A 72,089-nucleotide genomic window follows, 5' to 3' on the forward strand; every position below is an offset into this window, starting at 1 on the left:
ATTCAAACATTTAAATTGCACAACAATTCCATGTGAATCTGATAACTATAATGTGTAGACTTTCCACGTACAGTTTATGTCATCCTATTATTGATGAGATTGTCTCAGATGACATCATATTCATTAAGTACCAACGCATATGTTCAACTGGTTGGATTACCAAAATATGGTTCATTTCCCCCCACCTTCTGATGTTCCCAGAATCTCTATGTTAACCCTTTCATGCGTGAGTTCCAAATATCTCTAACGGTCGCCCCAGCGTGAGTTTTTTTATGCACGTGATGTTAGAATGTTCTCTCCATTCCAGAATGTGATTGATACGTAACAGTACATTTTATCCGCGCTGCCCTCAAACTAAAGCACGCAGCCTGTTTATATTTATAAGTTGTTTTAACTTCAATTTAAAATGATTTTCAAACAAGTTTTTATTTTCTAAAAACAGTTTGAATTTAGGTGTGTTCCGCCTCCTCATTCATTCACATAAAAATAGTCATTTTTACTTTTGCGGATAATTACATTTTTGGGACATTTCTGACACGGACAAAATTCCCCAAGCACTTCCCAATTGTTTGTGCAGTTCACGTCTGCAGACATTTGCTCATCTCCCGTCAGAACAGGATCTGCACACGTGTTCACATTTTCTATTCCACATTTCTATTGTAGTGTACTGTATGTATAGAGCATAATATATTTGTGTATATTCTTTATCACCGCGGAAACGTGAGGTAACGTTACTCATTTTATAACCTTTATGATGTTATAGTCAATCGTGCTTATGTAGCCACATTCTTCTATTAGCTCTGTAAAACAATGCTAAATGCGTCAGAGAAGTATTATCTTGTGTTGCATTTTGAAGCTACCATGGCCTTATGACTCTCAAGTGGTGCAGCGGTCAAAGGCACAGCACATCAGTACTAGAGGTGTCACTACAGACTCCCTGGTTCAAATCCAGGCTGCGTTTCCATCAAAGTAAGTGCCTTATTACGTTATAATAGTTATAATAATAGTTTCCGTATGCCGTTTCTGCTGTAGCTGTAGATCATAATATATTCCTTATAACTGCGGACACGTGAGGTAACGTTACACATTTTATAACCTTTATGGTGTTATTGTCAATCATGCTTACCTAGCTACATTATTCTATTAGCTCTGTAAAACAATGCTAAATGCGTCAGAGAAGTATTATCTTGTGTTGTATTTTGAAGCTACCCTGGCCTTATGACTCCCAAGTGGCGCAGCGGTCTATGGCACTACAGACACCCTGGTTCAAATCCAGGCTGTATCACACCTGGCTGTGATTGGGAGTCCCATAGTGCAGCGCACAATTGGCCCAGCGTTGTCCGAGTTTGGCCGGTGTAGGCCATCATTGTAAATCATAATTTGTTCTTACATTACTTGCCTAGTTAAATAAATAAAAAATATGACCATGGTTTGTTTATTTGGTCTATTCAGCATAGCTCTGTTCTGCCCTGCCTTGCCCCCTTGTGGAGCTCAAAAGTTAGTTTCTTACTGTTATAACTCAAATCCGTGATTTTGTCAATGCAATAAACTATTTTTTTATAGCAGTGTTTATTATGTTACTTCTTTGTAGTATTGTTTTATTGCTATATCCTTATATTGTATTCTAATTAATAATTCCTCTTTATTCTGTACTTTCAGAAACCAGAAACATTATTTGCCAATATCATAACTGGAGCTGGACATCTTTGGAGCTGAAGAATGAGGACAGCTTTTGTATGCTAACGTACACTCCTTAACAGTTGTACTGGATGAAAACACAGCAAGAAAACGCATGCCAATATGTAATATTCATCTATTTTATTGCAGTACTGGTAGTTATTTCAACAACTTGTTTTACTAGAGGACAAAAAACTGAATATGCGTAACCCATATTTAATATCCATGCAGTGACTGAACAACAACTGCATTTCCACCCCCATCTCTAAAGGCATAGTATCATGGCTGGTCACCTGTCAAGTCACATGTCAGGTCAGTCAGTCACCTATTGCTGCAGATGTGCTCAATAATGCTTGAGCATGTGATACTCCTCAAAGCATGGTGAAATACATAGAGGTGTATCACAAGCTAGACACATGTATTTTGTCATCTTCCTCTGCTTACTTCTCCTGGTGCCAGACAGGCAGACTTTGCAATGCCTCCGTGTGCGACTACCTTGAGAAGCAGTTTGAGGGACTTTGCAGGGAAAATGTCGTGCAGTGAGGCGTAGGGGATTGTCTACAGCAGGACGACCCCCAGTGGATGGGCGCCGAGGGGTGTGGTGCTCCTCCAGCAGCTCTCTCATGAGGTTCTCTCTGTATTTTTGGTAGGTAATTACTTTACCTATGAGGGAGTGGGGAGGATGAGGAAAGTTAGAGGATGATGAGGCAGTGGGGAGGTGGGTGAGATATTGTCACTATAATTGCATAATGGATTTGTATGTGAACTGTACATCCAATTACAAAAATACCTTGTTCAGTAATCATCTCACCTGTTAGTTGGCGGTGAACTATGCTGCCGTTGAGGACGGCAGTGTCGATCAGATGGAAAAATATCTTCTTATACCACTTGTTCGTTTTCCGTGTGCATTCCACAAAGCTGTTTATCATGTCTGCCTTATCCACGGCCCCCATTTTGAGGTTATAATCAAGCACACAATCTGGTTTGATCTTTCTCTCTCCGGTCAGGTGGTCCACCTTCCCTGTGGCCGACATGGTTGCTGTATGGACAGTGGAGAGGACATGGACGTCTCGCTTGTCATGCCACTTTACTGCCAGCTGTTGACCGTTCTCTTGGAACTCCACCTCCCCTCTCTGCATCTTCCTGCATCCGAATGCCGGCATCCCCTTCCTGTTCGACCTGACTGTGCCACATGCCCCTGTGCTGTTGGAGAGCAGATGCTGGAAGAGTGTGGGACTGCTGTACCAATTGTCCACGTACAAAGTGTGTCCCTTGCCGAGATGAGGAGCCAGCATGGTCATCACCACGGACCCTGACACCCCAAGCCCCTCATAATGTTTGATGTCAGTGGTGGACCCTGTGTAAACTATAATATCCTGGACAAATCCTGTCTTCACGTCGCACATGACAAAGAACTTGACTCCAAACCTGTGCCTTTTGGAGGGAATATATTGACGGAACGCCAGCCTACCTTTCCATAACATCAGGGACTAATCAATGCATAGGTCCTTGTATGGCACAAAGACCCGACCAAATGCTGATGTCAGGCTGATAAGAACATTTCTTATTTTGTATAACGGGTCACTTAGGATGGCAGTAGCATTGTTGACAAAATGCAGGCATCGCAGAAGAACTAGGAAGCGATCTTGGGAAAAGAGGGAGGCAAAGAAGGGAGTTGCAAACATAGGATCTGTGCTCCAGTATTCTCTTAGGGAGTTCTTCTTTACTATTCCCATGAGAAGGACTGTCACCAGGAAGGTATACATTTCACTAATTGTGGTTGTCACCCATTTAGCGAGTTTCCCCCTCACTCCTGGCTCTCTCTTCTCCTGTAGCTCTAAGGCATAGCGATTGGTCTCCTCAACTATCTCTCCCACCAGCTCCTCTGTGAGAAACAACTTGAAGCACTCTGCCTCAGTTGGAAATGGCAAGGGGCGTTGCACTCCAGACTGGGACTCGTCAAAGCAGACAGCAGGGCCAGGTGGGGTGAAATGACTGGTGGCCTTCCAGCTACCACAGAACTCCTGTACTTCATCCACTGTCGGCCTGCCTCCATCACCACCAGCATCTTCAAAGGGACCTGGTACTTCCTCAGTTGACAAGGGAAATTCAGATTCAGGGTTCTCAGTGGCTACAAGGTTGAGGGGCAGCTCCTCACTGTTACTGTCAGAATCTGATTCCTGACTTTCATACTCAGACTCATTGTCAGAATTTTAAAAAATCTCCAGAATTTCCACATTTGTGAGTTGTCTCCTTTTGAAAGACATTGTTAATGCTACAGTTTAGCTCACTAGCTACATACATAAACAACAACACTGAATGGCGCAGAGTGGGAGGTTACGTGGTTGACTGCCGGCACGCGCCACTTGTATCAATAAATCACTATCAGAAAATGTTTTGTGTGGTAATTATTTGTGTATTTACGATTTTATTCACATGTTTTCAATTCTAGGTGACAACTCATGCATTCCGATTCTTGCACAGATTGTAATGGGCACATATTATGTGTGTAAAATACTTTTTTGAAGGTTGTACTGATTATGATGAGCTAAGCTAATTCCAGCTGTGTAGCCATGTTTGTTGACATACAATGCATTCTGGGATTCACGTCTGTTTGACCAAAGATGTTACAACAAAATGAGGTGAGTAAGAGTTCACAAATTTTTTGAGGACTTCCGGAAGTTAATGGTGGGATGTGAACGACGGTAGATGACACACCCCTTCAACATGCATACTACAGACAGACCAAACTCATCTCGTCTTCTCTTATTATCTTCGGTTTCTGTGAGGAAAAAATGCATGGCTGCGCGCTGAAACTAATCGTCGGATTACTTTCGATTTCTATGAAGTGTTTTACCTAGTTATTTCGATCAATGGTGAGCTCACCCGTGATGTGATTAATTATATATAGTAATTGCTATTAGCTCATTCATATTGTAGTTTACGTCAGCCGAGAGTTAGAAAATATGACTGCTTGTGTTGGGTCAATCTTTCCTCAGCGCTAGGACAAATGTAGCCTACATTTTTCCGGTTAGGATGATTGTGTTATGCTATATTTACTTCTGTGAATATCTGAACAATGCATCCAAAAATAAACTGCTGACATTCTGGACATAACTTTGTAAGGACTGTGTTTGTGTAAACGCTGATTGTTGCGTCATTCGAAACTGCCGTTCTAAACGAGCATTCTAAACGAGTGTTCTAAACACACGGGTGTGATCGTACACTTCAGGGACCACTGTAGATGGTACGTGTGAAAGGGTTAACCAAGGGATTTTCAATAGTCACATCAGTAGGGTAGAGAGAGGAAAAAAGGGGGAGAGGTATTTATGACTGTCATAAACCTACCCCCAGGCCAGCGTCATGACAAGATTAATAGAAAATTACTCAAGTAAAAGTGAAAGTCACCCAATAAAATATTACTTGAGTAAAAGTCCAAAAGTATCTGGTTTTAAATATAGTTTATTATCAAAAGTAAATCTATCACCCCGTAGCACTCACTTTGTCATCATGAAGTGCTTTGAGAGACTAGTCAAGGATCATATCACCTCCACCTTACCGTCACCCTAGACCCACTGCAATTTGCTTACCGTCCCAAATAGGTCCACAGATGATGCAATCGCCATCACACTGCACACTGCCCTATCCCATCTGGACAAGAGGAATACCTATGTAAGAATGCTGTTCATTGACTACAGCTCAGTATTCAACACCATAGTACCCTCCAAGCTCATCATTAAATTTCAGGCCTTGGATCTCAACCCCGCCCTATGTGATTGGGTCCTGAACTTCCTGACGGGCCGTCCCCATGTTGTGAAGGTAGCAAACAACATCTCCACTTCGCTGATCCTCAACACTGGGGCCCCACAACGTGCAGGAGCCCTCTCCTGTATTCCCTGTTCACCCATGACTGTGACCATGTGGCCATGCAAGCCTCCAACTCGATCATCAAGTTTGCAAACGACACAACAGTAGTAGGCTTGATCATCAACAACGATGAGACAGCCTATAGAGAGGAGGTGAGGGGACTCGGAGTGTGGTGTCAGGAAAATAACCTCTCACTCAACTTCAACAAAACAAAAGGAGATGATCCTGGACTACAGGAAACAGCAGAAGGAGCATCCCAATATCCACATCGACGGGACAGCAGTGGAGGAGGTGGAAAGTTTTATGTTCCTCGGTGTACACATCACAGACAAACTGAAATGGTCCACCCACACAGACAGTGTGGTGAAGAAGGCGCAACAGCACCTCTTCAACCTCGGGAGGCTGAAGAAGTTTGTCTTGTCACCTAAAGCCCTCACAAACTTTAACAGCTGCACAATTGAGAGCATCCTGTCTGGCTGTATCACCGCCTGGAATGGCAACTGCACCACTCACAACCGCAGGGCTCTCCAGAGGGTGGTGCTGTCTGCACAACGTATCACCGGGGGGGGGCAAACTACCCGCCCTCCAGGACACCTACAGCACCCGATGTCACAGGATGGCCAAAAAGATCATAAAGGAAAACAACCACCCTGCTACCATCCAGAAGGCGAGGTCAGTACAAGTGCATCAATGCTGCGACCGAGAGACCATCAGACTGTTACAGCCATCACTAACACAGAGAGGCTGCCGCCTACATACAGACTTGAAATCATTGGCCACTCTAACAAATGGATCACTAGTCACTTTATTAATGCCACTTTAATAATGCTGTTTACATATCTTGCATTACTCATCCCATATGTACATACTGTATTTTATACCGTCTATTGCATCATGCCTTTTCCGCTCGGTCATTGCTCATCCATATATTTATATATACATATTCTTATTCCATCCCTCTACTTTGATTTGTGTGTACTAGTTAGTTGTTGTAGAATTATTAGATAACTTGTTAGATATTGCTGCAATGTCAGAACTAGAAGTACCAGCATTTCGCTGCACTTAGTGACAGTAAGTAGGAATACAGTACATAAAGAGCAAATACCCTCAGCAAAGACATGACTGAAGACTTCAAGATCACATACAAAAGAGCAATTCTTGTCTTTTTAGTGAGACGCATTTCACAACTGGCTTTGATTAAATTATTCAGGGTCAATTTGTCATTTAAAACGGTGTGTTCTTCACTATTTGACAATACCAAGCCGTGACAGTGAAGGAGGAAAAATGCAGCGGCCCTTTACGGTACCAAGGTCAAGAGGACTCATCACTACACTCACACACTCAGCACTGCTGTGGAAAGACTAACAGGGACTTTTAAAGGTCACACTTCCACATGCTACAGAACTACTATGCACAGATTTCTGCCAAACAATATATACAGTATCTAGTCCACCCATAGACATGACACCACCGCCTAACACTGAAATGGTGATGGTTATATTTATCATGCTTCATATATTGTCTGTGGACAACTATAATCAAATATAAACATGCTCTGAAAGTCTATGGGATAAAGACTGCATGCATAATGTTCACCCCAAAGGTCTCCCTGTAATACTATAAATCTGTTATGGTAGTTAAATTGTGTTTCATTGCACCGGTTACAGGTAAATTCTCCCAAAGCATTGGAGCTTGACTGATTTATTGTAATGACTATTAGGGTAGAAAGTTGCCTTGCTTCTCTGTAACTTAACATGACTGATTTAGAGACTGCTATGAAACCGGCTATAAAAACAGACCTTTTCAGTTCCTCCATGATTTTTCTGGCTGCTATTTCCTCCCACAGGAGTCCTTTTATATCTGCACCCTCTTCTCTCTCCTTCCTCTCCCAATTTGCCTGTGTTTCTCCTAAAAAACACATATCAACAGTACTTCTCTCTCAACACTACTTCTCTCTACTGCTACATTTCCACAAAGACCAGAGCAACGCACTAAAGTGGTGACGGCAATGTCCGCTTGGGCGACTGCACCAACCATGTAAAAATACACCCACCACCACCATCACCAACAGATATTGGAGAGTTGGGTAATTCTGTTGTTGACTGGATGAGAAATTGTTGCAAAGCTGGCAAATCTTACCCCTGGGCATTTCCAAGACAACAGTTCAAGAACGACAAGGAAATCCAATAAAGTTGAATCTCCTGATTGCAAACAGCAGAGGATAAATACATAATTTAACCTACTGTACTGTAGCGTCACCGTGCCTGTACTAAGCCTCAAAGAGAGGTGTTTTGGGTGCTGGGATGTGTTAGCATGTGTGTTCTAGCATGTCAATGGCTCATCTCATCAGCTGTAGATCATTTCTATTGCTCCGAGGCGAGCCTGCATCTTTAATCAGAGTGGAGAGACAGAGACATGCATCCGAGACCAGGCAGATGGCTTTATTACCTCATGTACACATGTCATGCACGCAGACTACATTAGGCTGCATCAAATGAAATAATCTCCAAGACGTGTGACATTTGCTATTCATTCAGCCATTTGCTATTCAAGTTTCAAAGTTGTATTGTCTCATGCACAGGATATAGCAGGTGTATAACAGTACAGTGAAATGCATACTTCCGAGCTCCTTCCCAACAATGCAGAATAAAAGTAATAAAACAAACAAGAAAAATGAGAGAAGGGAAAAAAACACGAGAATGCAAGTTATATACAGGGCAGTGCCAGTACTATTATTACAATGTGCAGGGATACTGGGGTGATTGAGGTAGGTATGTGTATATAAACAGGGGTAAAAGTGACTGGTAGCAGAATAAATACCAATGGTCATAATCCTAATAATAAAATGGGTAGAAAGGGGCTGTTAGCAAGATACATACTAATTGTAATAATAATTGTATTATCAACATAGCAGCAGCGTAATGGTAATAGTGATCAATATAGTCACTTTAACTGTAGTGTATGTGGTGAGTGGGTTTGAGTGAGGTAGTGAGTGTGAGCATGTGTGTATGTTAGACCTGGGTTCAAATACTATTTCAAATATCTCAATTAATTTCACCTACATGCAAAGTAAGTATTCAGATATGTTTTATTTGAAAAGACAAGTAGTTTAATATTTGAATGTATTTGGAAATACACTTGTATTTGGAAATCTCAAATACAGTGACTCAAATACACTCCCTTGCATTTAACCCAGGTATTTGAAAATAGTATTTGAAATACATTTTTCAACATACTATTAAATACAATTTGGCAGACTATATATTTTTTTTTACAAATACTAAATTAAAAGTACATGTTTTGGGCTGTGTATTAGAAAATACTGAAATTATTTAAAAAAATAATAATACAAATGTTTTTTTCACAGCAAATGCAAACATACACATATTTTTATTTTACTTGGCAGGTCAGTTAAGAACAAATTCTTATTCACAATGATGGCCTTGGTACAGTGGGTTGTTCAGGGGCAGAAAGACAGATTTTTACCATGTCAGCTCGGGGATTTGATCTAGCAACCTTTCGGTTACTGGGCCAATGCTCTAAACACTAGGCTACCTGCCACCCCTATGAACAACAACTTACAGAAGCACACAAACAATGACTACATCTTCTCTGACCAGACCCACATGCTCACACCTCCATCCCTAGTGCCTGTGTTATTGTTTGCCATATGGCGTTAATTTGTACCAATTAGTTTTCTCTTGGTTGCCCATGCTATTTCAATATGTAACACTCTAGAGTTGATTGACTTACCAGTGCGTCAATCTAAGTAACATAATAAAAAAATCCCCATTAAAATCTGTCAAATTAAACTAGAGATGTCTCAATCCACCGTATCTGCCGATGTCACACGGGGTGAAAGGTAGCAGGACTACAGTGGTGTTTGTTAGACCATGAGACATCCCGAAAATCAGTCTTCTCACAAAAACATATGTAGTGTCCAAATGGTTTGACCTACAGATTATTATGACCAGTCTATGGCAAGGGGAGACTCTCATGAACACGATGGTGTTCTCTGTCTCAGGACTCTTCTGAAGGTATCTGGTACCGGTTGAAACAAAATTGTGAAAGGTGAAGGTTGTTTTGTGCCTACCCAATTAATTTTTTAATATGTGTAAAAACAATAGCTGCAAATATTTCCTGAGCTTTCTTATATATCTTAGATATAGGACAAACACTTCAAAATCTTGTGTCTCCCAGAGTACTGTGAAATACCGCAAAAATCGGAAGTGCCCATTGAAAACCAAGATATGATCACTATGCCTTTGTTCTCCTCAAATAAGAGGGGCACTGTGCCACCTTGTTGGCTTGGCTGTGCCTCTATGTAAAGATTTCAGAGCAAATTAAATGTATATTTACTAATGATAGAGTAACTATCTATCTTTGATCGCAAGCACATTTCAGCAGTAAGCTATCTGGACTCAGAGCGCGCTCAGGACGCACAGAGGCCACTGAGTATAATGTTGTCCTATTGCTAGATAACCTCCTTCAACAAATGACACAATATCTCCTATTTGGCAAAATCGAGTTGATCTACTCTCAAACCGTTTGTTGATCACACATTCTGTACCGAAGCTCTCATATGGGCAACAAGTACGAGAGCACAGAGAAGCTGGTAAAAGATAAATCGGTATTTTGACATGGATAGGCAAGAGACTTGCTTTGATAATGCAACCTATGGATTACAGAATAAAGTGAGGACTTTTCATGCGAGACAGAAGTTAGGATTTTGGGTTTCAGTGAAATTAGGACTGGATAGCAAAATAGCCTCAGCTCTAGGACAGGAGAAGATAGAAATGTCCCTTATGCCTCTGAATTGTTAACAGACATAATTTCTGTGACAGAAATCCTTGTGTAGTGAATTCTGCATAGGCCTATCAAATGTGTGACTGTCTGAAGATTCACAATGACAGCTCAAAGAGGCACACATTATTTTATAGACTATAGGCCTTCTGTAGGGGTTTCTTGTAGGGTTTATTAACTGCATTTGGGTAGTTTGTGCAGTCCAGCAGTGTCAATTATGTGTGTGCTTTGAGTTTAAGTCAACTTGTGTGAAGTAAATATGTGAGGCTAAAGACTTCCATGCAACAACCTGTTCGGATAATATGCTTTTATTTTTGCTAATCAGTTTTTTGCATTTTGTGTGGGGCCTGCATTAGTATCGATATTGGAGAGAAAGGTTGTAATTTCCCGGGTCTTGTCATTACATTTTTTTCGGGAAATGTGAAGAGTGTTCCCTAGACATTCCCGGGATGAAAGCAATTTCCTAAATTGAACACTCAAATTATAGTGATATTATGTCTGACCCCGCATACATATGTCAAATCTGTGTATGTGCAATGCATTCAGAAAGTATTCAGACCCCTTGACTTTTTCAACATTTTGTTACATTACAGCCTTATTCTAAAATTGATTAAATAAATGTTTATCCTCATCAATCTTCACACAATACCCATAATGACAAAGTTAAATATCTTATTTACAGAAGCATTCAGACCCTTTGCTATGAGACTCGAAATTTAGCTCAGGTGCTTCCTGTTTTTTTTTATCCTCCTTGAGAAGTTTGTACAATTTGATTGGAGTCCATCTGTGGTAAATTCAATTGATTTGACATGTTTTGGAAAGGCACCCACCTGTCTATATGAGACACCACAGTTGACAGTGCATGTCAAAGAAAAAACCAAGCCATGGGTCAAAGGAATTGTCCGTAGAGCTCCGAGACAGGATTGTGCCGAGTCACAATCTGGGGAAGGGTGCCAAAAATGTTCTGCAGCATTGAAGGTCCCCAAGAACACTGTGGCCTCCATCATTCTTAAATGGAAGAAGATTACATTATAACCACCAAGACTCTTCCTAGAGCTGGACGCCCTGCCAAACTGAGCAATCGGGGGAGAAGGGCCTTGGTTAGGTGTTAGGTAGGTGACGAAGAACCCAATGGTCACTCTGACAGAGGTACAGAGTTCCTCCGTGAAGATGGGAGAACCTTCCAGAAGGACAACCATCTCTGCAGCACTCCACCAATCAGGCCTTTATGGTAGAGCGGCTAGACAGAAGCCACTCCTCAGTAAATGGCACATGAAAGTGTTTTCCAAAAGGCACCTAAAGGACTCAGACCATGACAAACAACATTATCTGTTCTGATCAAACCAAGATTGAACTCTTCGGCCTGACTGCCAAGTGCATGTCTGGAGGAAACCTGGCACCATCCCTACAGTGAAGAATGGTGGTAGCAGCATCTTGCTATGGGGATGTTTTTCAGCTGCTGTGACTGGGAGACTAGTCAGGATCGAGGGGAATAAGAACAGAGCAAAGTACAGAGAGATCCTTGATGAAAAACAGCTCCAGAGTGCTCAGGACTTCAGACTGGGGCGAAGGTTCACCTTCCAGGAGTACAACGACCATAAGCACATAGCCAAGACAACACAGGTGAGGCTTTGAAACAAGTCTCTGAACATCTTTGTGTGGCCAAGCCAACATTTTTACATAAACCCGATCTAAAATGTCTGGAGAGACCTGAAAATAGCTGTGCAGCAACGCTCCCCATTCAATTTGACAGAGCTTGAGAGGATCTGCAGAGAAGAATTGGAGAAATTCCACAAATACAGGTGTGCCAAGCTTGTAGCGTCATACCCAAGAAGACTCAAGTCTGTAATTGCTGTCAAAGGTGCTCCAACAAAGTACTGAGTAAAGGGTCTGAAAACGTATGTAAATGTGATATTTCAGCTTTTATTTGTAATATATTTGCAAAAATGAAATCGAAAATTCTGTTTGTGCTTTGTCATTTTTGGATATTGTGTATAGACTGATGAGGGACATTTTTTAATACGGCTGTAACATAACAAAATGTGGAAAAAGTCAAGGGGTCTGAATAGTTTACGAATGCACTGTAGGTGTAATCTAGAGCTAAGCATTTAGATTTTAATTGGCATGGATATCCTTCTCTTGACCCACTTTATGAATTATGCAGTTGAACTTGACAGCAACATGATTGATTAATAAATGAGGCAGTCTAAACAGTGCAGGTGGGCCTAGAGACAGAGCACATTTATGGTGGGTGTAGCCCTGTTCCAGCCTTTTAAACTAATTAATTAATTAATGCAAATACACCCAGTGTTTTATATGCAATTTAGGCACTGTTGTGTCTTTGGCTATGCCGGATTAAGTGATATGACATGCTATTCTATAAAATCCTTTCTCTGTAATTAATTTTACCTGATTGAGCTAATCATGTACATGTAATTAACTAGAAAGTCGGGGCACCACAAATAATATTTATAGAGCAGTTATCTCCCAAATAAACTCTTAAAGACCTAGTAATATTTTACATCAATAACAGTCAATATTAATCATCACCTTATTTCAGTCTCATCTGAAAGTTGTAAATTCTTGGTTTTCTTCACGAACCTTGGCTAACAAGTTGAATCAGCGATACAAAATTGGGTTTAATTATTTATTTACTAAATACCTAACGAATCACACAGAATTACATATACACAGAATGAATCATACCTTGATAACAAATGATGTCATATAGGAAAACGTCCCTAGCGGACGGAGCAGATATGACAGCTGGTTACATAAAGAAAAGGGGGCTGGGTTTGAGTGAAAGAGCGGGAAGACTGAAGAACAAAGGGAGAAGCGATGTCTCTATCGAGCCATAGGCAGCTACTCTATCATAAATACAGAATCTTATGCGTTCTAAATTACCGCCCAATTGGAAAAGGAAAATGCAATAAATATTTACTCTGCGCTGCGCTTTGGTAGGTTGGAAGAATGTCTCTGCTGGTAAATTGGATATGTTGTAGTAACGTCTTTGTGTGGTAGACGGAATAATCTGTCTGTTCTTTCCTAGCCCACGTTTACAGCTGCTGTTGCTAGCTCAACGGCAATTCTCACATTTTCGAAGCTAAAATCACATTTCATCCCCTCACAAATATTTTCATATTTAAACATTGAAATTGCACAACAATTCCATGTGAATCTGATAACTATAATGTGTAGACTTTCCACTGTCCAGTTTATGTCATCCTATCATTGATGAGAATGTCTCAGATGACAACCAAATATGGTTGTAAGTCGCTCTGGATAAGAGCGTCTGCTAAATGACTTAAATGTAAATGTAAATGTTCATTTCCCCCCACCTTCTGATGTTCCCAGAATCTCTATGTTTACCAAGGGATTTTCAATAGTCACATCAGTAGGGTAGAGAGAGGAAAAAAGGGGGGAGAGGTATTTATCACTGTCATAAACCTACCCCCAGGCCAGCGTCATGACAGCACATCTTTTTTTTATCACAATGTATATTAAAAATACATTAAAAATACATATATACATTTTACAGACCCTGTATGTTTTACATGTTTTATCTTGCTATTAGTCCCACCCTTCAGCTCCATTCAACCTCTCCCATCTATCTCTCAACATCATCCATTTTGGATTTCTATTTGCCATATATTTTTCAACTGTGCTGTGGTGATTTACAAACGAATTGAACCTTTCTATTCTCATAGCTTCTACAGATTGTAAATAAAAAATAAACATTTTTGCTAAAATAATTATTTTATTATTGATTGATTGACTATGACTTTTCAAATCACCCAGTATTGCTGTCTGCAGCGTTAGTTCTAGGCAAATGTTGCAATTCTTCAGCCATTCCTGGACCTGTGACTAAAAATGAGCTACATATGGACAATACCAAAATAAATTATCTAATGACTCTGCCTCCTCACAGCAGAATCTGCAGAGCTGGGAAGATTGTGTCCCCCATATCTATAACATTCTATTAGTTGCAAGAATTTTGTATAGTAATTTCAATTGAAAAATTTGAAGTTTTGCATCCGGCGTTGTTTTGCGTATCAATTCATAATTCATGTGCCATGGAATGGGTACATCGAAAATCTCTTCCCAACTATTTTACAATTTATATGGCACAGCTGTCAGTCTTTTGGTCCTTAAATTAAATTGGTATATGTTTTTATTTACCACACTTTTCTTTAACCATGGATGTTCTTTAATACAGGGCCGACATACAAGTTCCTTACTTTTTTCCCCTTCTACTTGCCTCTTCCATTTTTGTGGTAATGCTGCAATTAATTGGTTGTAATTTTGGGTAGAGGATGCATTTCCATATGTCTGTGTTAGCTGCATGTGTGACGTAACTCCACCAGTCCTATTTATGATATCATTCACAAAATTATACCTTTTTTAAACATTTCTTCGAAAAATACAGTTTTTTTTATCAATTAGTATATTTGAATTTAACCACAATATTTGTTTTATTATTTGTTCTGTCTTTTCAGGTGGATTAAACTGAAATTGCAACCAACTTTCTAAGGCTTGTTTAAAAAATAAAGATATTTGGGAGATTATTTCCTTTTCAAACAATTGAAAGTGGGCCAGTGTAATCTGAATAAAGGGGAAAAGGCCCTTCTTGAACATAGGATGAGACATTCGTACATATTTACTAGAGAACCAGTTTGGATTTAGGTATAACTTTTGTATGACTGATGCCTTTAGTGAGAGGTCTCCTGCTTTAATATTGAATCATTTCTGCCCTCCGAATTCATATTCATTATATAAATAGGCCCTTTTAATTTTATCTGGCTTGCCGTTCCAAATAAAATTGAATATTTTATGTTCATATAATTTAAAAAGCAGATCACTAGGTGTAGGCAAAACCGTAAGCAAATAGGTAAACTGTGATATGACTAAAGAGTTAATCAGGGTGATTTTTCCGCAAATAGACAGGTGTTTTCCTTTCCATGGTAGCAAGATCTTGTCTATTTTTGCTAACTTTCTATAATCATTTATTGGAGTGAGATCATGAATGTCCGAGTGTGACCCCATCCCCATGGGTTACTGCAGCTAGTGTTGCCAGCACAGCCACTGCCTGGGTGGGGGCACCCCACCGGAATTCCCACCGGCTTTGAGAATTTCCTTGTATAGTATGCTCTCCATTTAGGGGGCTTTGGCTTTGCAGGACCAACCCTGCCAAGCAGGCTCAGAATCTTGAGGGGGCAGTGCTGCTCTTGGTCTCTGACCGCATTTTGGCTGCATACAGACCGCTTCCAGCAGGCCCATAAAACAGTTAGGGACTTCTCCTTAGTATCTGGGTCATTCAGGTGGGTGTCTAGGGTATAGGGTTGTGGACCGTACCATTAAATTAGGATCATAAATAAACAATTAGATATAATTTATTTTAAAAATGTAGTTCCCCGTGATAGGACAATATATAAATCAAATGTATAATTTATTTTAAAACTGTTCCACAATGATAGGACAATAAATAAATAAGACATAATTCATTATAAAAGTATATCCATCATCTGAACAACATTGAAAGCCCTCTCATACCCTGGCTCACAGCAATACATTGGTTCTGGGATATGCAACCATTTCATTACTCACTCACTTAATTTTCCCAAACATTACAAATAAAATCAAAAATAAACACACACCACACCATCCACACATACTGTGCCTTCTGTTTACATCGTTTTTATCTTCACCATGTTGAATTAGTGCTTGTGTGTTCCAATTAGTTATATGTGAAGATATACAAAAGCTATTTTTATTTTATTGTATTGTTACAATCCATAACCGGGCTAGAATTGTGTTTCATTATTTTCCTCATCTATGAGAACTTGGTCATTTTTAAAATAGCCATGGAGTAGTCTTTGTGTCTCTGAACAACTGGTTAGCAACATATAGTTCATCAACGACGAGAGCTACTCGTTTCCCTTTTAATCTATTTTCTTTGAAAATTGGATACAGCCATAAGAAGTTTTAATTAAGTTTTAATTAACAAGAAATGTGTGGAGTGGTTGAAAACAAGTTTTAATGACTCCAAACTAAGTGTAGGTACTCTTCTGACTTCAACTGTAAATAGAGAATGGAGGACGTTTTTCCAGTGGTGCATTCTCATGCCAGCCAGGTAGCCTATGCTCCTGTTATAAATATAAGCAATGTGCTTAATATTAGGAAAGCTGATAAATAAACATAGTAGGCCTAGCCTATAGAAAGCTGATGTGATCCTCTTCTTTTTAGTAGAGGCCATCACTCTGTTTTCTCACACAATTGCCTAGCCTATAGAAATGTTGTGCAACAAGAGCTCATGGGCTCTCGTGAGGTGTTTGATTAGATTTGCGTTTACATTTGCATTTCTGTCAGAGGGATTAGAGGGACAATAGAGTGCTGAGTACCAGGCGAGTTTTGGTAGGCACTTTTTGGTAGACCAGCAGCAGCAGATCATGGAGAAGCCTAATTACCATGATTAAATGGTAACGTGGAATTTGACTGCCTTCATGGCTTGTAACTGGTGTGGCGGTAACACGCAACAGCCCTAGTTACATTCACCCCTTTTGCCCTCAGAACAGCCTCAATTCAAAGGGGCATGGACTCTACAAGTTGTCGAAAGCATTCCACAGGGATGCTGGCCCATGTTGAATCCAATGCTTCCCACAGTTGTGTCGAATTGGCTGGATGTCCTTTTGGTGGTGGACCATTCTTGACACACACAGGAAACTGTTGTGCCGTGAAAAACCCAGCAGCGTTGTAGTTCTTGACACAAACTGGTGCGCCAGATTTCACCTGGATTCACCTTGTCAGTCTATCTCGTGTAAAGAGCAGGTGTCCTTAATGTTTTGTACACTCAGTGTATAGGCAAACTGCTTGAACATCTAGTTTCCATTATAGTTTTGTAGATCTTTAATTATAATATTTGTAAATAAATAAAACCAATTTGGAAAACCGTATGGTAAACTATTTACATGGATAAACAATGTTTCTGTGCTGAACAAATGTTTATTATAATTCCATATAGTGTACAATAAATAGTGCAAATACAGTCATTTATAAAAAGTTATTTATATATTTTTTTGCTTTGTCTCATAAAGTTAACATTGATGAAAAAAAATGTTTCCAATTGCAGAGTAATTGAAGAGTATTGTTATTCCTAACTTCAGGTTTGCTGGGTTGTGGTTCTTAACATGTAATTGAGTCTTCAGGGGAACGTATTTCTATCAATGTAGTTTCAAATCATAAAGCAGTTACAGGGATGGTCAAATTAAAGCATGCTTTCAGATGACTTCATAGAGCATTGAAAGATGAAGTTGAAGAAATATCTGTCTGCTATATAGTCAGGTCCATAATTATTGGCACAAGAGATAAAGATGAGCAAAAAAGACTGTATGAAATAAATAATACAAATACTGACATGTATTGCATGCAACAACAAAAAAAGTGTGATTTGATTATGTCATACTAATACAATTGCTCAGCGAAAGAGATTTAGTTGAACAAATCATTTAAAAAATCTCAAAAAGATAATGACAAAATTTGAGATTGTGTCAAATTGGCTGTAAGTCTTTTGGGTGGTGGACCGTTCATTCTTGATACACATGGGAAACTGTCTGAAAACCACAGCAGAGTTGTAAGGGAGTGCATAACTGGCGGCAGGGAAGTCAGGCGCAGGAGAGACAAACTGGGTAATCAACGGAGCAGTTTTATTCATAAAACCTCCGGAAACCAGAACAACAAACAAATGGGTACAAAACCCGTCGCGCATCAGAGAAAATGTGGACATGCACTTACAATAAACAATTCCGCACAAAGACATGGGGGGAACAGAGGGTAAAATACACAACATGTAATGAGGGAATTGAGACCAGGTGTGTGGGAAGACAAGACAAAACAAAAGGAAAATGAAAAGTGGATCGATGATGGCTAGAAAATGGCCAAGCCCCGCCCGAACAAGGAGAGGAACCGACTTCGGCGGAAGCTGTGACAAGAGTTGCAGTTCTTGACACTAAACGGTGTGCCTGGACCCTACTACCATACCCCGTTCAAAGGCACTTACTTAATCTTTTGTCTTGCCCATTCACCCCCTGAATGGCAAGTAGCTTATTGGTTAAGAGCCTTTGGACAGTAAGCGTAAGGTTGCTGGTTTGACTTTCCAAGCCGACTAGGTGAAAACTCTGTAAGTGGTGCATGAACAAGGCACTTAACCCTAACTGCTCCACATGTACGGCGCTCTGGATAAGAGTGTCTGCTAAATGACTGAAATGTCAATTGTCTCAAGGCTTAAAAATCTTTCTTTAACTCGTCTCCTCCCCTTCATCTACACTGATTGAAGTGGATTTAATTAACAAGTAACATCAATAAAGGATCAAAAGCTTTCACCTGGATTCACCTGGTCAGTCTATGTCATGGAAAGATTTTGTAATGTTTTGTATACTCGGTGTATATTTTCAAGCCAGAGATTCAGATAGAGCTCAATGTGATCTAATCCTTCCCATTGACTGTAATTGTCATACCGTCCCTCATGTTTTAGTCTCCTCTCTCCCATCTGGTTTATGCGAGCTGTTTTCCCCCATGGATGCAGCCAGGTTTCTGTCCCTGTTGCCTTTAATGTCTTAATTATAAAATGAAACACATTCAACCCTTGAGTACCTTACACACCCGTTCATTATTGAACTAAGTCTATTAGAGCTGTGCAAAGTGTGTGTGTGTGTGTGTGTGTGTGTGTGTGTGTCAGAGGTGGGGGAGATTTAAGTTTACCGTCTGTGGTCATAAACCAGCCAGTCTCTAATTAGCCACCATGGATATTATGGAATGCCAGGATTTTACATTTTTCTTCCTTATTATCTCAGCAAGGGAGGCGTTAAAATGTTCTCACCTCACCTTGGCTCTCATTGACAGTTTTTTTTTCTGGGCAGATGCAATGACAGCTTTGAAAGATATAATGAGAGATACAGTACACTGAAATCCATAAAGACTAATCAGTAATGCAGTGCTTCACTCAAGCTCTGTCCTGATAAGGCCTAAATAATACATTATATGACATCCTTTGAAGAATTCATACCTTCAATATAACTTTTAGACAGCTGATTAAACTTATTTAAAACACATGAATGAATTTAAGGTTAAGGATTCTCTTACACAACATTTGTATTCCATAATTAGTCCTATTGTAGCTGGCTTAGTGAGCAGCTGAGCGCAAGGTAGTGTCATGACGTGTCATCCCCCTCTCCCTGCTCCCCCCTTTCCTCCTTCAACTAGGCTGCTGTGGTCAGAGGTCGTAAATTCCTCAGAAGACCCTGCCTCATGGCCACACAGTATTAGAGATAGGGTAAACTTTCATAGAGGACAAAGGAAATCCTTCCACCTCACAGAACTTGAGGTACGAACAAATTTCATGTTCCAGAGAACTGGTTTGTTTGTCACAACTTGGGAAGCTCATGGGAGACGGTATGGCAACATTACCATAATGCTGTTTATATAATAGCCTCAGATATGAGGTTTACATCTAATTGTTGTATAAGATGAATGAGTGAGTATGATACTGTTTACACAATTTTACAATGTGATTTTGGACTGTTTAATGAAGGAAAACTCAAAAAGGGAATTGGATTTGAACTAAATCAGAGGACCGCCCCTGAGCCCAGTTAGGGTCAGACATCCTGGGACAGCCCTTTTCTGCCATTCCGAATAAAACCCAACTTTGAGAAATTATCAGCAGACCATGTTTCTATCCATTAGGAGGGGGACAAAGGTTGCATACCATTGCTGAATCTTTTAACCATACCATGTGGTTAAACTCTTAGACTATCGATACCGACAGAATGAGAACAAGTCTTTGATATGAATTACTAGTCTGCAGCTAGGAATTCGGTATCATTGAACGCGAAGAACGACAACCGCCGAAATATCCATTCTATAACGAATGTCACTTTGAACTATCCCCTCTAAGCAAGACAGAGAGAGAGGGGGAGAGTGACGGACAATTCTACGAAAGACACAAATTTTCACCAGCGATCAAGACGACACACTGAGCGTAAATATATATATATTGATTGCAATTGTTCCCGAATGAGTGAGCGTTCATGTGTAAAGGATTAGCATTTTAATTGTTATAATTATCACTCTGTAGTGACTTCTTGGTCGACCCCCACTTCCCCTTTTGTCTAACAAGCCGCCATGCCGGTTCAGCCCACTAGGGCACATTCTCTTATCATTTCATGTAACCACATTTACCTTGTTTGTTTATGCATTTCTGTGAATTACTTAGTTAGTAATAAATAAATGTTAAGACAATTGATGTATGGATGACTCATAGTGAAGACTGGGTTCGTGCAGATAACCAACAATTCACAAAGTTTGGAATGAGACTAACGTGTGGTAAAATAAATAAATCATTAATCAGAAGACTATTGATCAGATATGAAAATATCTGAAGGGTTATATTGGGAAATTATAATTTTGTAATCTGAATACTTTCCTTGGTGCCCCAACTTCCTAGTTAATTACAGTTACATGATTATTCAGTTTAATCGCGTAATACTAATTACAGGAATCTTTGATAAAAACTAAGTCTTCAATTTAATGATAGTAAAGACAAGACAGTAGAAATCCTTAAACAAATCAGAAGGGATAATTGGAGTCTGCATTGTATAAAGAAATAGGCTAGCAGCACAATCTTTCATAATGATCTCTTCAGATAACCTCTTAACCTCTTACTTTTCAATCCACATTGCGGAAATTCAGTGTTACAGCGTGATTGAGAGTTAAAGGCAATGTTCCAGCGTCAGCAGAGACTGCATTCACAGTAAATGCTTCAGAAGTCGGCTCAATAGAAAATTGCTGTTACATTTCTAGCGTGCTCTCTGTAACGCTTCAGTTACACAGATTGAATAGAGTCCTTATTTCTTAATTGTTGAAGAAGACTGGAACTCACATACCTTTTTCAGCTGTTCAACTGAAGAAAATCTACAATAATCTACAAGGGTCTTTTAGTACAAACCAACAATATACAAATTAGATAAACAAGTTACATCCCAGGTTATAATGAGACCCAAATGTTTCAAAGTAGATGTTAAGGCTCATATGGACAGAAAATCAAATAGGCTGCTTGAAAGCTCCTCTACGCACATAACTGGAAAGACTACAGTGGCCAAATATCAGTGCCAGGTCTATCTGTCCAGTTCAATTCCACTCAGCCCCGGCTATTTTCCCAGTGACTAAGGCTCAGCCCTGAGTAAAATCTGTGCATTGGCTCTGACTCTGGTCATGAAGAGAAGATGAAAAGAGAAGAAAGAAGAGAAGAGAGAAGACATAGCATGAGAGTAATACAGACGAGAGAGCGTTGTGCGCTGCTGGAGTCCCAGAGATGAATGAAGAGGATCTTCTTCATGTATAAGTAATGGAGTGTGAAGTGTAAACACTGGGGGCTATCGTCCCTGCTCTGAAGAGCTGTTAGAGGGAGAGAGAGCGATGGGTAGAGGAGAAAGAGAGAGCTAGAGAGAGGGAGAGCAACGGATAGAAGACGGGAGAGAGTGAGATGCCTTCTCCCCCCCTCTAAAGCAAGTCCTTTACTCTTCCTCCCCAGAGGTCGTCTACAGCAGGTGACCTGGAAAGACCAACAGCTCACTCACTCACTGCCAGAAACACCATGTGACATTCAGTTCAGTTTGTATTCCGCAGCCATTCATGTAGATTTCAAATTATGCAGACGCTAAAAAAAATTCACTGGGATCATAAAGGAGAGAACATTACATCATTGACTCAGTCTGAGCTTGAAATACTTCAATAATGTAATGTAAATTGACAGACATTGGAGAGTACACAAAGCCCTCTGCCTCACTGCCTTGAAATGCAATATGAACATATCATCATTATTCATTATCATGTTTACAAATCCAGGGGACTACAGCAGTCAGGCACTGACAGAGCCTGTGCTACAGTACACTTCATAGTTGATGCTTCTGTTTGTTTCGTTCTTTGTATAATTGGCTGATTGAATAAAAGGTCAACCAACAATCCCAATGTTTAACTTATTGTACACTGTCTAATGGGAACCTACTCTCCATCTAGTGAAATCAACTCAAATATAAATGACAAGATGGTCTACAAAGGGATATTTAATGAACCAATATGAAAAAGAAAAAAAAGTGTAAATGCCTCAGTGAATAGTCATCCACTAAACATCAATAGTCACATCGAATAGAAACATGAAGGTGAAGGACCCTGTGAGTAGCCTACAAGGCAACCTCTTGTCACACAGATTATGAGGATCACATCTCTCACTCGCTGTTTTACATCAGCTTTGGAATCCAGGGGAGTTTCATTTCTTCCAGTGATTACTTGTGGATGATTTAATCAGAAAAGGCATGTACAGATGTAGGATCGTAATATGATCTCTATTTTATTGCTGAGAATTCTTCTGTACATCAGTGTATGAAGTTTAAAAAGGCTTCCAAAGTTTGCAATTTCCACTTTAAAATGTCAAAGTTTACATTTTATTTGCCCTAACAAAAAATGCATCCACCTCTAAAATTATTTTTGTTAATTATATTCCACATAATATTTCACATTTCCTGTTGCTGCAGGATTGTTTCCCTGCTGTAGCAAACTGGCTCAAATTAAGATCCTACATTTGTAGAGACAAACTGAATGTGTTTGCTGCTATCCCTAAAGCCTTAACGCCACAGCCATCCGAGTGCTTTAGTCCAGTTTATCCCCCAAAGGCAGACATGGAGAGATGGAGGATTGATCGTAATCAATCTCTTGATTGTTCTGTGACCTTGAGCAAACTAATAATAGGATTACTCACAATGACGAGATACGAGCTGGGCCATGGTTGGCAGTTGGTGGTTGATACTACCATTGTCTGCCCATGAGATCCACACAATGAGACAACATTGCCCCCTGTGCTGATTGATCCTAACAAAGAGAATTAAAGTGAATTCATCTCATTTACCTGATCAGGGTTTTTATTCCAAGCTAGTTTAGTTGGGCCCCTAAGATCAGGGCTGGCAATAGATCTGTAGAGGGCAATAGCCTAAAGACTTGCACCCACTGCTAGCTTTCATGTAGCCAATGTGGATTTAATTTAAGCCGTAAAATCTTGAACGGTTTTCAACTGTTTGCAATCTTAATTTGATCATGCCTCCTTGCATACACCTGTAGCAATGTGACAAATTCAACAATCAGCTAATAATAGATAGAACAGTCCAGTCTAAACCAGCAGCATCACCAGGAGCTTGCAATCCATTTGAACAAAGAGGTCTCTATTAAAGAAGTGGTGAATACCACTACTTGATTTACAGTGTCTGGGAGGCTTGGTCGATGCACTGGACATCACGTAGGTACAAATGTCACTCATTCCCTATCTGATTTCATAAGCTTTTATAGCCAAGGTCAACACAGGGTATACAACAGTGGTGACTGCTGAAGTGGTGTGGCCAAGTTATTAAATGGACAGGTCACCATGAACTGAATTGTGGACATTTGGCCGTGAGCATACAAATGTATAATATGACTTTGCCTGTATCCTGCTATGAACCAGTGAATCCAGTGGTGGTGAGAAGTGTAGAGAGACAATATTAGAATCTCAAACCCTGTGTGTGGGCAAGCTACTTGTTCCTGTGTGGCTGGAAAGGGCCCAATTTTAGAGGGTAGAAAAGCTCTTGGCAGGATTAGTCATAAAACAGAGAAATGAGGCAGATGTCTCAACAAAGATTTGTTAGAGGAGTAAAAAAATAAAGGCATTTTCTTTTCAAAGAATACAACACATAGAGGTGATACAGGATCAGTAGTCCCAGAAGATCCTATTATTGTCAGATCCCAGTTAATGTGTGTACGTGTGTATGTGTGTGTGTCATATCAATTAAAATAAAATTGTATTGGTCGTATACACATATTTAGCAGATATTATTGCAGATGTAGTGTAATGCTTGTGTTCCTAGGTCAGCAGTGACTTTTTCCAATTTTCCAATACTTAAAAAAAAAAATTCCCCCCTCATCAATATATACACAATACCCCATAATGACAAAGCAAAAACAGGTTTCTAGAATTTTAGCAAATTTATAAAAAATGAAATATCACATTTACATAAGTATTCAGACCCTTTACTCAGTACTTTGTTGAAGCACCTTAGGCAGTAATTACTGCCTTGAGCATGCCGTCATTGTAAATAAGAATTTGTTCTTAACTGACTTGCCTAGTTAAAAAAATATTAAATAAAAAAAATAAAAAACATATATATATATTTGGCACACCTGTATTTGGGGAGTTTCTCCAATTCTCTATGCAGATCCTCTCAAGCCCTATCAGTTTGGATGGGCAGCATCGCTGCACAGCTATTTTCAGTTCATTCCAGAGATGTTTGATCACTTTCAAGTCCGGGCTCTGGCTGGGCCACTGAAGCCCATGATGGTTCCAAACCATCACACCAGACTGAGGTCCTGAGCGCTCTGGAGCAGTTTTTCATCAAGGATCTCTCTGTACTTTGCTCCATTTATCTTTCCCTCGATCCTAACCAGTCTCCCAGTCCCTGCCACTGAAAAACATCCCCACAACAAGATGGTAACACCACCATGCTTCACCATAGGGATGGTGCCAGGTTTCATCCAGAAGTGATGCTTGGCATTCAGGCCAAATAGTTCAATCTTGGTTTTATCAGACCAGAGAATCGTTTTTCTCATGGTCTGAGAGTCTTTAGGTGCCTTTCGGAAAACTCCAAGCGGGCTTTCATGTGCCTTTTACTGAGGAGCGGCTTCCATCTGGCCACTTTACCATAAAGGCCTGATTGGTGGAGTGCTGTAGATATGATTGGCCTTCTGGAAGGTTCTCTCATCTCCACAGAGGAACTCTGGAGCTCTGTCAGAGTGACCATCGGGTTCTTGGTCACCTCCCTGACCAAGGCCCTTCTCCCTCGATTGCTCAGTTTGGCAGGGCGGCCCGCTCTAGGAAGAGTCTTGGTGGTTCCAAACCTCTTCCATTTAAGGATGATGGCGGCCACTGTGTTTTTTAGGATCTTCAATTCTGAAGAAATGTTTTGGTACCCTTCCCCAGATCTGTGCCTCGACACAATCTTGTCTGGGAGCTCTATGAACAATTCCTATGACCTCCTGGCTTGTTTTTTTTCTCTGACATGCACTGTCAACTGTGGTACCTCATATAGACAGGTGTGTGCCTTTCCGAATTATGTCCAATCAATTTAATTCACCACAGGTGGACTTCATTCAAGTTATAGAAACATCTTGAGGATGATGAATGGAAACAGGATGCATCTGAGCTAAATTTCGAGTCTCATAGCAAAGGGTCTGAATACTTATGTAAATAAGGTATTTCTGTTTTTTAATTTGTAATGCATTTGCAAAAACGTCTAAAAAAAATTGTTTTCGCTTCATCATTATGTAGATTGATGAGGAATTTATTTGATTTGATCCATTTTAGAATAAGGCTGTAACATAACAAAACGTGGAAAAAGTCAAAAGGTTTGAAAACTTTCAGAATGCACTGTATATGTGTGTATTGTATGCTCTGTTTACCTTTCCCTCGATCCTGAACAGTCTCCCAGTCCCTGCCGCTGATGTATGTATGTATGTCCTGAAACGCCTTTCCTTTTTAAGGCAATTAAATTGAATGTTCTGTGCTCTTAATGGAAAGATACACATTTTGAAAACAAGTCCCCTCACCTGCATAAAATGCCACGCCTGCAGCTAAAGAAACAGCCCCACAGGCCCACAGCTGGCAGCAGGAGTCATTCTGACTAATCATCAGTTTATTTGAATCACCTCGCAGCAATTATCCTCTCTCGTCCCATCTAAGGAACTCAGGCTCACCACGGTGCACTGCCCTACAGCACAATGAAATTAATAGATTACAAGTTGAAAGAGGTTTGTAAATGGGGGCTCTTTGCAAAATATGTAGGCCAGGGAAGGAAGGAAATAGAGAGGGCAGAATCATTGAAGGGTTGCATATCTATGACCTGTAATAGGCCCTTATATTTTGGCGTACCTCCTCATGGAGAATTCTGTTTGACTCTTGACAGGCAGAGTGTTTGAGCCACAGTTTAGTCATATGACAGGAATAGAATACCCTATGTACTGATGCCCCAGACACATATGCCATTTACACATATTCCATAACGTTTCCCTGAATATTAGTGCAAAATGAGACATGTCTTACTTTAATAGTCTGTTGCATATTTTAAACAGTTGAAGAAGACTTAATTAATGTGAGGATAAGTACAAAATCTTGTGAGCTGCATGCCCACCGGTTGATCTAGCAGCCCAGATTCCTGGTCAGCAATTACACATTGGTCATAAAAAACTCAGAAGTCTACATACTACAATTTTCATATATTAAGGTTAATCAAATTAGATAAAAATACATCATGGGCAGCCAATTCAATACAACTGCTGCAAGGCTACTTGTGCACAGTTAGTGATGCTTGTTTTAATCAATCCTACAGAAACAAATCTACATTGTAGGTTATTAATATGTGGTTACCATTTTACCATGCAATTTCTGGGAAAATATCTGGTCATTTATATGTGGAAAGAAAGGACTACCTTCCTTAACCTACAATAGTTCTGCTCTGAGAGAAAGATAACTCATACATTGGAAGTAACCATCAGAACTTGCGCTATCCGTGGTGCTGGTGTCTTGTGTAAAACGCTACATGCTTCGACAGTCAGCTCCTCTGCTTATCTGATGTATTCATTCTCTGCACGGATAAGAGAGGCTTCAAATGAATGAACACAGGGGCTGAATGGTACATTTTCAATGTCGGAATGGGCAGCAGATGGACAGCACAGTAACCGTGAGATGGTTAAATGGTTTGAACTTCATTCATGTGTTGATATTGGCAACATGCACTCAGCTTTCTACAGTAACCACGGGATCATAACATACCATATCTAGAGGTTCATGGCAGCTGGGGGACACATCTCCCACACCACAGCGGGCTGGTGACGCATCGGGGATGGCCAATGCAAATGAGTATGCTCCCTCATTCCCTGCCTTCTCGTTTTGTAACGCTCTACTCTGCCACGGAGAGGGAGAGAGTAGGGAGAAAGAAGAGGAGCTGAGAGACAATTTTTAAAGATCGTTACAATACAAACGCGTCTTCACTTCTTTAGGATATAGAATAGGAAATCATGTTCTAAATCTTCAGAGTACGTGGGAGAGAGATTCGATCCTGATAGCTTTCTGTATGGTTAAACGCAGTTCCAAAAGGGTTCCACATCTAAGGTAGGCTAAATGGTATTCAGATTTGTATTTTATCACAATGATTCTAGAGTAAATGTGCGCTTTGCAACTTGTTTTGATTCATGACTGGTGTTTAATAATGTTGTTATGCATTATACATTACTCTTAGATTAAAGCTGACAAGAGCATAGTTTATTATTTTCCAATGGGCAATATTCTCAAAAATGTGGCCACTTTATACTTAGAAATTACTGAGAATGTTGACGAGAGTTAGAGAAACTGGTAGTTCCCAAATGGATAGATGCAAATTCCGTGTTGTGGTGGAAGCCTAGTGTATGTGCAAACTGTTGCTTTCCTTGGCTGGCCTGATAGCTTATTATTCCCAAGAACCCCACGATGAGGTAGCCTGATTGTACCAGAAGGTTATATCTATTGAACTGGGGATAATGTTGGAACAGTGGAAAAGTCATACAATTGGAATTAGTGGCAAAAAAAAGTCCTAAAAGAAACTGTGATGACAATAATTTTGTAATATGACATCTGGTCCAAATGCTGTATTTGTGCTGAAGGTCTAGAGATAATAGGACAGCAAAATATCTAATGTTAATGGATATCTTTAGCCTGTCATGCACTACCTGGCATTTATCCATTAGGCTACAATTACAGAATTAGTGGTGGTTGGCACTACCACTGTCTTCCCATAAGATTCACACAATGAGACAACAATGCCCCCGGTCTGATCGACCCTAACAAAGAGAATTAAAGTGAACTCATCTAATTTAACTGATCAGGGTTTTGATTCCAGGCCAGTTTAGTTGGGCCCCTGGATCAGGGTTGAAGTTAGATCTGTAGAGGGCAATATATAGCATAAATACTTGCACCCACTGCTGCCTTTCATGTGGCTAACCTGTGGCTTTCTTTTAAGCCGTAAAATCTTAAAATGTTTTCCACTGTTTAGTCTTAATTTCCGTGTCATGCACTACCTGGCAGTCCTCCATTAGGCTACTATTACAGAATTATAGATAAAACGTGCTAAAGTGCTGTTCACAAACAGAAATAAAACATAATAAGCAAGATTGTATAAAGCCTACACCAGTGGCGAACCTTGATTATTAGACATAGGACTTCAGTGGGGGGAAATAATCTCCAAAGCCGTCAAACTTCAAATTCACAAATCAAGAAAAATAACAGAAACATCATCACCTAATAAGCCTTACATTATATCTAGCTCTCATGCAGGAGTAGGAATGTTTTTTGATGACATCATGAATTAATCAAACAGGCTGTCACTCATTCTACCAGCAACAACAACAACAATCACTTAAACAACCTGTGGTAGCCTAAAGGCACCCGCTTGCTTCCCATCTGAAACAGTTTTTGCATATACTATGATGGCATTTTGTGATGTTTATGTTCGTTTCGGTCTTCGACAAAGGTTTGTTCATGCACACAACATTTTTTCCTGAGACAAGCCAAAGTTCAGTAGCCAACGTCCACGGCCCTTCGTTGGTGATTGGTCAACAGTAGGGATTCTTCAATTAAGTATTTGTTGTCATTCAACGAGAGACGACTCGTTTTCATGCAAATTTTTTCACTTGAGAAACACTGCACCAAACATTTTAGTTAGAAAAATCGCGTGACCACGACCTCAGCAAAAAAGTCCAAATGAATTACTAATTATCTTACATTAAGTCTGATTATTTTGAGGAAGCGTATACTGGCTATAGAACCGATAGAAAGAAAGCAGTCACATACAGCATACTGTTATAAGAAACCCATTCATAGTAACCCCGTAGGCCCCCAATCATAACAAAAACACAACCATTAAGCATTTACAAATCGAAATTTGTAACTATTACTTCCTATTTGCAAGCATATTTTATCACGTTCAGCACACAAAGTAATGATCTAAAGTTTAAATGCAACAATGTTTCACACACATTATTTTCAGAGAGAGCTGACAGCAATCGAGCTACTAAAAAACATTGCTGCTCACCAAATGATGATCATTTGATACTTAACTTCTTGTTGAAAGTTAATCTTGAAGGACGATGTTAAAAATCGACTGCCACTAAAAAGCTACTTTTAATTTGGAAAATGTCTGGCATCTATATGAGTCAGAAACATTTATTCTGTTGTCAAAATTGACTACAAAGTGTAAATAGATAATTTTGGCCATGCAAGATGACAGGAAAAAATGGTGTGTCACGGAATACTGTAACAGTTTTCCTTTGGTTGGGTTTATTTCAATCCTGCCCACATGCCCACAGTTGGCAACACCCAAGTAATCATCAATTCGGAACGCAGCTGCACAGCAACCCGATCTTAATGCCCATGGTCAGCTTGGTTTGACAGTTGATATCCCTATGGTGCTAGTTAGGGACCATCAGTAAATTACACCATGTACATGGGACAATATTTAAAAATGGCAATAGCTCCAAATTTCAATGACAAATAAACTATAAATTGTAGAAATTAATATACAAATCTATATATATACAGTATATATTTACTTTTATATAAATGGAGTCACTATTGAGAACAGGGTCTCTTTCACAATGGAGCCCTGCATATACAAGTCATAGATTAATTCAAAATCAGTAAAAAAAAAAAAACAACTAAAATACAGCACAACAAACAATCAAGAAAAACAGCCATATTCTCCAATCAATATTTTGTATTGCCCAAGCAGCATCAGAGTGAACAATTGCAATTTATTTTGCAGTTGGTTCCAGCAATAAGGTGCATTAAAAATAAAACTAATTTGGTGGAGAGGAACCTCAAGAGTTAAACAACTCTGTGAGCAGGTTTGGTATTACGTTTATTTTGTTTTATTTTAAATACTTTGACAATGAAGTTAGGTAAGTTGGAAGCTTGTTTAGTAAGGTTTTGTAAGCAAAGAGGGAGTAATGAATTGATTTACGGGACTTTAATGAGGACCAGCCAACCTTTTGATACAGGATGCAGTGGTGAGTATTAAAACTGCCACCAGTGATAAAACGAATGGCGCTATGGTAGACGGCATCCAAAGGTTTAAGAGTAGTTGCTGCTACAATCTGGTTATGGTGTCACCATAATCAAGAACTGTGAGGAAAGTCGACTGTACAATCTACTTCCTGATATTTAGGGAGAAACAAGATCTATTTCTAAAAAAGAAGTCTACTTTAAATCCTAGCTTTTTAACTAGCTCATCCATATGTTTTGTAAACATTAAGTCTTTGTCAGTGCAAATGCCCAGATATTTGTAGGCGGGAACCCGATCAATGGGAGAACCATCCAATCAATAAATATGTAGATCATCTGAAACATTCTTGTGTGAACTAGAGAACAACATGTATTTAGTCTTGCCGCTATTAATTACAAGTTTTAAACCAACCAGGGCTTTCTGTAACGTTACAAAGTCAGATTGTAGCTCTAACAGCCTGGTCAACAGTTGGGGCAATGGCAAACATAACAGTGTCATCTGCATACAGATTCATATTAAAAGATTTAACAGATATTATTTATATCAATAGTAAAGAGAACAGGTCTTAGTACCGACAGGTCTTAGTACCGACCCCTGCGGTACACCTTTTATAATATTCATGAAACTTACATCATCAGAGATCACACATTGAGTCCTGTCTGACTGATCATTTTCAAATCACTTGCAAGAAGCCTGATCCAGGCCTATTTCAGTCAACCTTTAAATAGGAATGTGATGGTCAATGGTATCAAAGGCCTTGGAAAGGTCTATAAATATGATCCAATAATTTAACATATCCTCTAAAACAAGCGGAGCAGCTGAAACTGCTATGTCCAGGTCTAAAACGGGTTGGTGCATTATGAGAATAGAGTGAGAAGTGAAAAAAGTTCTCAGCTGAAAGTTAGTCAGGGATTCTAAAACTTTGTAAAGGCAAGATCATTTGGAAATTGGACAGTAAAAATCAGAAGGATCTCCTCCTTTACATAGGGGGAGGACATGTGCTGCTTTCCAGATCTTAGGGATAACATCAGAAACAATTGTGAAGTTAAAAATATAGGTCAGTGGTTCTGCAATAAGTGGGGCAGAGAGCTGCAGTATGACCCTAACCCTATGTTGTTGTTTTTTTAAACACCAATCTTTAGCAAGGCACTTAGTACATCATAGACATCAAAGGGTTGAAATGAAAATAAGGAAGTCTGTTCATGCATCATTCTGTACAATCTCTAAAGGATCTTCTAATGGGATGAGATTATTCTTTCAAACAGGTGGCCAGTTGAAGCAAAATGGTTATTAAAAGCATCACAAATTTAAATTTAGTCTAGAATGGGTCCAGAGGCTGTCAAAACCTGCTAGGGCAAGTTTTGTTTAAAAGATTTGACCACTTTCCATAAATGGGCTGGATTACCACCACTCTCTGATACACAATTCAAGAAATACAGTATGTTGATTTCTTAATGGCTACAGTATGTTGATATCTTAATGGCTACCAATCAGACATAGAATCAATCTGTCTAGCCTTAACTCAAGCTAAATGTATTTCCTGTAATTGCTCAGATAGTTTATGCGGAAACCAAGGATTACATCAGTCTTTTACCCTTAGTTTTTTTGTTTGGCACGTTTATCTGCAACAGAAAAAAAACGGAAATAAAACAATGAATGGCCTGATCCGAGTCAGTGATAGTTGACACAATCCCCCAGCCACTCAACCCCAGCTTAGACAAAAAAATGTTGCTCATTCAAATTTTTAAAATGTCTCTTTGTAATAATGCGTGAGCAAGATTTAGGAAGTTTAATATGTCTTATACAAGCAAAGGAACAATGGTCACTGAACTCATTGGCAAATATCCTGTTGGCTGTAAACCTATGAGGGGAAATTGTTAGAATAATATCTAATCGAGTAGATTTATTCAGGTTGTTTAGAGTTGGGGCGAGTTGGTTTAATTATCAGCTGAGTTAGATTTAGCTCAGTGCAAATATCTTTCAGCCCATCAGATACTGTAATCAATCAATGTAGATTAGGATCACCCACTATCAGTAATTCAGATTGAGCATAGTTATACAGTAGGTCAACAATTTGCTAAGAGCACATATGGAGGCCAAGGGAGGGCGATAAATTCCCATTAGCGTCAGATGGGCATTCTTACCAAGTCCCATGTTTAGGACTAGACATTCACATTTCTTAGGGACAAAGGTGGGGATGGTCACAGAAACATTCAACTCTATTAGATCTAAAACCATTATACACATCAGAGTTAGCCAAGATTCAGTTATAACCAGAATGTCCGGATTGGTTTGAGATGCCAGAGTTACAATACAATACATTTTAGAAATCAAACTTCTGTCATTTACAGTACATGAATCAGACTAAGACTGCAGCTGCAGGATTTCAGATCAGACAAAGTTTCTAAAACAAACATGCCATGTTCAACAATTAACTTCCTACTAGAAAGTACCATGGGGTTAGCTTGAATTGGAATAGATGCATTATGCCTATGCCTCGAACTATGCTCAGTTGGAAACCCCTTATTTGAAAGCATTTAATGAGACAACTAAAAGAACTGCAACATGAAAATATTGTCTGATTTACCCTATGTAATTTATTTATCGGTCCCTAACTAGTCCCAGAGAAAGACTATCCAATATCAAACCAACTTTGCAATGGTCGCACACCAGCCGGCTGAAGCTAATTGGCAAAAGAAGTTGGCTAGCACTAGCTATCCTAGGCGACTTCAAGACACAATACCTGGTTAGACTGTTTCAGGTTATCTACTGTAGAAGGGTGAGTGACTGTAACTGTGTACTGTTTTGGCAGAGTGAATGTACAAACGCTTGCCACGTGCGATCACCCACACTAAACCATCCCCCAAGACAACTCTCGTTTAGCTTTAGTCATGGCCGCTGCATTTCACTCTGAGCAGTTGTTTTGGGCCCTGTACAGGGGCCATTTGAAAGCTATTTGAAAGCTACAGGCCTTGTCTTTTTGGAAATCAAACTCAAATATTACTGCTGGCAATGTCATAAAAAGTCTTTAGGAGCTTTGCACACCTGGATTGAACAATATTTGAGTGCCAAGGCACTTGGGAACATTCCATGTCGTCTTGGTAACCAACTCCAGTGTATATTTGGCCTTGTGTTTGAGGTTATTGTCCTGCTGAAAGGTGAATTTGTTTCCCAGTGTCTGTTTGAAAGCAAACTGAACCAGGTTCACTTCTACGATTTTACCTGTGCTTAGCTCTATTCCATTTATTGTTATCCTAAAAACTCCCAAGTCCTTGCTGATGACAAGCATACCCATAACATGATGCAGCCACCACAATGCTTGAAAATATGAAGAGTGATACTCAGTGATGTGTTGTGTTGGATTTGACCCAAATATAACACTTTGTATTCAGGATATAAAGTAAATGTCTTTCCCACATTTTTTGCAGTTTTACTTTAGTGCCTCATTGCAAACAGGATGAATGTTTTGGAATATTTTTATTCTGTACAGGCTTCCTTCTTTTCACTCTGTCATTTAGGTTGTATTGTGGTCTTGAAATTCACTACCCAACTGAGGGACCTTACAGATAATTGTGTGCATGGGGTACAGAGATGAGGTAATCATTCAAAAATAATGTTAAACACTATTATTGCACACAGAGTGAGTCCATGCAACTTACTAAGCAACTTGTTCAGCGCATTTGTACTCCTGAACTTATTTAGATTTGAAAAAGGGGTTGAATACTTACTGACTCAAGAAATTTCAGATTTTCATTTTCAATGAATTTGTAAAAATGTCTAAAAACACAATTTCACTTTGACATTATGGGGCATTGTGTGTAGGCCAGTGACATAAAATCTCAATTTGATCCATTTTAAATTCAGGCTGTAGCACAACAAAATGTTAAAAAGGTCAAAAGGTAGATCATTCATGTTAAACAAAAACAAATTGCACAAGCCCTGCACATTTAAAATGGTTGTGTTCCTATGGGAATTGTTGCATGTTTAGAGCGCCGCGATTAGATTAAAGACCTGACAATTGTATTATTATACAGTTGAAGTCGGAAGTTTACATACACCTTAGCCAAATACATGTAAACTCAGTTTTTCACAATTCCTGACATTTAATCATAGTAAAAATTCCATGTCTTAGGCCAGTTAGGATCACCACTTTATTTTAAGAATGTGAAATGTCAGAGTAATAGTAGAGAGAATGATTCATTTCAGCTTTTATTTCTGTCATCACATTTCCAGTGGGTCAGAAGTTTACATACACTCAATTAATATTTGGTAGCATTGCCTTTAAATTGTTTAACTTGGGTCAAATATTTTGGGTAGCCTTCCACAAGCTTCCCACAATAAGTTGGGTGAATGTTGGCCCATTCATCCTGACAGAGCCGGTGTAACTGAGTCAGGTTTATAGGCCTCCTTGCTCGCACACACTTTTTCAGTTCTGCCAACACATTTTCTATAGGATTGAGGTCAGGGCTTTGTGATGACCACTCCAATACCTTGACTTTGTTGTCCTTAAGGCATTTTGCCACAACTTTGGAAGTATGCTTGGGGTCATTGTCCATTTTGAAGACCCATTTGCGACCAAGCTTTAACTTCCCGACTGATGTCTTGAGATGTTGCTTCAATATATCCACATAATTTTCCTCCTCATGATGCCATCTATTTTGTGAAGTGCACCAGTCCCTCCTGCAGCAAAGCACCCCCACAACATAATGCTGCCACCCTCGTGCTTCACGGTTGGGATGGTGTTCTTCGGCTTGCAAGCGTCCCCCTTTTTCATCCAAACATGACGATGGTCATTATGGCCAAACAGTTATATTTTAGTTTCATTACACCAGCAGACATTTCTCCAAAAAGTATGATCTTTGTCCCCATGTGCAGTTGCAAACCGTAGCCTGGCATTTTTATGGCGGTTTTGGAGCAGTGGCTATTTCTTCCTTGCTGAGTGGCCTTTCAGGTTATGTCGATATAGGACTCGGTTTACTGTGGATATAGATACTTTTGTACCTGTTTCCTCCAGCATCTTCACAAGGTCCTTTGCTGTTGTTCTGGGATTGATTTGCACTTTTCGCAGCAAAGTACGTTCATCTCTAGGCGACAGAATGCGTCTCCTTCCTGAGTGGTATGTCGGCTGCGTGGTCCCATGGTGTTATACTTGTGTAATATTGTTTGTACAGATGAACGTGGTACCTTCAGGCGTTTGGAAATTGCTCCCAAGGATGAACCAGACTTGTGAAGGTCTACAATTTGTTTTCTGAGGCATTGGGTGATTTCTTTTGATTTTCCCACGATATCAAGCAAAGAGGCACTGACAAGGTTGGCCTTGAAATACATCCATGGATACACCTCCAATTGACTCAAAATATGTCAATTAGCCTATCAGAAGCTTCTAAAGCCATGACATAATTTTCTATAATTTTCCAAGCTGTTTAAAGGCACAGTCAACTTAGCGTATGTCACTTCTGACCCACTGGAATTGTGATGCAGTGAATTATAAGTGAAATAATCTGTCTGTAAACAATTTACTTGTTTACAAATTACTTGTGTCATGCACAAAGTAGATGTCCTATCCGACTTGCCAAAATTATAGTTGGTTAACAAGGAATTTGTGGTGGTTGAAAAACAATTTTTAATGACTCCAACCTAAGTGTATGTAAACTTCCAACTTCAAATGTATATATTTATTTTATCCTTTTGGAGCAGTAATTGTTGACAAATGTTATCTCAAATCTAAACATTCAAATATCTTATTTCCCAAATTGGGGACAATTGGGGAGACACATTTGTTATTGGTCTATTAACAGATTCACCGTATGTTAATGTCACCATGGAAATCCAAAACTCTTTGGTAGATTATATTTTCAACCATCAACTATCAGGAAATAACACCAATATATTTTTGTTCACCTTTTTACGGTGTTAGTTTCATCAGCTGTTGTTCCAAATGATTCAAAACACATTAAAAAAATGTTTTACTGCACATTCTCCTCAATAACACTTATGGCTGCAGCCGCATCACACCTATGTTCCTAGCCGCGCACTACAACAAAAGCTAGGTAGACTGTTGGAAAACTAAGCTAATTCTCATGCTCTCAGGAGTTACATTTCTCGGCCTTCTAGGCATTTGAGATTTCCCTGTCACTCCAAAATTCTGCCCTAATAGTAGATTGGCTGATGCCTTCTGTCTAGATTCTGAGAGCCTATCCAACTTAGCTAAGTAGATTTTTCTCCCTAGAGACCATCAAATAAAAATCCTGATTGGATCTTTTTGTTTTTGCGTCAGAGTTAACCCTTCCCTTTTCCTAAACAAACTTAAGAAATGATATCAGAATATCATTTAATGATAGAAAATCTGAAATTTAAGTTTGAAGTCCTTTTTATAAATCCTTCGGCCTTCTCTGAAGCAGTGGAGGCTGCTGAGGGGAGGATGGCTCATGATAATGTCTGGAACGGAGCGAATAGAATGGCATGAAACACATAAAAACCATGTGTTTGATACCATTCCACCTATTTTGCTCCAGCCATTACCACAAGCCCGTCCTCCCAAATGATGGTGCCAGCATCCTCGTGTGCTCTGAAGTCGTAGAAGGCCCTTACGATTTCCAACTGGCTTATATTCTCTTTGAGTGTTACAGGTCACAGCTAAACACTTCATTCACTGCTATACATTACCAAAATACTGAAAAGAGTTTATTATTTTTAACACCCTCCTGCATCACATTATTCTCCAATCTCCATGGTAGAGTTTAACCTGTGTAGGTGGAGGAGCAGAGGGCTCGGAGATCTGTGAAGCGACTAAAGCACGTGTCAAACTCATTCCACTGAAAGTTGAGTGGCTGCTGGTTTTCACTCCTCCCTTGTACTTGATTGATGAAATAAGGTCACAAATGAGTAACTCCCCTCACCTGGTTGTCTAGGTCTTAATTGAAAGGAAAACCCAAAAATCTGCAGACGCTAGGCCCTCCATGGATTGAGTTTGACACCACTGGAGCAAAGCACACGAGTCAATACCCCCCCAACCAGACTCTTCCCAGGGCAGGCACTCTTCCACAATTTTTGCTCGTGTAAAGCCATTGATTTATCCATATTTTGAAAGATAAAACTCTAAAGTCGGGTCACTTGTGTGCTATGATAATCTTGTTTCATTGGAGCCAACCATAAATATTCCCCCTCAAGACACTTTTATCATGTCATAATTTCCCACTGTGGTAATAGTGTATCTAGTCAAATAATCTACTAGGAACTTTATTTAGATTTGGAAGCAGCAGGCAGATATTAACATGTTATCTGAGAGCACTACTACTTTCAAAGGAATAGTTCACCCAAATGACAAAATGGCATATTGGTTTCCTTAACCTATAAGGTATGACAGCAATCCATGCTTTGGTTTTGTTTACAGCTGGTACTGTTTCAAAAACATTTAAAGATTTGTGACCTAGATCCAATTCATGGTACCTGTATTAGTATTTTTCACTCATCATGTCCAAATCATCTATAAGTGACTTCATTTAGCTACCTAATCAATTTGAGATAATTTAGGATGATTTGGACAAAAAATGCTAAGATACTGTAGGTACCATGACTTGCATTGGATTTGTGCCACAAATGCGAAAACGTTAGCATTTGGAAACAGTGCCAGAGAAACAAAACCAAAGCATGGATTGCTGTCATACCTTGTCCATAGACTGCTTACAGGGTAAGGAAACCAACATGTAATTTTGTAATTTGGGTGAACTATCCCTTTAATGCTTTTGATGTGGGTCACAAATCTAATTGAAAATGCTTTTGAAAATCACTAATTTCCATAACTCTCAATCCGAGTTGCCGCTTAAACATAATTGGTTTGATATGGTACAAATCGTCAAAAGATGGTTCACAAACCCATGTCTGTGGAGCTTTACAAATGTACCAACACACTGAGGAAAGTCAGGGAAACAAGAACATAATACAGATGGTGCTGTGATGCTGTCATGCTGCCAGTGTAATTGAGGCAGAATGATGGATATTTTCTAAGCCAAGACAAGCGTAAAGCTAAGAAACTGTTCTGTAGCTAACAGGAAGATAACCTCTTCCCACACACCCTCTGACACCAGATATAATGGCACACCAGGTTCACAGGAAAGACAAACAACAAATAGCAAGGGAAATTACTTTAAGCTCACTGCTCTAGAACAGAAATACAAATGCCAACATGAACTGTAGATCTAATCCACAAAGCTATTGTATATACGTTCCCCTTGTATATTCTATAGGGGTTGTATACAAAGATAATTATATTCTGCCAATTAAAATCTTATTTGCTTCTATTTTGTTGCCCTAGGTGAAACTATTGGCTTCCAGAGTTTGCTGGCTGTTCTGTTGCCTTGGAGATTACTGTAAAGTCGGGCGCTGCTGTGACTCATCTGAAGGATCTGATTACACAGTGGTCTTTTTGGTCTCCTGTCCAGAGGCATGGCTATTAAGCGTGGAGCCTCATTAACCATCTGAAGCTGCAGCCAGGTAGCCTACCTACTGTCACTGGACTGATGGGGTTATAATGAAGCTGTAGATCCCTCACCCCTCTCTCTGGAATGGTGGCTCACTAAGGATCAAATAGCCACCAGCTGGACAATGGGAATGGCCACGCCCCTCTACAAGCTGCGTTGCTTCCTGCGGCGAGCTCACATGCTCCTCCTCTTCTTGGGTATCGCCTACCTGATGGCAGGGAGCATTCTGCTGCTGCAGCGCTCCAGCCTGACCCTGAGGACCACCCAGCCACCAGGCAGCGCCAGCCTCTCTTCTCTCATGGCACTGCCAGCACCTCCCACAGCCGTGAGGGCTGCCCCCGGCCTGGACATGAGGGCGCGCTCCAGATGGGCAGCCCCCCAGGGCATGTTGGGTGGTGGAATGGGCATCAAGATGGGGCGGCACTGGCCCACATCCCGGCACCTGAGGGTCCAACATCTGCACCGCCGCTGGTTCCACGGTCTGATGCCAGACACACAGGAGCAGAGGGGTCCCCTACAAAGCAATACCAGGCACAAAGGTACCACCTACCCACTGCAACATTGTTTACTTTATTGCCAACATAGGTGTAGTTTAACCGCTGACTGCATACCAGACCTGGTTTAAATAGTATTTGTTCCAGACTCAGTGACAGGACTGAGAGCCTAAAATCTGCTGCAAACCTGTATTACCATCACTTCTCAATAGTGTGTTGTACTAAATTATTAATATTGTTCTTTGAATGGATATAATATGGCTTTTCATTAACTGCTTTGTTTTGACATGGCAAGGAACCTACATGGGTTGCTTCATGCATGATGCCAATGATCAAGCCCTGGGGGGAACCGTGTTGTATGACCTGCGCAAAATGACCAGCTCTTTGTGTCAAGACACCTGCTCAGAAAGGTAATGAGTCTGGAACCATGGAGAGCTGCGGCTATTTGGTTAATTATTCTGTTTCAGTCGCTGGGATGAATAGATCCTGTGTTCCAATGGGGAAGAATGGTGGTGGTGTGTGTGTGCGTGTGTGTGTGTGTGTGTGTGTGTGTGTGTGTGTAGTGGAAGGCCAGATCTGCGTTAGAGATGCAGAATAAGATATAATGGGTATTTGAGGGGTGTTAGTATACATTCAAATTAATGACAAAACTGTATAAATCATTTTATGCCAAAACAGTTAGCAGTGCAATATCCCACAGTACGTTTAGACACAGGAAATGATTGCCACAAAAACAAATAGCCAAAGCAAACAGAATCAATCAATGTGGACTGCTGGGAGGATATTCTACCAGAATCCTATGCCTGCTCAGCCTTTCCTCCACCCACATGGAGAGTAGAGTCATGCTTTTAGCTGTCATCGTTGAAATAAAGCAGAAATAAAAGTCTGGGAAATTTTTGGTGGAGCTCAAAGCAAATGCAAAAAGGTCATTTTGAATAGGTCCTCTCTTTCCAAGGAGAGAGGATAAAGATACTTGAGGTAGGATGACTCATGTCGGCCTTGGGATTAGAAAGGACCTCCATCATCCACCCAGAGCAATTACTGTGATCTAGTCAATGGTGAAAACTGTTACCAGCCAGCACCACAGAGCAATGAATGCTGTGCTTCTCCACTGCCTGCCCTGATTGATTCAATTAAAATGTTTAGTATTTATTCACATGGAGGCCTGGTGTTATGCAATCTGGTGTCCTTTGGGGCAAATTATCCCAAGGCTGATGATGGTTAAAGACAGCCCTGGGCTAAGGCACTGTGTGTGTGTGTGTGTGTGTGTGTGTGTGTGTGTGTGTGTGTGTGTGTGTGTGTGTGTGTGTGTGTGTGTGTGTGTGTGTGTGTGTGCGTGTGCGTATGCGTGTGTGTGACATATGTGCTTGTCTCCTCTCTGCAGTGGGTACCGATTTGCAGGTCTGGAGTACGGAGCGGAATGTCACTGTGGTAACCACATCAGCAGCTCGCGGTCCCAGGAGGAGGACTGTAGCCTAGTCTGCAGGGGGGAGAGGGGCGAGAGAGGAGTCCCCTGTGGGGGTGTGGGGCGCCTCTCCATCTACAAGGTGGAGGAACAGCTCCCGGGACAGAGGAAATGTAAGTACATTCAATCTGGATAGAGCACTGGCTGATTGAACGGCTGTAAAACTTTATTCATCTCTGAACCCAGAACCACATCTCGTGAGCGTTGACCAACAGTGTCAAGAGAGACCAGTGCTTTACTAATGCTTACTGTACATTATATCAGCCATAGCCAGAGGACTATGCACTATGCAAGCATGGCACTGGAAGGAATAGCGGCCATTTTACGGGCTCCTGACCAATTATGCTATTTTGTGTATTTTTTTTGCGCTGATCTTAACTTTTTTTGTACGTAATGTTTCCGCAATCGTTTCCTATGATCATCAGAACAGCTAACACTAACCTCAATTTGGGGGAGGACATCTACTTCATGATTTGGAATGGGCCCTCAGATAATCAAAAGGTTCTTCAGCTGCACCATTGAGAGCATCTTGACTAGTTTCATCACCTCTTGGTATGGCAACTGCTTGGCATCTGATCGCAAGGTGCTTCAGAGAGTAATTAACCAATAGCTACCCGGACTATCTGCATTGACCCTTTTTGTATTGTCTTTTGACTCATCACATACGCTGCCATTACTGTTTATTATCTATCCTGTTGCCTAATCAAATCACATCAAGCTTTATTTCTACAGCACATTTCAGACATGGAATGCAACACAATGTGCTTCACGGGAAAAAAATAATTAAAACTATGAAAATATTTACTACACAAACATAAGAGTATAAAAAACTAAAGAATAACAATAAAAACTGAATGACTAAAAAGCACCCTAAGGAAAACAAAGCTAAAAAGGTGTGTTTTAAGATTTATTTTAAAAATGTCCACAGTTTAGGCCCCCATCAGGTTCTCTGGCAGGCTATTCCAGAGGCTGGGGACATAGTAACTAAATGCTGCCTCTCCAAGCCTTTTGGTCCTAGGCTTTGGGATAGTTTAAAGGCCAGTGCCAGAGCACTTAAGGGACCTACTGGGTACATAACGTAAAAGCATGTCTGACATGTATTGGTGTGCACAATCGTGGATTGATTTAAATAGAAGAATCTTCAAATGAATTCTAAACTTACAGGCAGCCAGTGCAGAGACCTTGAAACCAGTGTAATGTGTGCTGCAGCATTCTGTATGTTTTGCAATGGCCAATGGCTTTCTTGGGTAGCCCAGACAGGAGAGCATTACAGCAGTCAGGCCTGTTTGTAATAAAAGCATGGATGAGTCTCTCTGTATCAGCCTGGGAGAGAAATCCTATTGCCTAGTCACTTTATATATACCTATATGTACCTCAATTACCTTGTACCCCTGCACATCAACTCGGTACTGGTACCCCGTGTATATAGCCAAGTTATCATTACCCATTGTGTATTTATTCCTTGTGTTATTGTTTCTATTTTTCTATTATTTTTTAAACATGTCACTGCATTGTTGTGAAGGGCCAGTAAGTAAGCATTTCACTGTTAGTCTACACCTGTTGTTTACGAAGCATGTGACAAAATACAATTTGATGTGATAATTTGATTTAACAATTTGTTAAGTTGATAATAGATAGATTTCTATGGCCAATGTTTCCTTTAAGCTTGGCAGTGTAAGACTATGCTTGTAGATCATTTGCCATTACCAGTACAGAGAAACAGAGAAATACATTCAAGGAATGTAGCTATGTTTATAAGATGTGGTCTGATGTCTGCATACCTCTGTTCTACTCATAGTCAGAAACGTCCGCTACGGTGGCTGCTTCAAGGTTCCAAAGAACACCACCAACACCTTCCCTGTCTACTCCTTTCAACCAAACTCCACTTCACAGACCTGCATCGAGACCTGCACAGATAAGGTTTGATTCTGTTCCCAAAAAGAAACTCTGAAAACCACTGAACCATTTATTTCATATTCACTACCAGCCCAGACCCCAGTCTTCCTCACACAGACCTAGGAGTGAGGTATCATCGATCATGGCCTGTCTCTGTCTCTGCTCCCTGGAGATGGGAGATGGGAATGGCGTGGCTCTGTGTGATTGAACGCCTGGAACACCATTTGACTGTTTAAGGTTTAATGTCCCTCTAAGGAGAAATAGATGGGCTCTGGAATCAGTCCTTCACGCTGAATGGGTGCATCAGTTGGGTCAAATCAAATCAAAGTTTATTGGTCACGTACACAGATTAGCATATGTTATCTCAGGTGCAGCAAAATGTGTGTGCTTCTAACTCCAACAGTGCAGTTAAAAAAATAAATATATATATATATATCAGTACAAGCAATGTCAGAGACAGGAATTTAAATATATAGTATACAGTACCAGTCAAAAGTTTGGACATACCTACTCTTTCAAGGGTTTTTCTTTATTTTTTACTATTTTCTACATTGTAGAATAGTAGTGAAGACATCCTAACTATGAAATAACACATATGGAATCAAGTAATAACCAAAAAAGTGTTTCATAGATTTTAGATTTTAGATTATTCAAAGCAGCTACCCTTTGCCTTGATGACAGCTTTGCACACGCTTGGCATTCTCTCAACCAGCATCACCTGGAATGTTTTTCCAACAGTCTTGAAGGAGTTCCCACATATGCTGAGCACTTGTCAGCCTGTAGATGTGTTGGGTCATTGTCCTGTTGAAAAAAATGATAGTCCCACTAAGCGCAAACGAGGTGGGAAGGTGTATCACTGCAGAACGCTGTGGTAGCCATGCTGGTATAGTATGTCTAGAATTCAAAATAAATCACTGACAGTGTCACCAGCAAAGCACCCCCACACATCACACCTCCTCCGTGCTTCAAGGTGGGAACCACACATGCGGAGATCATCCGTTCACCTACTCTGCATCTCACAAAGACACGACGGTTAGAACTAAAAATCTCAAATTTGGACTCATCAGACTAAAGGACAGATTTCCACCAGTCAATGTCCATTGCTTTTTTTGCTTTTTTTGTTGGCCCAAGTAAGTCTCTTCTTCGTATTGGTGTCCTTTAGTAGTGGTTTCTTTGCAGCAAATCGATCATTAAGGCCTGATTCAAGCAGTCTCTTCTGAACAGTTGATGGTTTTTGCAACTGCACTTGAATAAACTTTAAAAGTTCTTGAAATGTTCTGGATTGACTGACCTTCATGTCTTAAAATAATGATGGACTGTCATTTCTCTTTGCTTATTTGAGCTGTTCTTGCCATAATAAGGACTTGGTCTTTTTACCAAAAGGGCTATTTTTTGTATACCCCCTACCTTGTCACAACACAACTGATTGGCTCAAACGCATTGAGAAGGAAAGAAATTCCAAAAATGTACTTTTAACAAGGCACACCTGTTAATTCCAAATCAAAACAAATTTTATTGGTAACATATACATGGTTAACATACGTTATTGCGAGTGTAGCGAAATGCTTGTGCTTCTAGTTCAGACAGTGCAGCAATATATAACAAGTAATATCTAACAATTCCACAACAAAAACCTAATACACACACATCGAAGTAAAGAAATGGAATAAGAATGTATAAAAATATGGATGAGCAATGTCAGAGCAGCATAGGCTAAGATGCAATAGATAGTGCAATAGATAGTATAGAATACAGTATATACATGAGATGAGTAATGAGATGAGTAATGCAAGGTATGTACACATTGTTAAATTGGCATTATTATAGTGTCTAGTGTTCCATTTATTAAAGTGACAAATGATTTCAAGTCTGTATATAGGCAGCAGCCTCTCTGTGCTAGTGATGGCTGTTTCCACCTTCTCCACTGCTGTCCTGTCGATGTGGATAGGTGATTGCTACCACGATAATCTCATTTGTTTTGTTGACGTTGAGAGAGAGGTCATTTTCCTGACACCACACTCCAAGAGCCCTCACCACTTCTGTAAGCTGTGTCGTCGTTGTTGGTGATCAAGCCTACTACTGTTGTGTCGTCTGCAAACTTGATGATTGAGTTGGAGGCGTACATGGCCACGCAGTCATGGGTGAAGGAGTACAGGAGGGGGCTGAGAACGTACCCTTGTGGGGGCCCCTGTGATGAGGATCAGAAAAGTAGAGATGTTGTTTCATACCTTCACCACATGCGGCGAGCCATCAGGAAGTCGAGGACCAAATTGCACAGGGCGGGGTTGAGACCCAGGGCCTCAAGCTTAATGGGTACTATGGTGTTGAATGCTGAGCTATAGTCAATTAACAGCATTCTTACATTCCTCTTGTCCAGATGTGATTGGGCAGTGTGATGGCAATTGCATCATCTGTGGACCTATTGGTGCAGTAAGAAAATTGAAGTGGGTCTACGGTGACAGGTAAGGTGGAGGTGATATGATACTTGACTAGTCTCTCAAAGCACTTCATGATGACAGAAGTGAGTGCTACGGGACGATAGTAATTTAGTTCAGTTAACTTTGCATTCTTGGGTACAGGAACAGTGGTGGCCATCTTGAAGCATGTGGGGACAACAGACTGGGATAGGGAGAGATTGAATATGTCTGTAAACACACCAGCCAGCTGGTTAGCACACTAGCCAGCCGGTTAGCACATGCTCTGAGCACACGTCAAGGGATGCCCTTGCGAGGGTTAACACGTTTAAACGTCTTACTCATGTCGGTCACGGAGAAAGAGAGCCCACAGTCCTTGATAGCTGGCCGCGTCGGTGGCACTGTTTTATCCTCAAAGTGGGCAAAGAACGTGTTTAGCTTTTCTGGCAACAAGACGTCGGGGGCCACGAAGTGGCTGGTTTTTCTTTTGTAGTCCGTAATTGTCTGTAAACCCTGCCACATACATCTCGTGTCTGAGCCATTGAATTGCGACTCCACTTTGTCTCGATATTGACGTTTTGCATGTTTGATTGCCTTGCGGAGGGAACAACTACTCTGTTTGTATTCTGCCATATTCCCAGTCATCTTGCCATGGTTCATGGTTCGTGCTTTCAGTTTTGCGCGAATGCTGCCATCTATCCACGGTTTCTGGTTAGGGTAGGTTTTAATAATCACAGTGGGTACAACATCTCATATGCACTTCTTGATAAACTCAGTGACCGTATCGGTGTACACATCCATATTATTCTCAGAGACTACCCGGAACATATCCCAGTCTGCGTGATTAAAACAATCTTGAAGCGTGGATTCCAATTGGTCAGACCAGCATTGAATAGTCCTTAGCATGGGTGCGTCCTGTTTGAGTTTCTGCCTATTGGAAGGGAGGAGCAAAATGGAGTCGTGGTCAGATTTGCCGAAAGGAGGGCGGGGGAGGGCCTAATATGCATCCTAAAAGTTAGAGTAACATTGGTCCAGTGTTTTTCCAGCACGAGTGCTACAGTCAATATGCTGATAGAATTTAGGTAACCTTTTCCTCAAATTTGCTTTGTTAAAATCCCCAGCTACAATAAATGCAGCCTCAGGATATATGGTTTCCAGTTTGCATAAAGTCTAGTGAAGTACCTTGAGGGCCATCGTGGTATCTGCTATAGGGGGGACATGCACGGCTGTGACAATAACCATAGAGAATTCTCTTGGGAGATAATACGTTTGGCATTTTATTGTGAGGAATTCTAGGTCAAGTGAACGAAATGACTTGAGTTCCTGTATGTTGTTTCAATTACACCATAAGTCGTTAATCATGAAACATACATCCCCGCCCTTCTTCTTCCTGGAGAGATGTTTATTCCTTTCGGCACGATGCACTGGGAATCCATGTGGCTGTACTGATTCTGGCAGCATATCTTGAGAGAGCCATATTTCCATGAAACAGAGTACGTTACAATCCCTGATGTCTCTGGAAAGCAATCATTGACCTGATCTCGTCTACTTTGTTATCTAGGAACTGGACATTAGCGAGTTATATACTCAGAAGCGGTGGGTGGTGTGCGCGCCTCCTAAGTCTGACTAGAAGACCGCTCCGACTCCCTCACCTCCGGTGTCGTTGTTTTGGGTCGTCCTCTGGGATCATTTCAAATGCCCTGGGTGGTGCGAAGAAAGGATCTGCTTCGGGAAAATCGTATTCCTGGTCGTAGTGCTGGAAAGTTGACGCCGCTCTGATATCCTATAGTTTTTCCGGCTGTCTGTAATAACACTTAAGATTTTCTGGGATAACAATGTAATAAATAATACATAAAACAACAAAATACTGCAACACTTCCTAAGGACTAAAAGCGAGGCAGCCCTCTCTGTCAGAGCCATTTTTCAAATTGAAATGCATTCCAGGTCATGAAGCTGGTTGAGAGAATGCCAATATTGTGCAAAGCTGTCATCAAGGCAAAGGGTGGCTATTTGAAGAATCAAATATAAAATATATTTTGATTTGTTTAACACTTTTTTTTATTTACTACATGATTCCATATCTGTTATTTCCTAGTTTATGTCTTTACTATTATTCTACAATGTATAAAATAGTAAAAATAAAGAAAAACCTTTCAATGAGTAGGTGTTTCCAAACCTTTGACTAGTACTGTACATGTACTTATAATGGTGTGTATATACAGTGTGAACAGTATATGAATAGAAAGTTGTGTACAGGAGTAGTTATGTAGAATGAGCCATGAATAGAATATAGTATATTTACAGTGCATTCAAAAAGTATTCGGCCCCTTCCTTCTTTCCACATTTTGTTACGTTACAGCCTTATTCTAAAATGGATTAAATTACATGTTTTCCTCATCAATCTAGACACAATACCCCATAATGATGAAACGAAAACAGGTTTTTAGACATTTTAGCAAATTTATAATAATAAAAATAAACTGAAATACCTTAGTTACATAATTATTCAGACCCTTTGCTTTGAGACTCGAAATTGAGTTCATATGTATCCTGTTTCCATTGATCATCCTTGAGATGTTTTTACAACTTGATTTGAGTCCACCTGTGGTAAATTCAATTGATTGGACATAAATTGGAAAGGTTGCACAGTTGACAGTGCATCTGGCTAGAACAGTGACTGAGGTTCAGGGCACTGGGGGAGGCCGGCTAGTGGTGACTGATTAACAGTCTGATGGCCTGGAGACAGAAGCTGTTTCTCAGCTTCTCGGTCCCAGCTTTGATGAACCTGTACTGTCTCCGCCTTCTAGATGGTAGCGGGGTGAACAGGTCTTGACTCGGGTGGCTGAGGTCCTTGATGATGTTCTTGGCTTTCCTGTGACACCGGGTGCTGTAGATATCCTGGAGGACAGGCAGTGTGCCACTGGTGATGCATTGGGCTGACCATACCAGCCTCTGGAGAGCCCTGCAGTTGCAGACAGTGCAATTGCCTTACCAGGCAGTGATAAAGCCCGACAAAATGCTCTCAATGGTGCATCTGTAGAAGTTTTTGAGGGTCTTCTGGGCCAAGCCAAATTTATTCAGCCTCCAGAGGTTGAAGAGGAGCTGTTGCACATTCTTCCCCATGCTGTCTGAGTGAAGGGACCATTTCCGGTTGTCAGTGATGTGCACGCCGAGGAACTTGAAGCTTTTGACCCTCTCCATTGCGTCTCCATCGATGTGGATGGGGCGTGCTCTCTCTGTTGTCTTCTGTAATCCACTATCAGCTCCTACGTTTTGTTGACGTTGAGGGAGAGGTTATAATCCTAGCACCACTCTGCCAGGGCTCTCATCTCCTCCCTGTAGGCTGTCTCATCAGGCCTATCACTGTTGTGTCGTCAGCAGCTTTATGATTGAGTTGGAGATGTGTGGCCACACAGTCATGGGTGAACAGGGAGTACTGGAGGGGGCTGAGCACGCGTGGCGGAGGTGTTGTTGCCTACCTTCACGACTTGGGGTCGGCCCGTCAGGAAGTCCAGGACCCAGTTGCACAGGAAGGGGTTCAGACCCAGGGCCCTGAGCGTAATAATGCTTGGAGGGCACTATGGTGTTGAAGGCTGAGCTGTAGCCGAAGAACAGCATTCTTACATAACTATTTATCTTGTCCAGGTGGGATAGGGCAGTGTGCAGTGCAATGGTGATTACGTTGTCCGTGGATCAGTTGGGGCGATATGCGAATTGTAGTGGGCCTAGAATGTTGGGTGAGGTGGTCCTCTGCTCTGCTCTGCTCTACACACAAATGGCTAGAAGAAATATCACAGCCGTGTCTAAGTGATGATAATAGTGTATTTGATTTAGCCTATTCCCTCTGTACGGGTGTGTACTTTTGTGCTTTGTGTGTTTTTACATTAGCGTATCTTCCAGTGCCCAGTGTCAATAAACGAAGAGAACTGTACCAGCATATAACACAATTGCCTCTCTCCAGAGTCAGTCTTGATAGATATTGTAATTCCATATTGTGTGGAGGTGATGGGGGCTATACTGGGGCTATACAATATTGAATAGGAAAAAGACAACTTGTGCAAAAAACATCTGAACTTTAGAAAAAAAGGAATCAAAGAAAATGGAGCAGGAGTGGTTCAGACATCTTATATAACCCACCTATCATGTCAACCAAGGGAAAATCACATCCAATCCACCAGAGGAGGAATGAGTGACCAGTCATATTCCTTGCACTGTAAATTACTGCTTGAAGTTATGCCTCTGATGTTTTTTATTGATCCTGGTTGGGTTTCTACTGCAGGAGCTCCCACTGGCTGTGTTGAGGAAGCCACATTGTTACTGCGTCTGGGCTTCGTTTCTGTTTAGACTGAGTCAACGTCTCCCACTGGACCAGCCATGTCTGGAGACTAATGGCACAGAACACACTGATGCCTCCATCTCCACTTCCCTGTCTGACCAAGACTACTACCAGATCTACCAGACACCTGTACTTGGTGAGAGCCTTGAATAACCTTTAGTTTCACCGATACTACAGTCCAAGTTTTCAACCATAAAAAAAATATATGGACTTTATACTTCACTGCAACTGTAATTAAACTCTTAGCAATAGCATGCTACAATACAGTATCTCAGGGATAGATCAATGGCGTGTTTTTATGGCGATGTTCAACCCTGCTGGTTCTGCCTCATTCAGACTCTAGGTGCAAAGAGAGAACATTTCTGCCTGAGAGGTCTACCTCCCTGGTGGCTCTCTCCAGCTTCCCCGGAGCTGGCAACACCTGGGTACGCCACCTGATTGAGCTCGTGACGGGCTACTATACTGGCAGCTTCTACTTCGATAGCTCGCTTTACAATAGAGGTGAGGCTGTGAACACAGCTCAGGTGTTGTGATGGATAATAGCACATACTGTGAATGCTTGATGTTTCTCTACTGAAATGTATAATTGCGTGTTTTTAAGTATGCGCTAAAAATTGTTATACCATGGAGCTCTCATAGAGAATTTCCAATGAATGCACTTGTATAGTACTTACAAATGGCAATAACAGCTTGAATGCTCTGTGACGCATAAGTTTTCAGATGTTTGATCATCTTGGGTATTTGGGTTTTTCTACCAGGTTTCAAAGGGGAGAAGGACTACTGGAAGAGTGGGCGTAGCATCTGTGTTAAGACACATGAGAGTGGTCAGAGAGAAATAGAGATGTTTGACTCTGCCATCCTGCTGATCCGGAACCCCTACCGTTCCCTCATGGCAGAGTTCAACCGGAAGTGTGCTGGACACCTGGGCTATGCCACAGACGCACAGTGGAGGAGCAAAGGTAACACCACACAACAAGCACAGCTCAGTGTTTAGGGAAATGGACTGGGGGTTATGTGGCAACTAAGGAATGCAAAATGATTAAGGCATATCCAAACAACACAATGAGATTTTGGGATTTTGGTAAACTGTTTGCCTTGAACAAAAGTCTATTTCAAACAGCCGTTCATGACTAGTGACAAATGTTCACATCAGCTGCTATACCTGCTGCATAGACTCTGGACGTGAGATGTCAGCATAGTCTCCACACATTGCACATTGATAAGATACACTACATTACCAAAACTGGGTGGACACCTTCTCATCGAACTTCTCATTCCAAAGTCATGGGCATTAATATGGAGTTGCCCCCCTTTGCTGGAATAACAACCTCCACTCTTCTGGGAAGGCTTTCCACTATTGTTGCAGATACTTGTTTCCATTCAGCCACAAGAGCATTAGTGAGGTCGAGCACTGATGTTGGGTGATTAGGCCTGGCTCGCAGTCAGCGTTCCAATTCATCCCAAAGGGGTTTGATGGGGTTGAGGTCAGGGCTCTGTGCAGGCCAGTAATGTTCTTCCACACCGATCTCGACAAACCATTTCTGTATGGACCTCGCTTTGTGAATGGGGACATTACCATGCTGAAACAGGAAAGGCACTTTTCCAAACTGTTGCCACAAAGTTGGCAGCACAAATCATCTAGAATGTCATTGTATGCTGTAGCGTTAAGATTTCCCTTCACTGGAACTAAAGGGCCTAGCCCGAGCCATGAATAACAGCCCCAGACCACTAACTTTACAGTTGGCACTACGATTCATCTGTCGGACTGCCAGATGGTGAAGCTTTTCAATTCAAATCGAATACAAAAGGTGTAGACGTTAAAGTGAAATGCTTACTTACAAGCCCTTAACCAAAAATGCAGTTTAAAAAAAATACCCCCCCTCCCAAAATAAATAAAAGTAACAAATAATAAGAGCAGCAGTAAAATAACAATAGCTAGGCTACGTATATACAAGGGGTACCGGTACAGAGTCAATGTGCGGAGGCACTGGTTAGTCGAGGTTATTGAGGTAATATGTACATGTAGTTAGAGTCATTCAAGTGATTATGCATAGATAATTACAGAGAGTAGCAGCTTAAAAGAGGGGGGGCAATGTAAATAGTCTAGGTAGCATTTGATTATATGTTCAGGAGTCTTATGGCTTGGGGGTAGAAGCTGTTTAGCAGTCTTTTGGACCTAGATTTGGTGCTCCAGTACCGCTTACATTTACATTACATTTACATTTAAGTCATTTAGCGACTTACAAATTGGTGCGTTCACCTTATGACATCCAGTGGAACTGCCACTTTACAATAGTGCATCTAAATCATTTTAAGGGGGGGGGGAAGGATTACTTTATCCTATCCTAGGTATTCCTTAAAGAGGTGGGGTTTCAGGTGTCTCCGGAAGGTGGTGATTGACTCCGCTGTCCTGGCGTCGTGAGGGAGTTTGTTCCACCATTGGGGGGCCAGAGCAGCGAACAGTTTTGACTGGGCTGAGCGGGAACTGTACTTCCTCAGTGGTAGGGAGGCGAGCAGGCCAGAGGTGGATGAACGCAGTGCCCTTGTTTGGGTGTAGGGCCTGATCAGAGCCTGGAGGTACTGAGGTGCCGTTCCCCTCACAGCTCCGTAGGCAAGCACCATGGTCTTGTAGCGGATGCGAGCTTCAACTGGAAGCCAGTGGAGAGAGCGGAGGAGCGGGGTGACGTGAGAGAACTTGGGAAGGTTGAACACCAGACGGGCTGCGGCATTCTGGATGAGCTGTAGGGGTTTAATGGCACAGGCAGGGAGCCCAGCCAACAGCGAGTTGCAGTAATCCAGACGGGAGATGACAAGTGCCTGGATTAGGACCTGCGCCGCTTCCTGTGTGAGGCAGGGTCGTACTCTGCGGATGTTGTAGAGCATGAACCTACAGGAACGGGCCACCGCCTTGATGTTATTTGAGAACGACAGGGTGTTGTCCAGGATCACGCCAAGGTTCTTAGCGCTCTGGGAGGAGGACACAATGGAGTTGTCAACCGTGATGGCGAGATCATGGAACGGGCAGTCCTTCCCCGGGAGGAAGAGCAGCTCCGTCTTGCCGAGGTTCAGCTTGAGGTGATGATCCGTCATCCACACTGATATGTCTGCCAGACATGCAGAGATGCGATTCGCCACCTGGTCGTCAGAAGGGGGAAAGGAGAAGATTAATTGTGTGTCGTCTGCATAGCAATGATAGAAGAGACCATGTGAGGTTATGACAGAGCCAAGTGACTTGGTGTATAGCAAGAATAGGAGAGGGCCTAGAACAGAGCCCTGGGGGACACCAGTGGTGAGAGCACGTGGTGAGGAGACAGATTCTCGCCACGCCACCTGGTAGGAGCGACCTGTCAGGTAGGACGCAATCCAAGCGTGGGCCGCGCCGGAGATGCCCAACTCGGAGAGGGTGGAGAGGAGGATCTGATGGTTCACAGTATCGAAGGCAGCCGATAGGTCTAGAAGGATGAGAGCAGAGGAGAGAGTTAGCTTTAGCAGTGCGGAGCGCCTCCGTGATACAGAGAAGAGCAGTCTCAGTTGAATGACTAGTCTTGAAACCTGACTGATTTGGATCAAGAAGGTCATTCTGAGAGAGATAGCGGGAGAGCTGGCCAAGGACGGCACGTTCAAGAGTTTTGGAGAGAAAAGAAAGAAGGGATACTGGTCTGTAGTTGTTGACATCGGAGGGATCGAGTGTAGGTTTTTTCAGAAGGGTGCAACTCTCGCTCTCTTGAAGACGGAAGGGACGTAGCCAGCGGTCAGGGATGAGTTGATGAGCGAGGTGAGGTAAGGGAGAAGGTCTCCGGAAATGGTCTGGAGAAGAGAGGAGGGGATAGGGTCAAGCGGGCAGGTTGTTGGGCGGCCGGCCGTCACAAGACGCGAGATTTCATCTGGAGAGAGAGGGGAGAAAGAGGTCAGAGCACAGGGTAGGGCAGTGTGAGCAGAACCAGCGGTGTCGTTTGACTTAGCAAACGAGGATCGGATGTCGTCGACCTTCTTTTCAAAATGGTTGACGAAGTCATCTGCAGAGAGGGAGGAGGGGGGGGGGGGGAGGAGGATTCAGGAGGGAGGAGAAGGTGGCAAAGAGCTTCCTAGGGTTAGAGGCAGATGCTTGGAATTTAGAGTGGTAGAAAGTGGCTTTAGCAGCAGAGACAGAAGAGGAAAATGTAGAGAGGAGGGAGTGAAAGGATGCCAGGTCCGCAGGGAGGCGAGTTTTCCCCCATTTCCGCTCGGCTGCAGCTGTAGAACCTTTTGAGGATCTGAGGACCCATGCAAATCTTTTCAGTCTCCTGAAGGGGAATAGGTTTTGTCGTGCCCTCTTCACAACTGTCTTGGTGTGCTTGGACCATGTTAGTTTGTTAGTGATGTGGACTCCAAGGAATTTTAAGCTCTCAAACTGCTCCACTACAGCCCCGTCGATGAGAATGGTGGCATGCTCGGTCCTCCTGCCACTGCTCCAGAGTCCAATGAGTTTTACACCACTCCAGCTGACGGTTGGCATTGTTCATGGTAATCTCAGCCTTGTGTGCAGCTGCTCGGCCGTGGAAACCCATTTCACAAAGCTTCCGATGAACAGTTCTTATGCTGACATTGCTTCCAGAGGCAGTTTGGATCTCGGTAGTGAGTGTTGCAACTGAAGACAGACGATTTTTACATTCTATGCGCTTCAGCACTCTGCGGTCTCATTCTGTGAGCTTGTGTGGCCTAACATTTTGCGGCTGAGCCGTGTTGCTCCTAGAAGATTCCACTTCACAAAAACAGCACTTACAGGTGACCGGGCAGCTCTAGCAGAGCAGAGATTTGATGAACTGACTTGTTGGAAAGGTGGCATCCTATGACGGTGTCACATTGAAAGTCACTGAGCCCTTTAGTAAGGCCATTCTACTACGAATGTTTATCTATGGAGATTGCATTGCTGTGTGCTCAATTTTATACACAACGGGTGTGGCTGAAATAGCTGAATCCACTAATTTGAAGGGGTGTCCACATACCTTTGTATATAAAGTGTACCTATTTCCCCCCTCTCCTCTGTTTACTTCAGAATGGCCAGAGTTTGTTGACAGCTACGCCCCCTGGTGGGCGTCCCACGCTCTGAGCTGGCTGCAGTTTGGCCGTCGCCTGCTGGTGGTACACTACGAGGACCTGCAGAGGGCGCTCTTCCCCCAGCTCCGCCTCCTCACCTTGTTCCTCAACGCCACCATGATGGAGGAGAGGCTGATGTGTGCTAAAAGCAACCAGGACGGACACTTCAAACGCTCTGGGGGGGCCCAGAGACCTTCCTTCGACCCCTTTACCGCAGAGATGAGGAGCACCATCGATTCCTACATCCTCACGGTGGACCAGGCCTTGAGGGACAGGAACTACAACGGCCTGCCACACAAATACTAACCCAGATGATCACCAGCTCATCCACACTACAGCCCAAAAGGACATGACAATAAATGAAGTGGGAAGGTGCAATCTCTGCCACCACTCCAAGGGGAGTTGTCCAGCCAACTAATTAGCATGGTTGGGTGAAGGTTTTTAGATGTCTTGAAGAATTCTGTCAGCTACAAAACATTTCCAGAAGAGTGGCTCAGAGGGAAAGTGACTGTATGAACACACCAATGATGCACTTGACATTGCCAACCCACTGTGAATGGCTGTAACATCGAGTTAGACTTTAGTGTGAACTGTCAGTTTCACTGGGATGAAAACATTGCTGAACATTACAGCTCCTGCTGAAGGTGACACATTCCCCTTTTTACTGCAGGCATATGGAGTATGGAACAATTGCCTGTCTGCACAAACAATTCAATCAAGCATTGTAGACTGTGAGGCCTTTAGCTTGTATTGGAATCCTTAGGTCGTTTGAATTTGTTTGGGATTTTTGTCATGTTTAATATCAGTTTTACTGATAAACAGAAAACATGCCATCCAGCAATGTAATCTGGTTGTTGTATTGGACTTTTGCTAATTAAATGTCCTATGTTTATCTCTATTGTCAGGTTTTTCATTATTGGTTGAATGATTGACTCATGGTTGACTCATATCTTGTTGTGGTAGTCAGTGGGTAGTGAAACTGAGGTGTCTGGTCTTAAGCAGGCTTTTTTGTTTGTTTGTAGTTGTATCAGTTTGTAAGTGGCTTCCATTTCTCTGAGAGACGTAAAGTGACATTGTACTGGGTAAACAGCCCATTCGTAGCATTGTGTACCATATCTTGTACAAATTGTGGCTGGTCTAATAGCTTTGGTCTAATTTGGTCTAGTAGCTTTCCCATGTTTATAGGGGAAAGTGTACCGCTTGAGAATAGAATATGGACACTTGAGTGCAAGATATTTCACCAAATTATAATTTTTAATTGCATGCTTAATGTTCAGTCTGTTACTGCAAACAACAAGTCAACACATTGGGAAGATAATGGCCAGAAAGGTATTTGAAGATAGACAAACAAACAATTGGTCATATTAATGAATCTAAAAGCTGGATCCATGCACAGACAGACGGCAGCACTGGCATCTGTTTATGTAGATTAGCGGCATAGTTGTGGAACAAAACAAACACAGACTAATTATAAAATAAATATGGTGCAACTCTCTGGCTGCCTGCCATTGTGTTTGGCTGATGACAGAATATAAAGAATTTCACACAAAGACAACGGAAAAATAATCAACTCATTGAACCCTATCATTTAAATTAGAATTTGTTGAGTTTTTGGGGGTGTGTTACAATGCATTTGCATAGTGATGTGGGCTCTAAGCCACTGAGTCAAGATGTTGAAACACTTCCTATCAAAACCCTCAACGATACTATTAACCCATCTGTCCAAAGACTGAGTCTGTAACTCATTACAACATCTAACCTTGGCACAAGGGTGACAACTATAGTGTAACTAGCTCATTGAACTATAGTCAGCTCAATGCATTGCTCTCAATGTGTTTTCAAATGCAGCTTTTTTTTCAGCTGTGTCGTTTATTGGTTTAATCCAAAAGAGACAACTTTGGGACTATAAAATCAAGGCCTAGATTCAATCAGACCAAGCATATACCTGCGATAGCCGACACCCGCATAGCTGATGTTTTGGCAGGGTCAGACGTGTAACTGCGTTGGAGCTGTCAAATCGGTGAGCAGCTGCTCTTGATCATTGTTACGAAGCCACACCTGTCCCACTCGCAATACAAGTTCAGAACGAGAAAGTGTAGGTAATATAGAAACAATGAGGCTCAAATTTACAATTATTCAATGAAATAATGATTTCTATCAGCATAATCAAGAATTCCAGTGTTCGAACTTGTAAACAAGGCTACATGGGAATTCTATTAAAGCAACTCCGTGCAGCCACTGGCAATGTCCGATTTAGGTATAATGCCAGGAGCTGCTTGTGGATTTGACAGCTCTAATGCAGTTCTACCTCCGACACCGCCTAAACAATCGCAATGCGGATGTCAACTAAAGCACATCTAATTTAATAGAGCCCCAAGTAACAGCTAAGTTCAAAGAGCACTGTCCACTATAAAGTCAAGGGTTTTGAATTAAAGATGGAATCCTTAGTTGCTATATCCATTTTTGGACATTTAAATTAATTATACAGTGCCTTCACAAAGTCATACCACTTGACTTATTCCACATTTTGTTGTGTTACATCCTGAATTCAAAATTGATAAAAATTGATACACACAATACCCCATCATGAATAAGTGAAAACATGATTTTTAGAACATTTGTGAAATGTATTGAAAATTAAATACAGAAATATCTCATTTACATAAGTATTCACACCCCTGAGTCAATACTTTGTAGAAGCACCTTTGGCAGCGATTACAGCTATGAGTCTTTCTGTATAAGTCTCTAAGAGCTTTCCACACCTGGATTGTGCAACATTTTCCCATTATTATTTTCAAAATCCTTTAAACTCTGTCAAGTTGGTTATTGATCATTGCTTGACAACCATTTTCAGGTCTTGCCAAAGATGTAAGCAGATTTAAGTCAAAACTGTAACTCAGCCACTGAGGAACATTCACTGTCTTCTTGGTAAGCAACTTCAGTGTAGATTTGTCATTGTGTTTTAGTTTATTGCCCCGCTGAAAGGTAAATTAATCTCCCAGCGTCTGGTGAAAAGTAGACTGAACCAGGTTTTCCTCTGTGATTGTGCCTATGCTTAGCTCCATTCTGTATATTTTTCTCCTGAAAAACTCCCCAATCCTTAACAATTACAAGCATACTCATAACATGATGCAGCCACCACTAACTATACTTGAAAATATGGAGAGTGGAACTCAATAATATGTTGTATTGGATTTGCCCCAAACATAAGCCTTTTTATTCAGGACAAGAAGTTACTTTGCCACATTTTTTGTCATGCTGGAGGGTCATGTCAGGAGGAAGGGTGTAGGAAGGGTACCACATGAGGGAGGAGGATGTCTTCCCTCTAACGCACAGAGTTGAGATTGCCTGCAATGACAACAAGCTCAGCCCGATGATGCTGTGACACACTGCCCCAGACCATGATGGACCCTCCACCTCCAAATCGATCCCGCTCCAGAGTACAGGCCTCGGTGTAACAGTCATTCCATTCGACGATAAACACGAATCCGACCATCACCCAATGGTGAGACAAAACTGCAACTCGTCAGTGAAAAGTACTTTTTGCCAGTCCTGTCTGGTCCAGCGATGGTGGGTTTGTGCCCATAGGCGACGTTGTTGGCGGTGAAGTCTGGTGAGGACCTGCCTTACAACAGGCCTACAAGCCCTCAGTCCAGCCTCTCGCAGCCTATATGTGGACAGTCTGAGCACTGTGTAACTCGGGCAGTTGTTGTTGCCATCCTGTAGGTGTCCCACAGGTGTGATGTTCGGATGTACCAATCCTGTACAGGTGTTACACGTGGTCTGCCACTGCGAGAACGATCAGCTGTCTGTCCTGTCTCCCTGTAGCACTGTCTTAGGCGTCTCATAGTACGGACATTGTAATTGCCACATCTGCAGTCCTCATGCCTCCTTGCAGCATGCCTAAGGCACATAAGCAGGGACCCTGGGCATCTTTATTTTGGTGTTTTTCCCATAGTCAGTAGAAATGCCTCTTTTAGTGTCCTAACTTTTCATAACTGATCTTAATTGCTTACCGTCTGTAAGCTGTTAGTGTCTTAAAGGACATTCAACAGGTGCATGCTCATTGATGGTATATTGGTCATTGAACAAGCATGGGAAACAGTGTTTAAACCCTTTACAATGAAGATCTGTGAAGTAATTTGGATTTTTACAAATTCTTTGAAAGACAGGGTCCTGAAAAAGGGACGTTTATTTTTTTGCTGGGTTCATGTGTGGGGTACAGAGATGAGTCAGTCATTCAAAAATCATGTTAAACACTATTATTGAACACTGAGTGAGTCCATGCAACTTACTACGTGACGCAAATCTTTACTCCTGAACTTATTTAGGCTTGCCATTACAAAGGGGTTGAATACAAGACATTTCAGCTTTTAATTTATTACATTTGTTGCAAAAAATACATTTTGAAGTTATGGGATATTGTATTTGCATTTATTATGGATTCCCATTAGCTGCTGCCAAAGCAGCTATTCCTGGGGTACAACAAAATGAAGGCAGTTTATACCATTTTAAAAACATTACATTCAAAGGTTTCACAACACACTGTGTGCCCTCAGACCCCTACTCCACCACATATCTACAGTACTAAATCCATGTGTATGTATAGTGGGTATGTTATTGTGTGTGTATATGCATGTGTCTGTGCTGCTTCACAGTCCTGCTGTGTGTAGGCCAGTGACACCATCTAAATGTAATGCATTTTAAATTCAGAGTGTAGCAACAACATTTTTTTAAAGTCATAGATAATACTTTCTGAAAGGCACTGTATAATATATAACCCCAAACCCCACCACATATCTGTCCTAAGACATGGCACCAAATTTGTAGAATAGCAGGAAATTTGCTTTAAAATTCTAAATTCTCTCAGTCTCATTGTAAAATGTCTAGAATAGCTATGAAACGGCTATTTTTTCTCTAAGCCCCATGGCAAAATGTGTAGAATTGTAGGAAAGCCAGTGGATTGTGCGGAGTAACGGGGTGATATGAGAGAACTTGGGAAGGTTGAAAACCATGCGGGCTGCAGCGTTTTGGATAAGTTGCAGGGGTTTGATGGCACAAGCGGGAAGCTCAGCCAACAGAGTTGCAGTAGTCCAGACAGGAGAGGACAAGTGCCTGGATTAGGACCTGCGCCGCTTCCTGTGTGAGGTAGGATCGTACTTTATGGATGTTGTAGAGCATGAACCTGCAGGAGTGGGTCACTGCTTTGATGTTTGCAGAGAACGACAGGGTGTTGTCCAGTGTCATGCCAAGAGTTTTGTACTCTGTGAGGGCGACACTGGAGTTGTCAACCGTGTTGGAGAGGTCTTTGAGCAGACAGGCCTTCCCCGGGAGGAAGAGCAGTGCCGTCTTATCGAGGTTGAGGTGGTGGGCCGACATCCAAGTTGATATATCAACCAGGCATGCAGAAATGCATGTCGCCACCTGGGTGTCAGAAGGGGGGAAGGAGAAAAGTAGTTGAGTGTCATCCACTTAGCAGTGTTAGGAGACCCCATGTGAGGATATGACAGAACCGAGTGACTTGGTGTATAGAGAGAAGAGAGCCTAGAACCTAGGCCTGAAGGACAACAGTAAAAAGTGTATGTGGTACAGACACAGAGCCTCTCCACGTCACCTGTTAGGAGCGGCCTGCCAGGTAGGATGCAATCCAAGAGTGGGCAGAGCCTGAGACACCCAGCCCTGAGAGGGTGGAGAGGAGGATCTGATGGTTTACGGTGTTGCAGGCAGCGGATACATCTAGGAGGATGAGAAAAGAGGATAAAGAGTCAGCCTTGGCAGTGCGGAGAGCCTCCATGACACCGAAGAACAGTGGCCCATCTTGAAGCCTGACTTGTTAGGGTCAAGAAGATTGTTTCAAAGAGAGATAACAAGAAAGTTAATCAGAGACAGCACACTCAAGTATTTTAGAAAGAAAGGGATACACAGGTCTATAGTTTGACGTCAGATGAGATGAGTGTTGGTTTCTTGAGGGGAGCAACTCGGGGCATTTTGATGAGGGAAGTGAGGAATGGGAGAAGGTCTCCAGAGATGGTCTGGAGGAGGGAATGGGGTCAAGCGGGCAGGTTGTGAAGCAGCCAGACCTCACTTGTTGCAGAATGTCATCTGAACAGAGAGGGAGAAAGAGGTCAAGGCATAGGGTAGTTCTGTGTGTGGGAGAGACCAGTGGACTCAATAGGCTGAGTGAATGAGTAGCGGATATCATCAACATTTTTTCTAAATTGTTGACAAAGTAATCTGCAGTGGGAGGTAGGGGATAATGAAGGAGGGAGGAGAAGTTGGAAATTAGTTTCCTAAGGTTAGAGTCAGAAGCTTTAGAGTGGTAGAAAGTGTCTTTAGCAGTGGATACTGAGGAAGATAAGGTAGAGAGAAGGGAGTGAAAGGATGATCGGTCCACTGGAAGTTAAATTTTCCTCCATTTTCGCTCAGCTGCCCGCAGTCCTGTTCTGTACGCTCGCAATGAGTCACTCAGCAATGGAGCAGGAGCCGGCTGGGAGGAAAGGGGACAGTGCGAGTCAAAGAATGTGGAAAGGGAGGAGAGTAGGGTCAAAAGAGGCAGATTCAGGAGATAGGAGGGAGAAGGATTTAGCAGAAGGGAGAGATGATAGGATAGAAGAGGAGACAATAGTGGGAGCGAAGATTGCGACGATGCATGATCTGGGTAGCAGCTGAGTGGTTAGGGTTGGTGGAAAGGGAGACAAAACGAAACAAAGTAGTGATCAGATACCTGGAGGAGGGGTTACAGTGAGATTAGTAGGCGAGCGGCCTCTAGTAAAAATGCATATTGCCTGCCTTGTGAGTTGGATGATATTGGGAAAGGGTGAGGCCAAAGAGACCTTTGAAGGCAGACGTCGCCAAGAACAAAGAGCGGTGAACCATCGTCAGGAAATTACCTTATCAAGGTGTCAAGCTCATTGAGGAATTCTCCAAGGGCACCTGGTGGGCAATAGATGACACTAATGCTAAGCTTGAGTGGACAAGTGACAGCATGGAATTAAAATGAAGAGATGGACATTTGAGAGCGGGAGAAGAAAAATCTCCACTTAGGAGAAATGAGTAGACCTGTGCCATCGCCATGATGACCAGATGCTCTCGGACTATGAGAGAAAATAGTCAGATGAAGAGAGAGCAGCTGGGGGTGGCAGTGTTCTCTCGGGTGATCCATGTCTCTGTCAGGGCCAAAAAGTAAAAGGGACTGAAGGGCAGCATTGGCCGAGATTAACTGTGTTCTTGATCGCAGTTCGGCAGTTCCAAATGCTGCCAGAGACCCAGAATTCCACAAAGGTTGTGCACGCAGTGTACACTAAATTAGAAGGGTTGCAGCCAAGGGATGGGGAACGCCTGTAAAGCCTACAGGGAGAGGTGCAAACAGGTATAGAAAACACACACATAGATGTTAAAGCTACAAAATACCAAAATTAGATCTGTAAAACACTCAAATGAGAGAGTGGAGCTTTCCTCTCTTTCCCTCCTTGAACAACTCCACAGAACCGTCTTTGTTTCCGCGACGGTCTTACTTTTCCACTGAGGAACCAGGGGAGACTGAAGGACTAACACTAATTGCTAATTGCCTAGCAGAGGTGGAGCGCACGCCTCCCTGTACTAATTGCTGATTGCTTAGGAGAGGTGAAACGACTCCCCCTCCAATTCAGCCGCTGAATACCAAAACAAGACACAAATTGCCCTGCCTCTTGATCCTGGTTGATGAGTCAACAACTATCTGCAAATTATGAGCAGTCAGCAGTTCTCACACCAAGTAGGCCACTGGGAAGTCAAGCGGCACTTAAAGTAGATGGCCCTAGCTAGCAGAAAGACAGTACTAGACAACAACAGATGAAGAGAATATAAATACACGTTTCACTCCTGAAGATATCAGGACTCCTCTAGCTATAGAATTAAGTACTTTAAGAATATAACATTAATGTCTTGTGAGTTTAGTTCAACTGTCATACCAAATCAGAACCCCAAATACAAGCTTGTTTTACTCCAATGTTTGTAGACAATGTAAATATAAACAAACACAGTATAGCCTCAAAACATATCATTTTGATATCATGGATGGTCAGTCCTTGCATCCATAGCTCAAGTCTATGCATTTGAGAGTGGTTAGAATTCTCCAGGCTCACCCCTCCGCTTTTTACCAAAACACAGACGAGGTGACAGCATTGTTATTGTTTCAAGGATTCTAGCTTTAAGGATACTCTACTCTAAAACGTTAGAAAAGCATTTAGAGAAAAGTTGCCCAGGGTAAGTCTAATAAATTATGCATATTTGGAAAAAAATAAAGTATGAGAAGCATTTCTCAGGGGGATGCAAAGTGAAGTATAGTAATTAATGATATCCAAACTTAAACCACCTTTCCTTATAAGACTGACAGCTCTTAATTTCTGCGTCCAGAGTGACAAGTGTATAGTTGGCCATCATGTTGATTGCCTTACCTACTAGAACATGTCTGTCTGTCATCTCACTGTCCTTTCTCTCAGCAACACTTTACAGTGTGAATAATAGGGTTAACATAGTGCCGCGAAGGCATAATGGAACCCCTGTGTGGTAGCCTGTCAAACAGCTCTATTGGACTGACAGGGGGTCTGTGTTGAATTGACGGTCCAAACAGCTCTATTGGACTGACAGGGGGTCTGTGTTGAATTGACGGTCCAAACAGCTCTATTGGACTGACAGGGGGTCTGTGTTGAATTGACGGTCCAAACAGCTCTATTGGACTGACAGGGGGTCTGTCTTGAATTGACGGTCCAAACAGCTCTATTGGACTGACAGGGGGTCTGTGTTGAATTGACGGTCCAAACAGCTCTATTGGACTGACAGGGGGTCTGTGTTGAATTGACGGTCCAAACGGACGACTCCATCTGCTAAATCATATGTGACATTAAAACCCACAGGAACAGTCAACATGGTGACAACAAAACGCTTCCCAATCCCTTTCTCCACAGCCAGAGAGAGCCTTTCCTTCAGTTTCTCACATTGTGGATATAGGATTCTTATTTTCATTGCAAGTAGATTATACAAAACATTTATTGGCCCATCTACTGCTTCGGAGGACAAAGGTAACTTTGTTTGAATTTGTGGTATTTATTTTTGAGCTATTTTGTTACTTATACAGTACATTATTCATGCCTTTTACATACATGTTAATTTCATACACAGTATAACATGACATACAGTACATATAGTTTGATATACACATTACACATTAAATGGTATTCAGACATATTTTGTGGACATGATATGGTGTATTCGGTCCTGGCTATTACAGATCATGAGCTTTTAATCCCAGCCCTCAGCCACACTCAGCCCATCCCACCTATCTCCATGGATCCCCCCTCTCTTGATTTCCATGTGCATTTATTTTTCAACTGTGCTGTGGTGTTTTTCTAATCTCATAGTATCCACAGATTGTAAATTAAAGATCAATATTTTTGTTAAGAATATTATTAGATTATTGATTGACATTGGCTTTCCAAATTGCCCAACAGTGCCATTTGTAGGGTTAGGTTTTTAGGTGAATGTTGTAATTTTCAGCCACTGCTGAACCTGTGACCATAAACATGCCTCATGGGGGCAATACCAGAATAAATCATCTAATGATTATCTGTTTCTTCACAGCAAAATATGCAGAGCTGAATTGGTTGTATGCCCCATATACTGCACATAACATTCTGTTGGTGGCAATCATTTTTTATAATAATTTAAATTGAAGAACTTGTTGAAACAAGATTTGTTTTGTGTATCAGTTAATAAACCATGTGCCATAGAATCTGAACATCGATATTCCCTTCCCAGTTATTTTGCAACCTGCAGCTATCAACATTTTGGTCCTGAAATTAATCTGGTATATTTTTCTATTTATGACAATTTTTTCAGCAAATTTTGGTCTTTAATATAAGGCAGACAAACAAGTTCCCTACCTTCTCCCCCTTCCCATTGCCATTTTTGCCATAGTGCTGCAATCAGTTGGTTGTAACTTTGGATAGAACAAACATTCCCATATATTTTGTTAGCTACACGTGTGACATAACTCCACCATTCCTATGCATAATATCATTAATATATATTTTTAAACACCTATTTTCCATAAATTGTGTTTAAAAAAAACATCAATCGGTATATTTGATTTTGGGGAATACTTGTTCTGTCATTTCTAGAGGAAGTTGAAATTTTAACCAGCTTTGTATGGCTTGTTTTAGAAAAGGCGATACGTTGAACAAGGTGTAATTTCAATTAACCAAAAATTAAAGGTTGTAATCTGGATAAAGGCAAAAAGGACATTTAAAAAAAAGGTGAGCCATTCTTATGAATCTACTGGATAACCTGATCGGGTTTAAGTATCATTTTTGTATGACTGAAGCTTTTAGTGAGAGGTTTAATGCATTAATATTTAATAATTTTAGCCCCCCAAACTCATATTTATTATATACGTAAATATAAATGTTTAATTTTGTCTGGCTTACTGTTCCAAAATAAAGTGAAAGCGAGCAGTAAAATCTGATTTAGAAACAGATAAAACAACACCTCAGGGCACAACACAGGCTGTGAACACACACACACACACACACACACACACACACACACACACACACACACACACACACACACACACACACACACACACACACACACACACACACACACACACACACATTGTAATATTGTAGTGTTGTAAAATTTATACTGTAAATGTGCAATAATGGAGTAATAATGTAATACGTTCTTGTATGATATATTGTCTTTTTATGATCTAATTGTTTTATTCCTGTGTGGACACCATGAAGAGTAGCTGCTGCCTTGGCCGAACAAAATACAAAATAAAGTGAAATATTTTTTGCTTATATAAAAACAAATCATCTGGAGTAGGTGTAACAGTATAGCTTCCGTCCCTCTCCTCGCTCCAACCTGGGCTTGAACTAGGGACCCTCTGCACACATCAACCACAGCCACTCACGAAGCATCGTTACCCATCGCTCCACAAAAGCCGTGGCCCTTGCAGAGCAAGGGGAACAACTACTTCTAGGTCTCAGAGCGAGTGACGTCACCGACTGAAACACTATTAGTGCGCATCACCACTAACTAGCTAGCCATTTCACATCGGCCACATAGGCAGCACCATAAGTAAATAAGTAAACTGTGATATGACTTAAGAGTTCATCGGTGTGATTTTCCCATAAATAGACACCTCACCATGGTTGCAAGATCTTGTCTATTTTTGCTAGCTTTCTATAGAATTTTGTGAGTTTGTTAATTTTGTCTACTTCACCATCAGACCAGTTTATTGGTAAATTAGAGGGTACTGTAAAAGTTAACAATCCAATATGTAATATGGTACACATCATAATTAGGAGCTCATTTCAATCAAACCCGCATTGCAGTATTTACGCAGTAGATCTTTTTCCAATGCTCAAATTAACTCTGGTATTCGGTACTGTATAAAAACCTACAACTATTGCCAGGGCAACTCCTTTCACAGGTATGCTTTCACTTTTCAGAATTAGAAGTTTAGGCACGGAATGAATATTATAAAAATAAACACACTGTGTAAACTTTGCTATGGCAAGTTTGATTGAATCCCAGCCTATGTTTTAGTCCAAATAGATGGAGAAATTATTTGCAGTATTCCAGATTGCGAATTTAAAAGAAAACCTCCGTCATCGGTATACATTGACACTTTTAAGCCCTGGATTTTTAACCTATAGATGTTATTGTTGGATCTGATTTTAATAGCTAACATTTTGATGGCCATAACAAATAGATATGGAGATAGTGGACAACCTTGTTTAACTTCGCTTGACAGCTTTTCACAGTACAGGATTCTCCATTTACAGTCTCTCATTCAGTCTTCATACTGATATATTTACTTATATACAGCCGTATACACAAATCTATCAGTATGCAAATTTCCTCAAAGTCCGTACAAATCCCCATTCCTCATTCATAACAGCATTTATGTTGGTCTACAATACAGCAGGTACATTTAATTCCACAATGCCCATTATTTTAGCACCAAGAAAAAAATATTAGGGGAATATTTTTGAAGAAGTTGAGTAATATGAACTGGGAGAACCTACACTTCCCATGTGTCAAAACGTGAGGCCACTCAGCCTACAAAAAACCTTAGCAGGAAAAGCTCAAACCAAGTTTATTCACCCACTGGATCAAACAGCTGCAAAGACAAATACATGTTTACACAAGCACATATATTTATACCCTCCTACTAGGAGGAGTCACCTCCTTGCATCTCTAGATAGCCAACACATCTATGTTGCTAGTCAGGAACCTAATTGGTTCCTCTCACTGGTGTAGTCATGGCCCTGCATCCTGCTATAAACCTTTGTGGGGATGTAAACATATGTGTAACAGGACTGTTCTTCCTCACTTCATCTGGCATGACCTCACTCTTCCCTAATCCACGGCTGTCCTACCTTATTAGTGACTGAAACCAGACTGTTGTCATTTTCTTCCCTCCATAGGATCCATGAGATTTAATAATAACATGTTTGACAGAATGTTAACTTCCTGCCTCCCCCCATTGTCTCCCTCAGTAACTTTCCATACACCTAGTTCTTATCCACCCTCCATTGACCCCAACATATACATTCATTATAAATGTAAAGTAATCAATAAGATCTAGTATGGTAACATTAATAAGTGTATTTCAAGCTAGAATCCAACCGTTGGAATAAACGCTAATTAACGCATGGTAACTCACTTCATACAACCCTCTTTGGTCTCAACAGGACCTTTTCAAATCCATAAACATTATTCTCCTGTGTGAAACGTGGAGCTGCAAAGTTACAATAGGTCAGTTACAATTGCCCTGAGGCAAATTAGACCCAGCCTGTTGTGTTTCCATGGATGGCCAATGTTCAAGTGAAATCCTACCTTCGTCCTTTATCGTCTCTCTCCTCTCCCTCTTCCTCTCCCCAGAAAGATAAATCAGCATGTTTGCAGCAAAATGATAAAGATAAGCCACAAATACAGACAAAATAATAAAACTGTTAGATGTAGGCTGAATCTTTCTTCTTTGTTGCTCAGAGTATCATCACCCAGACAGATTGGCAATAAAATACTTTTATGATATCACGTCTGAATGAGAAGTCGCTATACTGGGCTGTAAATATATCCCTTTACTGCAAGTAGAGTTTGAGTAGTGGGCTGGTCAGCATGATGTCAGCTTTTACTGAGAGAATAAAACCAAACAGAATCTTTAACTCATCAAATGAAAAAAATGAAAAACAATCTCCTTATACTGGACTTTTGTCATTTTGGAATGGGGTGGGGGCTGTCATTATCAATGCTTTATTGAATAATTTGGTCATTGCTGCCATGGGAGCCCTGATGGTGACAGGCTCAACATGTAAATCACTCAAAGTTTAAATCTCAGGACAAGGTGTCCAGTCACGCTTACGCCTATTTTACCCCCCACACAGATAATACCAGGAGAGACGGATGGCTGATCAATTTGACCAACATTTAGGCTCCATTTTATGGATATAAGACCTCAACTATTTTCTCTGGACCTGACACAATGAAGAAGAACCCAAACGTATTGCTCTGTTAATTTAGTATTAGTTCAAGTCAGCAAAACACTTGTCTAAGAACATTCAAGACAGACCTTTATGGAAATATTCTATACCTGATATGAACAAAAACGGTTTCTAACTGATATTACCTTGATGACAACAGAAGCAGTGAGAACTGAGAAAAGCATTTTTCTCTCAGAGGTGAGTTTTACTGAAAGCCTCTATACACACCTGTCACAGTTGTTATTACAACTATAAATGTGTATTGCCAAAATGCTTTTCCTTTCCTTCATTGCATCCAGTAATATAATTCACCTGTTAATGGGGCTTGAGTGAACAAACATTACCCTTTTACTGCCCACATCTATCAAAGGGGGATACCTAGTCAGTTGTACAACTGTATGCATTCAACTGAAACATGTCTTCAGCATTTAACCCAACCCCTCTGAATCAGAGAGGTGCAGGGGGCTACCTTACTCAACGTCCACGGCGCCCGGGGAACAGTGGGTTAACTGCTTTGTTCAGGGGCAGAATGACAGATTTTTACCTTGTCAGATTGGGGATTCGATCCAGCAACCTTTCTGTTACTGGCCCAACTCTCCTACCCGCCAGGCTACCTTTTCTTTCAGTGATGTAGTAGTGGCCGTGCCCCAGACCTGACTCTTATCAACTATATGCAAGGATTCTTTTGTATTTCTCAGGAATGCAGAATTATCTCTGCTGCTCTCAATATCCACCATTCTGTCACACATCTGGGAAGCAGAGGTTATGTTGTGTTGACATCCTATAGGTCTGATGGTGTGATTGGAAGTTAACGTTACAGTCATGCTATTGGTCAACAACTCATATTTTGAATCCGAACAGTCAGATGTTATAAGAGGGTCTCAGATTCATTGTGTTGTTCTCTGTTGTTCCTGACCTGCTGACCTATACTGTCTCTCTCTATACTCCCTGTGGACTTTCAGGCCATGAACTCTCTCTCTCTCTCTGATCTAGAATGTGATTGCTTTGTTAATGCCAGTATTGCTTTGAAAATTATGGTTATGACTTGTATAATGTAATCACTTATTTTTTCAATGCAATTTTATATTTTTCTCAGACAATTATCAGACCTTTCATGATAGGGCCTGAGGGCACACACTTAATGTGTTGTGAAATGTATTGTAATGTTCTCAAAATTGTAAAACTGCCTTAATTTTGCTGGACCACTGGAAGAAAAGCTAATGGGGATCCCAAATAATTAGAAATACAAATGACTGTAGCTCAACAATAGTCCTGTTTGCACATTGCTATTAATATGGAGTCATATAATTCAATTTAATAGGCTTTGTTCATATTAATTGAATATTACGGGTCGAAGGTGAGGTATATATAAACAAAATATTCCAGCACAAGTAGTGGGCTATGATTACGCTCAAATCAAAGTTAGCATTCCTCTGACATTCTAACAATCATTCTGTCACATATACTCCCTCTCCGGCCCTAGGTTATCAGGTTGCTGATTATCCCGCACACCTGTCACCATCGTCTTGCGCACCTGCACCTCATGACACTCAACTGGACTCCATCACCTCCTTGATTACCTTCCCTATATCTGTCACTCCCCTTGGTGCTTTTCTCAGGTGTTATTGACTGTAGGTGTGTTGTTTGTGTTTCGTGTTTATTATTTTGTTTATTTATTCAAACACTCACTCCCTGTACTTGCTTCCCGACTCTCAGCACACTCAATACACATTCAACATTAACATCTATTAAGAATGCTATTATCTGATGATTATTCCATATTGGAATTTGGCATCGAGGTACCCTCTCTAAAGGACCATCCACGCCAAGGATGATAACTACAACGATAACTATAATGATAAATGATACATAACTATAAACGTTGGCAAGCATCCACACCAGCGGACCGTTTAAGAATACTATTTTCTGATGATCATTCCCTATTGGAATTTGGCCTGTACTGTAGGTACCCTTGCTATAGGACCATCCACACCAAGGATGATAACTATAGCAATAACTATAATGATAAATTATACATACAAATACTGAACAAAAATATAAACGCAAAATGCAACAACTTAAAAGATTTTACTGAGTTACAGTACATAGAAGGAAATCAGTCATTTTAAATTAATTCATTAGGCCTAATCTACAGATTGCACATGACTGGGAAGGGGCGCAGCCATGGTTGGACCTGGGACGGCATTGGCCCACCCACTTAGGAGCCAGGTCCATCCACTGGGTTGCCAGGCCCAGCCAATCAGAATGAGTTTTTCCCCACAAAAGACATACTCCTCAGCATCCCCCCTCCTCAGACGATCACGCAGGTGAAGAAGGTCCTGGACTCGCGTGGTTACACCGGTTGGATGTACTGCCAAATTCTCTAAACAACATTGGATGTGGCTTATGGTAGAGAAATGAACATTGAATTATCTGGCAACAGCTCTGTTGGACATTCCTGCGGTCAGCATGCCAATTGCACGCTCCCTCAAAACTTGCTCAAAACGGCACATTTTAGAGTGGCCTTTTATTGCCCCACCACAAGATGCACCTGTGTAATGATCATGCTGTTTTCAGCTTCAGCAATCTCTCCTCTACTTTGAGCCATAAGAGATTGACATATTATTAATGTTAGCTCTCTGTGTACATTTAAGGGCCAGCCGTGCTGCCCTGATCTGAGACCTCTTTGTGGCACCTGACCACACGACTGGACAGTAGTCCAAGTGAGAAAAAACTAGGGCCTGCGGGACCTGCCTTGTTGATAGTGTTGTTAAGAACAGCGCTTTGGTACGGCCAGAACTTCTCCCCATCTTAGCTACTGTTGCATCAACATGTTTTGACCATGACAGTTTACAATGCAGGGTTACTCCAAGCAGCTCTTTGTGTTGCAATTATTTCACTAGCTGTAGTAGCTGATGTTAATAGTGTTGAGTCATCCACATACAGACACTTTAATCAAAGCCAGTGGTATGTCATTAGTAAATATTGAGACAAGTAAGGGGCCTAGACAGCTGCCCTGGGGAATGCCTGATTCTACCTGGATTATGTTGGAAAGGCTTCCATTAAAGAACAACCTCTGCATTCCTAAGCCAGCTGTAGTAACCATCGTGGATGATGAATGGGCCGGAGTATCAGACAGCCTCACGATCCGATGAAGGGGAAGCTCTGAGGATCTGAACCCGAGGTAGAATCCACCGGAGAGGGAGAAAGAACAGAGGACGAAGGCGCAGGTACCTCCGGATCTGATCTCTTGTTGGAAGCCCACAGACATATCTGCCCGATTCCAGCCTTGCTGAAGCACCCCCAGATCATCACCGATCCTCAAACCAAATTTCACGACCTGGAGAGGCCTACAAGCCACATTGTCTCGCACCCACTGTGAAATTTGGTGGAAGATCGGTGATGATGGGGGTGCTTCAGCAAGGCTGGAATCGGGCAGATTTGTCTTTGTGAAGGACGCATGAATCAAGCCACATGCAAGGTAGTCCTGGAAGAAAACGTGTTTCCTTTTGCTCTGTCAATGTTCCCCAACTCTGAGGATAGTTTTTTCCAGCAGGACAATGCTCCATGCCACATAGCCAGGTAAATCAAGGTGTGGATGGGGGACCACTAGATCAAGACCCTGTCATGGCCAGCCTAATCTCCAGACCTGAAAAGTGTAAAGTAAAGTCCAGAACGGCATATTAGCATGCCAGTCATAGTGTGTATTTTGTCAGGATGTATTGGTGTTAACAGATAGGCCTACCAGCTTTCTCATAGGCTGTTTGTCGTGGATCATCATTCTCCCAAGTCATCCTATTATTAATGTGGCCACCAATATGCTCACACATGCCCAGTTATTCAGGCAAACTTACCTTGCGTTCAACCTTCTCTCCGAGCAGCCTCATGCA

The 72,089-nt window shown here is 41.4% G+C and overlaps 2 protein-coding genes and 1 long non-coding RNA gene across 5 annotated transcripts; 2 read left to right on the forward strand and 1 right to left on the reverse strand.

Annotated features, from left to right (window-relative positions):
* The first annotated feature begins 219 nt into the window (after positions 1–219).
* LOC135563812 (uncharacterized) lies at positions 220–2,772 on the forward strand. 3 transcript variants are annotated; one of them, XR_010460548.1, is made up of 6 exons: positions 220–725; positions 857–969; positions 1,667–1,802; positions 1,949–1,989; positions 2,141–2,323; positions 2,685–2,772. It is a non-coding gene; the product is annotated as an uncharacterized LOC135563812 (long non-coding RNA). The 3 variants fall into 3 exon arrangements; XR_010460547.1 differs by having other exon boundaries at positions 220–969; positions 1,660–1,802; XR_010460546.1 differs by having other exon boundaries at positions 220–969.
* Positions 1,804–3,161, reverse strand: LOC135563811 (piggyBac transposable element-derived protein 4-like). Its single transcript, XM_065007349.1, has 2 exons — positions 2,489–3,161; positions 1,804–2,340 (listed from the first exon to the last, which is right to left on the reverse strand). The coding sequence occupies exons 1-2, from the start codon at positions 3,159–3,161 to the stop codon at positions 2,021–2,023; spliced, it is 993 nt and encodes a 330-aa protein (XP_064863421.1). The 3' UTR covers positions 1,804–2,020.
* Positions 3,162–27,392: 24,231 nt separating this feature from the next.
* LOC115104673 (sialate:O-sulfotransferase 1-like) lies at positions 27,393–55,526 on the forward strand. The gene is made up of 9 exons (XM_029626028.2): positions 27,393–27,583; positions 38,821–39,525; positions 39,776–39,890; positions 40,865–41,058; positions 42,744–42,865; positions 49,535–49,727; positions 49,928–50,092; positions 50,350–50,550; positions 54,627–55,526. The coding sequence occupies exons 2-9, from the start codon at positions 39,111–39,113 to the stop codon at positions 54,971–54,973; spliced, it is 1,752 nt and encodes a 583-aa protein (XP_029481888.1). The 5' UTR covers positions 27,393–27,583; positions 38,821–39,110; the 3' UTR covers positions 54,974–55,526.
* Positions 55,527–72,089: the final 16,563 nt, after the last annotated feature.

The sequence above is a fragment of the Oncorhynchus nerka genome, linkage group LG22 (genome assembly GCF_034236695.1).
Source record: "Oncorhynchus nerka isolate Pitt River linkage group LG22, Oner_Uvic_2.0, whole genome shotgun sequence".
Taxonomy (NCBI): domain Eukaryota; kingdom Metazoa; phylum Chordata; class Actinopteri; order Salmoniformes; family Salmonidae; genus Oncorhynchus; species Oncorhynchus nerka.

What these genes read in the sequence shown, in the direction of transcription:
- LOC135563811 (XM_065007349.1), bottom strand. Translation starts at nt 3,161, where the DNA reads ATGTTATGGAAAGGTAGGCTGGCGTTCCGTCAATATATTCCCTCCAAA. An exon ending in AGTTCACCGCCAACTAACAG is followed by an intron (nt 2,341 to 2,488) that starts GTGAGATGATTA and finishes ACTCCCTCATAG; the next exon opens with GTAAAGTAATTACCTACCAA.
- LOC115104673 (XM_029626028.2), top strand. Translation starts at nt 39,111, where the DNA reads ATGGGAATGGCCACGCCCCTCTACAAGCTGCGTTGCTTCCTGCGGCGA. An exon ending in GCTCCCGGGACAGAGGAAAT is followed by an intron (nt 41,059 to 42,743) that starts GTAAGTACATTC and finishes TTCTACTCATAG; the next exon opens with TCAGAAACGTCCGCTACGGT. An exon ending in CTACCAGACACCTGTACTTG is followed by an intron (nt 49,728 to 49,927) that starts GTGAGAGCCTTG and finishes TGCCTCATTCAG; the next exon opens with ACTCTAGGTGCAAAGAGAGA.